General features: G+C 37.2%; 10 protein-coding genes and 1 long non-coding RNA gene across 16 annotated transcripts in view; 5 read left to right on the top strand and 6 right to left on the bottom strand.

Moving 5' to 3' along the window:
• The first annotated feature begins 522 nt into the window (after nt 1-522).
• On the top strand, nt 523-3,413 carry LOC103963592 (G2/mitotic-specific cyclin S13-7-like). 2 transcript variants are annotated; one of them, XM_048569465.1, is made up of 10 exons: nt 523-671; nt 1,297-1,360; nt 1,454-1,508; nt 1,607-1,837; nt 1,919-2,047; nt 2,132-2,380; nt 2,472-2,632; nt 2,699; nt 2,743-2,924; nt 3,047-3,413. In XM_048569465.1, exons 1-10 carry the CDS (start codon nt 629-631, stop codon nt 3,186-3,188), a joined length of 1,257 nt encoding a protein of 418 aa, XP_048425422.1. In that variant the 5' UTR covers nt 523-628; the 3' UTR covers nt 3,189-3,413. The 2 variants fall into 2 exon arrangements, 1 of the variants encoding a protein (XP_048425422.1); XR_007252691.1 differs by lacking the exon at nt 2,699.
• A 723-nt stretch (nt 3,414-4,136) lies between these two features.
• LOC103963600 (G2/mitotic-specific cyclin S13-7) lies at nt 4,137-7,101 on the top strand. The gene is made up of 9 exons (XM_009376433.3): nt 4,137-4,358; nt 4,852-4,915; nt 5,030-5,084; nt 5,259-5,468; nt 5,553-5,681; nt 5,770-6,018; nt 6,111-6,272; nt 6,380-6,561; nt 6,663-7,101. Exons 1-9 carry the CDS (start codon nt 4,310-4,312, stop codon nt 6,802-6,804), a joined length of 1,242 nt encoding a protein of 413 aa, XP_009374708.2. The 5' UTR covers nt 4,137-4,309; the 3' UTR covers nt 6,805-7,101.
• Nucleotides 7,102-9,388: 2,287 nt separating this feature from the next.
• On the bottom strand, nt 9,389-10,665 carry LOC103963628 (heavy metal-associated isoprenylated plant protein 45). The gene is made up of 3 exons (XM_009376465.3): nt 10,531-10,665; nt 10,030-10,105; nt 9,389-9,919 (listed from the first exon to the last, which is right to left on the bottom strand). The coding sequence occupies exons 1-3, from the start codon at nt 10,579-10,581 to the stop codon at nt 9,597-9,599; spliced, it is 450 nt and encodes a 149-aa protein (XP_009374740.1). The 5' UTR covers nt 10,582-10,665; the 3' UTR covers nt 9,389-9,596.
• A 5,934-nt stretch (nt 10,666-16,599) lies between these two features.
• On the bottom strand, nt 16,600-17,322 carry LOC103963639 (histone H3.2). The gene has a single exon (XM_009376475.3). It carries the CDS (start codon nt 17,226-17,228, stop codon nt 16,818-16,820), a length of 411 nt encoding a protein of 136 aa, XP_009374750.1. The 5' UTR covers nt 17,229-17,322; the 3' UTR covers nt 16,600-16,817.
• Nucleotides 17,323-19,804: 2,482 nt separating this feature from the next.
• On the top strand, nt 19,805-22,327 carry LOC103963571. Its single transcript, XM_009376404.3, has 7 exons — nt 19,805-19,969; nt 20,351-20,608; nt 20,713-20,832; nt 20,916-21,074; nt 21,458-21,630; nt 21,809-21,914; nt 22,127-22,327. The coding sequence occupies exons 2-7, from the start codon at nt 20,387-20,389 to the stop codon at nt 22,154-22,156; spliced, it is 810 nt and encodes a 269-aa protein (XP_009374679.2). The 5' UTR covers nt 19,805-19,969; nt 20,351-20,386; the 3' UTR covers nt 22,157-22,327.
• Nucleotides 22,328-22,709: 382 nt separating this feature from the next.
• LOC103965173 lies at nt 22,710-25,602 on the bottom strand. Its single transcript, XM_048568855.1, has 6 exons — nt 25,097-25,602; nt 24,439-24,648; nt 24,198-24,341; nt 23,778-23,897; nt 23,603-23,689; nt 22,710-23,506 (listed from the first exon to the last, which is right to left on the bottom strand). Exons 1-6 carry the CDS (start codon nt 25,454-25,456, stop codon nt 22,979-22,981), a joined length of 1,449 nt encoding a protein of 482 aa, XP_048424812.1. The 5' UTR covers nt 25,457-25,602; the 3' UTR covers nt 22,710-22,978.
• A 5,077-nt stretch (nt 25,603-30,679) lies between these two features.
• On the bottom strand, nt 30,680-34,034 carry LOC103963544 (transcription factor bHLH122). 5 transcript variants are annotated; one of them, XM_048569558.1, is made up of 7 exons: nt 33,220-34,034; nt 32,451-33,121; nt 31,732-32,066; nt 31,479-31,652; nt 31,284-31,349; nt 31,123-31,191; nt 30,680-31,001 (listed from the first exon to the last, which is right to left on the bottom strand). In XM_048569558.1, the coding sequence occupies exons 2-7, from the start codon at nt 32,995-32,997 to the stop codon at nt 30,951-30,953; spliced, it is 1,242 nt and encodes a 413-aa protein (XP_048425515.1). In that variant the 5' UTR covers nt 32,998-33,121; nt 33,220-34,034; the 3' UTR covers nt 30,680-30,950. The 5 variants fall into 5 exon arrangements, with proteins under 5 accessions (XP_048425515.1, XP_009374656.2, XP_009374647.2 ...); XM_009376381.3 differs by having other exon boundaries at nt 33,304-34,034; XM_009376372.3 differs by having other exon boundaries at nt 33,494-34,034.
• Nucleotides 34,035-52,767: 18,733 nt separating this feature from the next.
• On the top strand, nt 52,768-54,229 carry LOC103963534 (DNA damage-repair/toleration protein DRT100-like). Its single transcript, XM_009376363.3, has one exon. It carries the CDS (start codon nt 52,916-52,918, stop codon nt 54,017-54,019), a length of 1,104 nt encoding a protein of 367 aa, XP_009374638.1. The 5' UTR covers nt 52,768-52,915; the 3' UTR covers nt 54,020-54,229.
• Nucleotides 54,230-55,001: 772 nt separating this feature from the next.
• Nucleotides 55,002-55,885, top strand: LOC103963526. The gene is made up of 2 exons (XR_007252474.1): nt 55,002-55,334; nt 55,476-55,885. It is a non-coding gene; the product is annotated as an uncharacterized LOC103963526 (long non-coding RNA).
• Nucleotides 55,886-56,843: 958 nt separating this feature from the next.
• LOC103963514 lies at nt 56,844-63,139 on the bottom strand. The gene is given in 14 exon segments (XM_009376349.3): nt 56,844-57,276; nt 57,279-57,932; nt 58,014-58,103; nt 58,229-58,334; nt 58,708-58,904; nt 59,112-59,247; nt 59,249-59,323; nt 59,620-59,695; nt 59,853-59,932; nt 60,231-60,326; nt 60,495-60,566; nt 60,926-61,123; nt 61,217-61,419; nt 61,790-63,139. Coding segments are annotated over 14 exon segments (2,595 nt in total). The 5' UTR covers nt 62,316-63,139; the 3' UTR covers nt 56,844-57,190.
• Nucleotides 63,140-68,712: 5,573 nt separating this feature from the next.
• Nucleotides 68,713-69,430, bottom strand: part of LOC103963503 (pre-mRNA-splicing factor CWC22 homolog) — a 5,342-nt gene continuing 4,624 nt past the window's right edge. Inside the window, 1 exon segment of the mRNA XM_048569263.1 lies at nt 68,713-69,430. This exon segment is cut by the window's right edge and continues 122 nt beyond it. Coding sequence (XP_048425220.1) covers nt 69,142-69,430 — 289 coding nt within the window. The 3' untranslated portion in view covers nt 68,713-69,141.

Here is a 69,430-nt window from a genome sequence, read left to right as displayed (position 1 = left end):
CTAGTTATCTGCTTTGTTTTTGTAAATGACAGGATATTACAATAAATTCAACTAAATTACGAGAAAAAAATTAAATTTAGTTGCATTTTCTCGTTTCCTACTTTAATTATTACTTGTTCATGTCATAAAAATACATTATTTATTTATTTATGTGTATGTTTACTATAGTTAACTTTTAGATACTCAATTATCAATATCATTACAAGAAATTCGTGTCATTTTAAATGAAAAACAATATTTAATTATATTCATTAAAAACCCATAAAATAAACAAATTTCAGATTTTGGCTTATATGGTAAAAACTGCCCAACTTAGAATGTGTGCATTGTCAAATGCCAAATATGACCTGAATTACCATTTAAGCCACAATTTTAAACCCATCTCGAAAATGAATCGCAGCCGTACACCAAAATCCAACGGTTGAAAATTGAAATAAAAATTTGACCGTTTGGGCCTAACGTTGGTCGAGAGCTTCAAATAGTACCGTTTGCTTTGCTTTTAGGCTCCTGAGTCCTGAGACAAGAAACGCAGAGCGAAACAAAGAAAGAGAGAAAGAAGGTGCCTTTCCATTAAGGAAGTAACTGAATCCGGAAACCCTAGAGGGCGAGAAGGAGATCTCAGTCATCAATGGAGGAAGTCAGAGAAGCGGTTGTTCCACAGCGACCCAAAGGTATTCGTCGATCTCACTGCTGATTTTTGAATGGAAAATATGAATCTTTTAAATTCAAATCTCTTTTTTTTTTATGTTATTTTATCTGGGTTTTGTGGAATTGTTCATTTAGTTTCTGAGATCTTTTGATGTGATTTTTTTCTAGGCTTTAGTAATTTTTTCTGGATTTTATAGAATTCTTCATTTGAATTTATGGTTATTTGATGTCATTTAATCTGGTTTTGTTGAATTATTCATTTAATTTCTGAGTTCTTTTGATGTGATTTTATCTGGGTTTTGTAGAACTCTTTATTTAAATTTCTGGGTTTTGTAGAATTCTCCATTTAAATTTCTGGGTTCTTTTGATACGATTTTGTCTGGGGATTATCAATTTTTCTTATTTATTTTGATCTACCCGTTTCTTTTCTTTTTCATTTTTTGAAATGGGAATGTTGGTTTTCTGGATATTCGGTTTACTGTTGATTGATCTTTAATTCTGTGATTCTTTGTGGATTTTTATTCTGGGGTTTTATTTCGTGTTCTTTCTTATTGTTGTAGCGACTCAGATTTTGTTTCTCGGAAATCTTCATGTTTTAATGTCCGATTTCTTCGATTTTGATGTGTTTTGCGTTTGTTCTTCCCGAAGGTGGTGATGAACTCAGAAGGAACAGGCGAGTTCTTCAGGACATTGGCAATCGCCCCATCACTAGGTCTCTCTCTTTCTCTCTCTCTCTCTCTCTCTCTCTCTCTCTCTCTCTTCCACAAACACACAACCAATTAACTAACGAATTCTTGACTGGCAGGAGTTTTCATGCACAACTGATAGCAAAGGCACAAGAAAAAGGAGTTAACAATGCGGTAATAAAAATTTACCATTATTTTTGTTCTTATGAATTTTGGTTTTTGACTCTTAGAGTTCATTATTCCCATGGAACTGGATTCTATAAATTTTGTAGAACCCTGTGGTGCTGCCGCTGCTTGATGATAAGGTAGCTCTCAATCGAAAGCAGTTTCCGGCCAAGAAGGTAGTCCCAAGGAAGGAAATTGAAAAGCCAAAAACTGAGGCCGTGGTTGTTATAAGTTCTGATGAAGAAGAAGAAAAGAAGGAACCTGTTAATCGATGCAAGCCAGAAGAAGTGAGGAAGGAAGTCAAGACTTTGACTTCAATCCTCACAGCTCGAAGCAAGGTGAGTTTCGATGTTATTTTGGAATAATGTCTTGAATTTAACTTTGCTTTGTTGGAGTACTGAAATTTTGGTTTGCTGCAGGCTATGGCTGTTGGAGTGAACACCAAGCCGAAAGAAAAGATTGTTGAAATCGATTCAGCTGATGTCAACGATGAATTAGCAGTGGTTGAATACATTGATGACTTGTACAAGTTCTACAAGCTCACCGAAGTGTGTTCTATTTCCTTCCTTCCTCCCCAATTCAGTTTCCCCTTTTCCTATCTCTTATCTTACAAAAGAAAATTTCCTATGCAGAATGATAGCCGAGTTCATGATTACATGGAGTCACAGCCAGACATAAACTCGAAGATGAGATCAATTCTCGTAGACTGGTTGGTAGAGGTTCACAAGAAATTCGAGCTGATGCCTGAAACCTTCTACCTGACTGTGAACATACTTGATCGGTACCTTTCGATGAAGATCGTTTCTAGGAGGGAACTTCAGCTAGTTGGCATTAGTTCTATGGTCATAGCATCCAAATATGAGGAAATCTGGGCTCCACAGGTGGGTTTCTTCACTTGTTTTAGTAAGTTTCACCTGATTTCGAACGTTATAATTTATTCTGAAATTTGAAAATGGGGTTTTTGATATGCAGGTCAATGACTTTGTTTGCTTGTCAGACTATGCATACACTGCCAATCAGATACTTCGCATGGAGAAAGCAATTCTGGGGAAGCTGGAGTGGTATCTGACTGTTCCCACCCCTTATGTCTTCCTGTCTCGATACATCAAAGCTTCTGTTTCGCCTGATGTGAGGTAGTTAATTTTCTATGGTTTTTTAGAAAAACAGAATCAACTTTTAAACTCCCTTTTTTTTGAAAGAGTAAAAAAAATACTAATTTGCTTTTCTTACTATCTTAATGCAGATCCAGAACATGGTTTTCTTTCTCGCTGAGCTCGGAATCCTGCATTATCCGACCATCATTCTGTATTCCCCATCCCTGATTGCTGCTGCAGCTGTCTATGCTGCTCGTTTTACTCTGGATAAGGTTCCTGCCTGGACTGAAACTCTGAAGCACCACACCGGCTACTCCGCAGAACAGTTAAGGTAGTCTTTCTTCTGTCAATCATCCGACTATTTATCTTTCTAAATTGGATTTAAAGTTTATTAGCTGTGATTGGAAACAGGTGCATATTACTAATTCGATTGCGTTCTCTGTCCTGCAACAGGGACTGTGCCAAGCTCTTAGTTGGCCTTCACTCGAATGCTGCAGGAAGTAAATTCCAAGCTGTTTTCCGCAAATTCTCAATGCCGGAATATGGTGCTGTTGCTCTTTTTGTTCCAGCCAAAAGTTTTCATTCATCATCATGAAGTGTCTGCTTCTGAGTCCAGTTTACTTTCTGTAGACAATACAACCCATATGCTAGTTGAGGTGCTTTTGAGTCGGATAGAAGAAGATTATCCAAACCGTGTATTGTTCTACAATACTAGTCTCTTTCAGTGTGTCGATTTTGTGTAGTCGTGTGTGCATATCCTCTCCTCAGGTTTCGGATTCTTCATAGTTGTGTTGTTGCAACAATATAGACTATATAGCCATTTTACTGCGTTCAAATTTAGTTACAATTCAAGCTGCAAACTTTCAGTTCAGATCATGCAATGCAAAATTGCAGTATTAATAACATCTGTTCACTACTGTCTACAACTTTCCTCGAGCGTCAGGGTCCCGTAAACAGCTGAAAGTACACGACAGAACCCTCAATCGAACACAATGCCTGTTACCACCGTCTTCGACAGTCCTCCCTTATTCGTAACACAACTACTGTCTACGACAGTCCTCCAATCTATGAAATCTTATGAAGAAAATACCTTTACTCTTCCTCTATATACGTATAACATAATATCTAATTACCGCTGTTTATCAGCTAGCGTCTTAGTTAAGTTAAAAGACATGTGTCAAAAATTATCAGGATGACATAATATCTAATTACCGTTGTTTATCAGCTAACGTCTTAGTTAAGTTGGAAGACACATGTCAAAAATTATCAAGACGACATTCGTGTTCATTCTCTCTTCAAAACCTTAATGATGCAAACTTATATGGTATAAAACTGCCCAAAGTTCCTTTTGTGGGCCAGGGCGAATGCCATACTGAATTACCAAATTACACCCACTAATCGTAGCCGTGGAATGATCCAACGGTTTTGCCCAAAAATAAAAAGCAAAATCCAACGGTCAGTAATTCAAATGAAAAGAATATGACCGTTGGAACTAACGTGTTCTGCCGAGCTTCAAATAGTATACCCCTTCGCGTTGCTTTCAGACAACTGAAACCAGAAACGCAAAGCACAGAGCAGCAAATCAAAGAAAGAAGAGAGAGAGAAAGAAGAGAGAGAAGGAAGAGGTAGAGAGAGAGAGAGAAAGAAGGAGAATTTCCTTGTACGAATCGCTGACTTGAGAGACCCTAGAAGGCGAGAAGGAGATCTCAGCCATCAATGGAGGAAGCCAGAGCCGGAACAGCGGTTGTTCCGCCTCCACCCAAAGGTATTCGCCTTCCCATTTCTGAATTTTGAATAGACGATTTGAACCTTTCATACTTTGAATTTCTGGGTCCTTTTGATGTGATTTTATGTGGGTTTCTCTTCCCCTGATCATTTGTGGGTTGGGATTTAGGATTTTTTTTTTTTCTTTATGTTGTAGAATGCTTTGTTTAAATTTCTGGGTTTTGTAGAATTCTTCATTTAAACTTCTGGATTTTGGAGAAGAACTCATTTAAATTTCTGGGTTCTTTTATTGTGATCTTTTTCTGGGGTTTATTTTGATCTGCCCTTTTGTTTTTCTTTATCATATTTATGAATTTGGAATTCGGAATTCGGAATCTGGGAATTGTTGGGTTTCATCTGTTTTTGTTGTTTACCGTTGATCTGTTATTCTTTGTGGGTTAAATAATTTCAACGCTAGTTAGGGCTTTTTCTTCTGGGGGTTTGCTTTTGTGTTTTAACTTCTGATTTCGCCGATTTTCATGTGTTTCTTGAAGGTGGTGATGGACTCAGAAATAACAGGCGAGTTCTTCAGGACATTGGCAATCGACCCATCACTAGGTCTCTCTCCCTCCCTCCCTCCCTCCCTCCCTCCCTCTCCCTCTCCCTCTCTCTCTCTCTCTCTCTCTCTCTCTCTTGACAATGGTAATGAACTAACAAATTTTTGACTTGCAGGAGCTTTCGTGCGCAACTGATAGCGAAGGCACAAGAAAAAGGAGTTAAAAATGTGGTAATAATACTCTTAAGAAAAAGATAAAAAGGAAAGAATCCTTTAATATATTGGCTAATTCATTATTTATTTTGTTTGTTAACATTAATCACAGATTATTACCTTAGTTACTTTATTCTTAAGAAAGTTTAGCTTTTTGCGCTAGGGGTTGATTGGACTGTTTAAATTTTGTAGAACCCTGTGGTGCTGCCGGTTCTTGAAGATAAGGTAGCTCTCAATCAAAAGCGTATTTCTACCCAGAAGGTGGTCCCCAGGAAGGAAATTGAAAAGCAAACACCAGAGGATTTGGTGATTATAAGTTCTGATGAAGAAGAAAAGGATAAATCTGTAGAAGGGCGGAAGGAAGTCAAGACTCTGACTTCGATCCTCACAGCCCGAAGCAAGGTGATTTTTCATTTTCTTTTGGCATAATGTGTGTTGAGCTTCTAACTTATCTGTTTTGGAGTACTGAATTTTAGTTTGCTGCAGGCTATGGCTCTTGGAGTGAACATCAAGCCGAAAGAAAAGATTGTTGAAATAGATTCAGCCGATGTCAGCGATGAATTAGCAGTGGTTGAATACATTGATGACTTGTACAAGTTCTACAAGCTCACTGAAGTATGTTGCATTCCCTTTCTCCGTCCCTCCCCAATTCAATTTTCCCTTTTCCTAACTCGTATCTTATAAATGAAAATTCCGTATGCAGGATGATAGCCGAGTTCATGACTACATGGACTCGCAGCCAGATATAAATACAAGGATGAGATCAATCCTCATAGACTGGTTGATAGATGTTCACCGGAAATTTGAACTGATGCCTGAAACCTTCTACCTGACTGTGAACATACTTGATCGGTACCTTTCGAAGAAGATCATTTCTAGGAGAGAACTTCAGCTAGTTGGCATTAGTTCCATGGTCATAGCATCCAAATATGAAGAAATCTGGGCCCCACAGGTGTGTTTCTTCACTTGTTTTAGTAAGAATTCATCTGATTTCGGACATTATAGTTTGATCTGAAATTTGAAAGTGGGGTTTCCGATATGCAGGTCAATGACTTTGTTTGCTTGTCAGACTATGCATACTCTGCCGATCAGATACTTCGCATGGAGAAAGCAATTCTCGGGAAGCTGGAGTGGTATCTGACAGTTCCAACCCCTTATGTCTTCCTGTCTCGATATATCAAAGCATCTGTTTCGCCTGATGTGGAGGTAGTTAATTTTCTGTGGGTTTTTCAGAAAAACAGAATCATACTTTAATACTCTGTTTTTGGTGAACTAACAAAAACTAATTTGCTTTTCTTACTGATCTAATGCAGATGAAGAACATGGTTTTCTTTCTAGCTGAGCTCGGAATCCTGCATTATCCGACTATCATTCTGTACTCCCCATCCATGATATCTGCTGCCGCTGTCTATGCTGCACGTTATACTCTGAATAAGATTCCTGTCTGGACTGAAACTTTGAAGCACCACACTGGCCACTCTGAAGAACAGTTGAGGTAAACCATATTTGGAATCTGTATGTGTAGCTGTGATTGGCGAAACAGATAAACAGATGTGTATATTTAGTAATTTGAGTGTGTTCTTTGACATGCAACAGGGACTGTGCCAAACTCTTGGTTGGCCTTCACTCGAATTCTGCAGAAAGTAAACTTCAAGCAGTTTACCGGAAATTCTCAAGACCGGAGTATGGTGCTGTTGCTCTTTTTGTTCCAGCCAAAAGTTTTCACTCATCTTCATGAAGTGTTGCTTCTGAGTCCTGTTTACTTTCTGTAAATGAAGATTTTCAAAACCGTGTATTGTTCTACAATACTTAAGACTCTTTGCGTATATCTTTAGTCCTGTATATCGCCAGTTTTCATATTTGTCATTGTTGTTGCTACAACAATATAGCTATTTTAATTTGTGTTCAAATTTAGCTGTAAACATCAGTCGTGGTGCAATTTTTTCTTGCAATTCAATCTGCAATTTCGATTTTGATCTTGCAGTACAAAATTGCATTATATTAATGACAATAGTATTATTGATTTGAGTACCAACTGTGATCGATTATCATGAATTGCATTGTTAACTACTGTCTACAACATTCCTCGAACCTCAGGATCCCGTAAATAACTGAAGTACACCAGTGAACCTAACCGTAGACAAATCTACAAAAGAAAATACCTCTACTCTTCCTCCGAACTTCAATGCTCATGTTCTAGGTTCTTCCCAACACATACGTCTTATGAACTGTACAAATCGTAAGAGCCTCAGGGTTAAGCGTTTTCCAATTGTTTCTTAACCACTGGACATTTCTGCTTACACTGGTACAGAACTACAGATATACAAGTCACCCAAGCATCAGTTGGTCACTTTAACATGACTTGTGACTTTGCGAGCAAAGATGAATTCTGAAACCAATGATCCATAAAGTATCAGGCCTCATGGATTAACAACGAAAACTCATCAGTGCTATTGTACAAGGGTGTATGAATATGAGATTCATGGTGAAATTATTCATAACTGAAGCACTCTAAAGTAATAGATGAATGGAAGCGCAGGTTGGGTCAAATGTTTAGAAACCTTCCAACATCGCCAACCATTTTCCTTCACGTACGTGTTTATAATTGGAGTAGCAGTGGAAACCATGTTATAGGATTCTAAAGGATTTGGACTACTGAATCACAAAGTAGGCTTTCGAGAATGCATACCCTTGTTCCAGCGATGATGGTGCTGTTGAGAGCATGAACTGCGCATGCCGTAACTCTTTCTGACAATGGAAGAAACCTGTTTTTCTTACCTTGTTTCTTTACCCCAGAATGATTTTGTGCACGTCTCTACAAGATTAAGACAATTATAGGAGAAGGGGAAAAGCAATTGAAGTAAATGTCACATTTCTACTCTTATCTAACCATCCTTTGTCAAGTAAAAAGCGCTATTAGTTCCGCTGAATGTTCATAACAGTACATATTATGTATTTGATAAGAACGCTCAGCTGCAGAGGCTGATGGTCACATTGCTGTTCTTATCTAACCAACTTTATAATTTCGGTCTTACGTCTAGTTAGACCTGATGGCTAATTGTAGAGTTTCTTACTTGTAGTCCACATGGCTAGGAGAGCTTGAATCGGGATAGAAATCCAAAATATAAATCCCATTGTCAGTTGATGATCCAACCACATAGATCTGCATTAGAAAACATCGGAGTAGCCTAATACTTAGTTCGGTGTAAAAGTGAAAATTTTAAGACATTTCTGTACAATACCAACGATTGTAGGATTGCTACAGGTACCAACGATAGTAATCAACAAATTTACAAATGGCTTGAAGTATCCAAGCAGCACTGAGTCCTTACCGAATTTATTGGCGGCCATGAAGGTTTTCTCAAATATAACAGATCAGCTGACATACCAGACTCATTTCTATGCCATCAGAATGAAAAGGAAACATAAAACAAATAGAGCAATTGAACACAAAGCCATAGTGTTTCTGATAACACTTGAATGAGTAATACTTACAACCGAGCAGGCGGAGGACAATGCATATGTGGAACTCAAAAATTGTAAACATCCAAAACATCTGACCTGCAATAAGCGAGGCACAAGCAAGAAGAAACATAGATTGAGTTAGAATGGAGCATCGGTGATTCTGCAGCATGCTATATAAAGTGATTCCTGATTCTATTTGTTCCAGTTCAATCGAAATCCATTTTTATATTTTGGATCATGTACTTCTGTTCAAGATTTGTTCTACCCCATACATTAAGCACACATTCCTACTGTTTTCTAAGGTACGTTTCCCTTTTGTTGTAAACCAAATCTCTTGTATTTTCTTAAAAGAAAAGTTATCAAGCGTCCGACGTATTCAGAACAGTATCCCGACTCAATCAGCTAGGCTCATACTGTCAGGCAATTGCAGCCAGGGGCAAGTTTTTATTTGAAAATTAGCATAAAAAAATTAAGCAAAAATGTCAACTGATGCGGGGAAGATGAGTCCATTCACTTTTACTAATTATTTTCTCATGCTAATTTTCCCCGATACACGTATTTTCCTCCATAATTTAAATTTCCAAAATTCTAAACGTTTCCATTCTAGAAAAATTCAAAATTCTTGTGAGAAGGATTTGCAAATCCTTTGAATAAGTCATTTGTAAATCTCTCTTTCGTACATTTGTTATGCTCATGAAAGACATTTACGCTCCTCCCTATCTAACATTTTGGAACGATACTAACTTGGCATCAATTTTTTGAGACTTGGAAATCTGTATGCCAAACATAACCCAAAGTTTTTCCTCTTTGAAGAGGGAAGAATCGTTTTAACAATCCAATTGAGTTAGTTTTTATTGTTAATTAAATGCTCTTAGTTTTATATTGTTAATTAAATGCTCCCAAACAATTTGAAAAGGTCGTCCATCTGATTAATACTTGCATTCCCACCACAGGAGCACCCGTTTGTGGCTTTCAAACAAAAAAAAAAGATCTCTCCAGGCTCATCGTCTGGGGAGTTTTCTTTTGGTTTCCAACAAACTGTACATATGGCTTCTTATTGTTTGATCACATAAGAGTGCAGTAGGCATGAACATTGTCGTCACTAAAGAGATGTACAGTATTATCAGCAACGGTTGAGTATAACTGGTCGGGGAAGTATCCGTGCACGCTTTCGTTATAGCCATGCATGTAGTAGTTGTAGGAAGACGAATACGTAGACTCGTCAAAGTATTGAGATGCGTACGGATAGTATTCGCTGTCGTATGGGAAGGGCCAAAATTCAGCCCTCCTCCCTGTTCTTCTCACAACCTTTAACACCTTCCTTTGATCTACATACCCCGTCACCGTCACCTTTTGTGTATCCATGTTTATTTCCAAGCTATCCACACCTGCATGCATATTATCATATGCATAATCCAAATATTGTAATTAATATAGGGAAAATGCAAATTAAGGAGATTGGTGAGACAAAAATGATGAATTAGAAAAGAGATCTTGCCCTCCATTTTTGAAATTGCTTTTCTTATCCTTTTTTCGCATCCTTCGCAATCCATATGCACCAAAAGTTCCACAATCTATTAGACAAATTAAAGAAACAAAAAATCATGAAATAAACAAAGTATATATTTAGACAATATGAGTTAGCCCCTTTGTAAAGGATCCTGATCCAGTTTTTATGGAGAAGCATTATTGACAGTTTCACACTTTATCGATCTGTATCGACAACATATTGAGACTTTACTGACAACATATCAAAAAATTAACATCCAATATCCTATATTAACACAATATCAATAATATGCATGACATATTAACAAAATATCGAGTATCCCGCACTATGAATAGTAAAGCGGGATCACTAGCTCTTTATGAAGTTTCTTCTCTGTGTCTGTGTGTCTGTGTGTGTTGGGGGTTGGGGTGGAGTGGGATTTTGGGGGGGGGGGGGGGGGTGGTGGGGGCGGGCGGCGTTGGGGCTAAAAAAGAGCTGGGCAGTACTTACAGACATGGCCTTAGATAAGTGTTTAGACTTCCCATTTCGCCAACCAAACATAGCGCAGGTGGTGTTAATAAACTAGGTTCTAGTATAACATTTTTTAGCAATATATATTGATCCTCTCTCTCTCTCTAAATTGGGCTCAACCGAGACTGAACGCAACTCAACTTGACCCTATTGCTACATGGGCAAGAAGATATCTGATAGGTTGCAGTATCTTTATCTTTTTCACAAGCCCTGACATATCTAGCTAAAATTCTTGAAACGAAAAAAGAAAAGTGCAAGAGAATATCAGAATGGCCAATATGTAGACGGTTGTCATTTGGAATATATACTCAGACTGATTCCTTCTTTTGGAATAAAATTATCTTACAAAATTGCGGACTATCTCTCTAATAGTACATGATCATTTGCATGTTGTGACAGCCTGTTCTGGAATTTACGGAACAAAATGGTATTTTTGTAATTTCATTAAGTTTTGGGTTTTTATTTAAAAATTGTTTTTGGATCTTAATTTGTGAGCCCAAGGGGTCCACCCCCTGATTTGTGTCCCTGGTTCCCCTCTTCCCCATGAACTCATCTCACTCTTTCTCTCCCTCATTTTCCCTCAGCTCTCACTCTCTCTCCCATGCTTTCTCTCCCATATTCCTTTTTCCCTAAGGACCAGTACACACCCACATACACCACACCTCAATGAAGCACCCCGACACACTCACCACCACCACCATCATCTAGATCTTCCCTCTCCCTCGTCCCTGTGAAGCATCGAGACACCCACAACACACCCAGGTCCCGCGAGCCCATGGCTTGTGAGCCGAAATCCGACCATCTCCGGCCACCCCACGACTAATCAAAGGTACTAGATCTCTTCCCCTCATCCTAAAGTCCACTTTGGTATCTAGATCATAAGCTTAGGTGTTGTTTGGCCAGCAACCGAAGCTCAGAAGGCTCCGACTTCCTTCCCTGGCGAGGAACAAAGAACTCAAGGCCTTTGGGCCTAAATCCCCGAGCCCAACCCTTGTGTAACCCAAAGAACCGGCCTTGGGGTCGAGTGGAACTTGGGCCTTAGGCCCGCTACCCCTAAAACCCAACCCAAAACCCAATTGAACTTAGACCCTTGGGCTGTGTGAACCCAGGCCTTAGGCTAAGGAACCTGGCCCAGCCTCTTGGTCCACCCTTTCGACCCAAACTGTCACATCCCGACCCGGGACGGATCACTTCCTGGGCACGCTCCACCATCGTAGCACGATATTGTCCGCTTTAGGCTTACCATTCCCTCACGGTTTTGTTTTTGGGAACTCACGAGCAACTTCCCAGTGGGTCACTCATCATGGGATTGCTCTAGCCCCCTTCTCGTTTAACTTCGAAGTTCCTACGGAACCCAAAACCAGTGAGCTCCCAAAAGGCCTTGTGCAAGGTAGGGATGGGAATATACATATAAGGATCACTCCTCTGGGCGATGTGGGATGTCACAATCCATCCCCCTTAAGGGCCCGACGTCCTCGTTGGCACACCACGGGCAGGGTTAGGCTCTGATACCAATTTGTCACATCTCGGCCCAGGCGGGACCACTTCCCCGGCCTGACTCCACCGTAGCATGATATTGTCCGCTTTGGGCTTACCATTCCCTCACAGTTTTGTTTTTGGGAACTCACAAGCAACTTCCCAGTGGATCACCTATCATGGGATTGCTCTAGCCCCTTTCTTGCTTAACTTTGGAGTTCCTATGGAACCCGAAGCCAGTGAGCTTCCAAAAGGCCTCGTGCAAGGTAGGGATGGGAATATACATATAAGGATCACTCCCCTGGGCGATGTGGGATGTCATAATACAATCCACCCCCTTTAGAGGCCCGACATCCACGTCGGCACACCACTGTCAAGGTTAGGCTTTGATACCAATTGTCACATCCCGGCCCGGGGTTGATCACTTCCCGGGCCCGCTCCACCACCGTAGCACGATATTGTCCCCTTTGGGCTTACCATTCCCTCACGATTTTGTTTTTGGGAACTCACGAGCAACTTCCCAGTGGGTCACCCATCATGGGATTGCTCTAGCCCCCTTCTCGCTTAACCTCGGAGTTCCTACGGAACCCGAAGCCAGTGAGCTCCTAAAAGACCTCGTGCAAGGTAGGGATGGGAATATACATATAAGGATCACTCCCCTGGGCGATGTGGGATGTCACAATCCCACATCGCCCAGGGGAGTGATGTCACACAAACCCACCAACCCAGATCTAGTTGGAATATTTCTGGAACATTCCTCGGAATATTTCGAGGAATATTCCTAGAATATTCCCTTGCTGACTTTTTGTTGACTTTTTCTAAATTTACCCGGGACCTTTCTTAGGGTAATTCGACGTCATGAATTCGTTGTTGACATCCATTTTCCCAAATTCAATCGTTTTAATTGTACCCTTTATGTGCTTAGGTGCAATTATTAGCGGCGATTCCATCATTCCTATTTCGTACAACTCTACGACGACGGAGTATCTATGAGTGGACCCCTTCTAAAATGCATGTTTTATTATTAGAAATGCATACATGAAAAACATGATTTAATGATTACATTTTATGAGATATTATGCTTACTTAGAATATTTTGGAATACCATACTTTATCAAACTCATGTTCTTTGTAGTATAAATGATGGATGACTTTATACTGCTTATAAATATTCTTTTACACACTTCTTTATAGTATAGATGATGGATGACTTTATACTATGAAGATGTTTTGAGATATATGTACTTATGTTGGAAATATTATATTCAATGGTTTTGTGCGTATCTAGTGGTCACTGTTCTGCCTTCGAGCGATGATACTTATATTGACCTTTGGGTTGGGTGTTGTAGGAGCCTTCAAGTGATGATACTTATATTGACCTTCGGGTTAGGTGTTGTAGGAGCCTATGGGCGATTGATACTTGTGAAGGAAGTGTTCTGAAGGAAGAGTTACATATGCCTTCGGGGCGATACTAATACCACTAGTTAGCACACTATATAAGACATGTTTTATGAAAGGTTTTATGGCATGCTAGGGTTTCGGAAAACCTATCACATATTATGCTATTAGTTTTCATAAAACTTTGGGGGTTAGTATGTTGATAATTGTTTCAATATTTTATATATATATATATATATATATATATATATATATATCTATCTATCAACTTGGTCCACTTATGTTTGTTTTGCACGTCCTCAAGACTTAGAATCAAAGCATACCATCCCAGCATCAAGGCACTTCCGCATGGACATCTTCGAGTCCTCTCAGTGTATGACCCATTCCTTTGTTCATTCAATTTTACATTATTTCTTTTTAGTGTTCTAGAATTAGTTGTATGCTCTGAACATGTTCCTCATTACATATTAATTATATTTAAATTCATAATTCTTATTTATTTCTTGTTCTCATGCATCCTAATATGGCTTTGTCACCTTCGAGTGTCGGTCACCACGTAACTACCCTGGTGTTCGAAGAATATTGGAGTCGGACGTGTTACATGTTGTATTAGAGAGATGTCGAGCAAATGTGGTTGAAATAGCAACACCCTTAATTATTTCCAAGAACGAGTGGCATTTTCGTTGTTATGATTTGTCCGAAAAAAAAAAAAAGAAAGAATTGTTCCATGTGATTGCTAGGGTGAAAAAAAGAGCTAAACCAAAAAAAGACCGACGGGAAAAATTCTTGCAGCATGTACGTTGATCTCCTACGTTTAACAAAGATTGCATATACTTTTAAGCAACGGTCGCAAATAGTTGTCACATTTTGATATATACCTTTTTCCTTATTCTTTTTCTTCATTGCATGCATGTTGGTTGGTGTTCAAGTTGAGTTGAGGAGCTTAGTTGATGTGGGCGAGCCAAGAATATCATGTGTTGAAGAATAGGATCCCTCGGGTCCAGGACATGGTCGAGAAAATAGCTAGCCTGCTCTGATACCATAGAAAAAGTTGAGGTTCAACTATAAAAAACAATTGACAATATGGGAGTAGCCCAATTACTTATAAGCACATGCACAGTCTCTCATTTTCCTAATATAGGATTGATGCTCTCAACATAATGGAATGTGTAGCTTTCACAATCATCTGATTGCATATCATGTTTCAGTATCATGTGTGGCTTTCAAATCGATAACTGATCATATCTATCAATGGCTGTAAACCAGTAACTTACCCTTCATATTCGTATCACTCAATGGGACGGGTTCAAATATGCTGTCACCAAAATGCTTCTCCTTCCGGGTTAGAATGTGAGCGCATCGAACCTAAAGTCAATTGGCAACACGTGGAGAAGCTCAATTATTTCATTTATGTTTCCATTACTGTAAATTCCACACTGAGATCACAGAAGAAAACAAAACCTAGCTAGAAAATTCGAGAGATAGAAGCAACATGCAGAAGCTGCTGCTGCTCAAACTCTCATTCAGATCTCATCATTCACATGTAAGCCGCTACTAGCCTTATATTTTGTAAGAGGGCTCATATGTTCGTTTGCAGGGGGAAAGCTTGAACCCAATTCCAACATTAATGAATATAAGCGCAATTGAAATTTCTGGGGAGTTATAAATTTGTGTATTGATAAGACCATTTACTATTTCTTGAAGCTCGATCTCTTCCCCAGATGAACCATGTAGCCAAGAGAAACCATGAACCAGAATAGAAGAGCTGAGGGGGTGTTTGTTAAGGGTTTCTACTGTGTTTGAATCATAGAGAAAGCTTATTTGCATGAGATGGAAATACTTGGGATTTTAAATTCCAGTTCTAGCATTTGCAATTGCAGCAATATATTTTATATATATCTACACACACACACATACTGGCTTTACTATCAGATGAAATTCGAGCAATGGTCCTTAAATTTTAATCCAATTGGAGCTTTGGTTCTTGAAAAAATATGTGACCATTGGTCCCTGAACTTGTCAAAATGTGAAGCAATTGTCATTTTCATCAACTCCGTTATATATTCCGTCCAAATTAAGCATGTGCGTGTCACGTGAGACTGATCTAGTTGTGTCATCTGTTGCGAAACACCATGAGATTGAATCCGAAACGTTCCCCTGCCTTGGAGTCCCCTCAACCAACTTCTGGGCAACACAGTAGTGACATCATCTCTATCAACAACGGATACTTGAAAAGGAAAGATATATAATTTAACTCTGATCATGGTTGGATCAGTGCTGCTGAGTAGCCTATTTTGTTGTTACTCGCTTCTACTACGGAAAAGCAAAGGTGAGTCAACCTTATCAAGTAACGAATCTGAAAAATTTTACTTACAAAGAGCTAGAAGACACATGGATTCGGGGAAGAACCAGGCCGTGGTGCTTTTGCAACCGTTTTCAAAGGAGTTTTGGGGCCTGATAAGGGGAAATGAGTTGCTGTCAAAAGATTGGACGTTATGATTAAAGAAATTGACTTGGATTCAAGGCTGAAATGTGCACAAATAGTAGAACCAATCGCTGGAATTTTGTCGAGCTACTAGGATTCTGCAATGAGGGGGAGCACCAAATTCTTGTGTACGAGTTATGGGCAACGGCTCTCTAGCAAGCTTCCTCTTTGAAGGAGTGTAGGCCAAACTGGTACCCAAAAAAGGAAATTGCATTAGGAATTTGCGAGAGGCTCTTGTATTTACACGAGGAGTGCAGCAGCCAAATCATCCATTGCGACATTAGGCCTCAGAACATACTTCTAGATGACTTTTACACAGCAAGAATTTCCGACTTCAAATTGGCCTAGCTTTTGAAAAGGGACCAGACTACTACCACTGGAATCAGGGGAACTCGAGGCTATGTTTCCTAAAACATGCCTACCACAGAAAAGTCGATGCTTCCAGCGATGGCATTATGTTGCTAAAGATTATATGCTGCAGGAAGAACTTCGACAAGGAGGTCTGAAGATCAAATGGTTCTAGCAGATTGGGCATACAATTGCTAGGAGCAAAGAAACAAACAATGATGCTCGAAGGATAATAAATTTATTAAAAATCGATACGCCACTGAACACTTTCTTGTAGAGAATCACAAAGTAGATCAAGCAAGCAAAAGATCACATCTTGCTCGAACCAACAAAAGAAGGAATAATCCAGAAAACCGATTCAGCTTGAATAACAATTAGTCTATCAAATTAAGCAAGCTTTGTTAACAAACACATGGAGTACATAATTCAAACCAAACTTTGATTAACCATAAATCTCCCAAGATCTCAACTTTACATATCAATTTCCAAAACCCATTACAAATCATAAAAACCCCACTACATTCTGCTGAAATTCAAAACCCTAAGATATGGGGATTTCTTAAGCCCTCTCGCCCCTAATCCTACGAGCAAGCTGGATGTCCTTGGGCATAATGGTGACCCTCTTGGCATGAATGGCACACAGATTGGTGTCCTCAAACAGCCCCACCAAGTACGCCTCTGCCGCTTCCTGGAGCGCCGACACGGCGCTGCTCTGGAACCTCAAATCGGTCTTGAAGTCCTGTGCGATCTCCCTCACCAGCCTCTGGAACGGCAGCTTGCGGATCAGGAGCTCAGTGCTCTTCTGGTACTTCCTGATCTCCCTCAGGGCCACGGTTCCCGGCCTGAATCGGTGAGGCTTCTTCACTCCTCCGGTCGCGGGAGCAGATTTCCGAGCAGCCTTTGTTGCCAGCTGCTTCCTTGGTGCCTTTCCTCCGGTGGACTTGCGAGCAGTCTGCTTGGTACGAGCCATTTGGGAAGATGAAAGAGGAAGACTGAAGGGTTTAGGAAGCGTTTGTTTCTTGGGAAAATTGGAGAGATTTTGATTTGGATTGGATGGAAAATGGCGGAGGCTTTGAGGGTTATTTATTTACGGTTTGGAGAGGAGAGGAATCGCGGGAAGTTTGAAATTTTGTGTTTTCGTGTGAAAATTTTGGAGGAGAAGGAGGCGGCGGGAGAGTATGAGCCGTTGATAACTGTGAGAATCGACGGTTGTGAGTGCTCGATCCGTGGCACTAGGATTTCGCCAATGGGAGGGGTGGTTTACCTTTTTAAATATAATATTTTTTTTGGTTGAATAACCTGGACAAGTGATGATTTTTTCGGATTTATTAAGAGCAATTTCTTCCATTTGTGGGAAATGAGATTATGTGGGTGGTAGTAATTTTAAAGTTTATATTAAGGAGGTAAATATTGGTCACAAAATAATAAATAATGTTTGCCTTAATTAATTTCTCTTGTCAAGGAGGTAAATATTGGTCACAAAATAATAACTAATGTTTGCCTTAATTAATTTCTCTTGTCAAGGTAACTAATGTTCCTAAGATCAATTTCCTTTCCGAAATGAAGGTATCCCATCAGCACAAGGGATTGGTTGGCTCAATCGCTGTTCTTTGTGAGTGTAAACCACACATCAAAAACAATAAAGAAAGGAACGTGACTGACGTGAGCCTGGCGTCAAATCCACTCAGTCACAAACTCGGGCCTCCTGCCTGAGTGACGAGTCTGACGGTGCTGGGCTCCTCAATAGCCCGATTGGGGTGGAGGACTCTAAAAACAAAAAAGAAAGCAAGATAAAGGAGGACTCTCCAGCAGAAAAGTAATCATACCCAACTGCTAGAAAGTGCAAAATCATGTAATCTAAAGGAGGACTCTCCAGCTGTATCTCTCTCAAGCATGACTACTGATAATCTCTCACTCACACCTTCGCCACGACTGCAACCGAACACTTCTTGTGGCAGAGTTGGCAATGGCATAATTGCTGGTAGGGAGGCACTGCTCCTAAACCTAGTTTGGCCTCCGCTCGAAGAAACCGCTGCTCGATCCCAGATGAATATATATATATATATATATAGAAGTTTTGGTGAAATGCATGAAGAAAAATAAAATGTTTCAACCAAAGTTGCCTAGCACCAGTTACGTATATATTGGCCATTTTCAACAAAGAGGAAGTCATGAGTTCTCATGACTCGGCGAACTCATATATCTCATCCGCGTCGGATGTGGACGATAATGGAGGTGTCCTTGGCCTTGAAGGATGCATGGAGGATCTTCTGTACACCGCTCCTTCCGTTCTTAAACGGCGACTTGACGGTGGTGGAGCTTCCAATATATATACGAATTTCCTGGACGATGTCTCCGGTTGGGAGCATGTCGCCGGTCCACTCGTCCACCTTGGAACTCCTTTGAGGCACTCGATGGAAAGCACCGTGGGTGATTTCGACTCTGGTCGGGGAGTCCGAGCTTTGGCTGCAGCGCTCAGTCCATGGTCATTAGCTCTTGATGATGCGGTGCGTTCTACGCTTGTATCTCATGTAATAATACGTAAAAGCAGTGTGCTAATTTAGTCCTTGAACTATCATCTCACCGAAAAATAGGCGCATGAATTATTTTTTCGGTGAAATAAGTCCTTAAATTTATTAAAAATTGCCAATTTCTTCCTTACTATTATATTTAAAGTTATTTTATCTAATTTTTCGTCAACTTAATCACTACATTTTTTAATATAATACTGTCATTTTCTCGCCTATAAGTTCTTAACATTTCATGTAGGTTGCAAATCTATTTACCCTCCAAAGTTAATTCTACACACTATTTATTTATGAAAATTTACTAATCTACCCTTCAATGTGTATTACATGCAAGTAACGTGATCTAAAATGACGAAAAATTAAATATAATAGCTTCGAATATAATATTAAAGATGTAATTTGCAAATTTACTAATTCAATGACTAATTTTTTTAAAAAAATAAGTTAAGAACCTAATTTTCACTCAAATAATAATTGAATTCAAGGACTCAACTAGGTAAAATAGAGAGAGGGGAAAGGGATTGGAAAATGAGTAAAAAGTCAATGAATATGAAGGGAATGAGAGGTTTTGTGGTGTCGTGGTTTTGTTTCACACTCAAAACTCAAGTCTACTAACTTTCTCTTCCATTAAGGCGAAATTATTTTAAAATGCTATTTTTATACATTTTTCATACTAAATTTATATTACTTTTTTTAGAGATCCACTTGTATCGGTAACTTTATATTTATTTAAAAGATAATAGAAATATATTATAAAAAATATAATAAATGAAATATTACTCGAGTTTTTACGCGCACTATACAGTTTATAAATAAAAAACAAATACAAGTGAAACAATAATATTATGAGCTCACCAAAAAAATAAAATGAAAAAAATAGCAAATTAATAATATAACGACGACAAGGAAAGTAACGTCGTTAGAGTTGGCTTGCAAATAAAACAAATTGAGAAAAAATCCGCCAAAGCAGAGGAGGATTCTCGTACGGCAGTTAACAATTAGCAGCCACAAATATTCTGAAATTTTTGAATCAAATGGAATCTCCACCTCCATAGGACCATAGCCCTTCGTATATTAATTGGTGGCCTCAAAACCCCTAAAAATTTCTACAAAATCCTCACTTGGATAATCATTTCTGGCAGAATCCTGTTTGGTTCCCGGGAAAATTGAGCTGCAGAAAAAGGTAAAGGACGAAGCTTTCTTTTCCAGGTTTCATATTTCCACTTGAATCAATCAATTATCCATTTTGCATGTCCCTCTTGGGATTAGGAAACTGCTCGATTTTGGTTTTGGTATTTGTGTTTTTTTCGAAGGCGAGACCTTTGTGATGGTTTATGCTGAATTGTTGTTGGAACACTAAGTTTTGAATTTGGGTTATGCCTCGTGGAATACTTGGAGCTAACGAAAGCCTTGACGCAAAACCAAACGCACTAGCATTCTAAGATTCATATAACTGACCACATTTAGTTTGATAAGGATTTATTGTTTTTGAGAACTTTGTGATAATGTATGCAATTAGATAATTGCTCAAATTTGAATTTAGTTTTTTGGGTTTTTGTAAAAGGCGATATAGCTTTGTGATGGTTCAAGTTCTGCGACCATGCTGATGGTGTATGCTTCAGGAGTTATTACATATTCAGATTCTGCTCATAATTTTCTACAGCATGAGGCATCATTACCCTGCAAGACTACCCATGTGAATTTCTTGAACAAAATCTCACTTTGTATTAACCCAATTGGAGCTCCTTGTAACTCTACACCCTCTGCTTCTTACTTTTCGTGGAGAAGTCGAAATCAGCTAAACAGCCCCAAGAAATGGCTGGTAAGTGTTTTCGTTAGTTTCTTTTGTTTAAAGTTTAGAAAGAAGAAAAGGGATTTTGGAGGTTTGTTTTAGTGTTTGATGTGTATTACTATTATGCATTACAGTGCCGGATGCAGGATTCGATTCCATCAGACGATGAGTATCGATCATCGCGCAACATAGCTATCAGTTTATTTAGGCGGTACAGGAATGTGGTCGACCGTGGAGGAGGTGCCAACCTAAAAGTATATACAGAATTCAGTAGTATTTTTGTGTGTTTTTCTTTGTTTAATTTCTTTCACAACTGATGTTTAATTTGGTTGATCAGGAGTTCATCAGTGCTGGGGTGAATGCATATGCACTGGGGTGCTCTGACGAGGGATTAAGAAAAGAACTTGTTGATATGAAGGAATCTGGTGTTGAAATTGAAGGAATGCACAGCTATGGTGGAACTACCAGTTTGAAATCCAAGATTGCATCAGAGGAGGTGAACTCGCTTCTTTGTTATTAACTTGTACCATTTGTCGAAATGCAACTATTGTAGCATATGTTCACACATTATCTGATTGACTAAGGATTGGAATATGAAATTTATTTACCATTTGTCGAAATACAACTATTATAGCATATGTTCACTCGTTATCTAATTGACCAAGGATTGGAATATGAAATTTATTTCCCGATTCCGATGATCTTTGTGATCTATTGACTAGAATGAGTCCTAGTCATAGTCTAATGTTGAAAATGTGGGAAGCAGGAAATGTATGTTAAGGTTTCAGTTGGTTAAACTTTTCGAATGTTGCTTCTTAAGGTGAATGATTAGTTAAGTGGGATCCGGATCCCCCTTTCCGTCTTTTCTTCACAATGCAGGTTGATGAGTGCATTCTGTGGTTGAGCATTATATTCATCACCATATTGTGTACGCCACAGCCAACAATAGTTAGATGGTCATCCACACCTCCAGTGTCGGACGAAGAAAGACTCAAATGGAAAGGCTTTTGTGCCCTCATAGCAAATGCGTATTACGTGAGAGGAATGGCATGGTAAGCTTCTTTCAGCATATTCAATTCCTGACTCAATTACTTGATGTTATTACAACAAATAATCAACTTCCACTTTGAACGTTTCAATTTGCTTTTGAAGCATTTTAAACACTATTTTCCCGCAATATAAATCGTTTGTGAAGGTTCAACTCTTTGCTTAAAACTTTTTTTCTTGAAGGCTTCCGGTAAAGACACTTCAGCTAGAGCAAATGGCAGTGGTTGGACAAGCCGAGGAACCATCAGTTGTTGCAAGTCGAATGCGATTAGTTTTTAGCACGCTTGAGGTTAGCTGAATATAGCACATTTTCCAAGTAACTAATTGAGAGTATTTTGTGTTCAATATCAGCCCTTACCCTTGTGGTGGTTTCTGTTATATAGTCTGCATATATATTTGCTGTAATACATTTTTAGATTGTATCAAACCAATTTACGCTCTGCCCTAGAATATGTGATGAGGAATTGACTGTGATGAACAACGAATTATTTGCACGTGCAGGTTGTGAGTCCACAATGGCCTAGAGTATAGCGGTTCGGTTTCAAGAACAGCTTATATGCTGACTGTACTTTACATTTGTGGTATGTAAATCTGTATAGCCCAAATATTTTACACCTTAGAAGGGAAAAACAGAGGGAAATACTATAGCCTCATGTTCGAATTTTACTTATGAATGTGAAGAATGTCACTGTTTTTGTTCAAGTTATTTGTTCACGTGCTATTTCAGAGGTTAGAAAGGTTGGCTTGCATCACAAGTTTGTGCTTTCACCTTCACCCTCACTCTCTAAACCCAGCCCAAAACCCACGATCACTAAAACCCTAGCCCCCAAACGAAACAGCCTGCCCCTCCTTTCCTCCATCTTGCTCGCTGCCACCATGGACACCGGAAATACAACAAGATTTGTGTTCCAACCTATTGCTTCTCGTCTGGTCATCTGATTCGCTCAATCCACCAACCTGGGACACAAAACCCGACACCCAGATCACAATTCAGGAGAGGGGGCAGCGAATTCGGTTGCTACTTCTTCCCCTCTAGAAATCCTTCATCTCTCTGTTATCGTGTCATATGTGCAGAAAGGGACGATGGAGAGAGAAGGGTAGGATTGCCATAGAGAAAATTAATAAGATCTTACATTGAAAGAGCACTGTCACATTGTATGATTAAATACAAAACTCTCTGCACTTATCATATATATCCTATATATATATATATACTAGCTAGAATCTTATATCTTACTTCAAAGTATCGTCGACGACTGGGATGAATAGACTCAATGGTTGCATATATCGTTTTCCACATCAACCAACAAAAGGGAGACCTTTTATTCATCATAAAAGCAAAGGTCTACCTTTCTATGCCCATCTCTTCTGTGGAGTAGCATCCTTTCGTCCGGATGTAGAACGTCTTCGAATGATCTTTTTCGAATCCCCACCAGCTGATATCGGCCTTGGCCTTGAAAATTGAGTGGTATTCGATCTTTTGACAGGGCTCATTGGTTGAGATTTCGGACTCATTGGTTGAGAATATTTGCTCACTGAGTGTTCGTGCCTCGAATTCATGGTGATCTCTTTCAGAGGATTCAGTGGTTGGGATTTTATGCGACTGTCAGTTGGCTTCACCTTCGAAGTAGAGGCTTTTTCGGGCTCTGGTTTCTGAGTTGTTGGAACAGGGTCAAGGATCTGAGGACCTTCTGGAGTTTTAGCAACATGAGGAGTTGGTGATCGAATCAGCGGAGAGCAGTCTGAATCGGAAGATGAAGGGCTAGTAGTACTATCCATATCATAAACGAGGTTGTCCATCATGTGCGGAATTTTTCTATCGTCATCATGTGCGTTTGAGGAAGAGAAAGAGGGTCTCTGAAGCCTTGTAAGGTGTACTACCTGCATTGAGATATGTATTAACGAATTACTTAAAAGTCATGACAAATTCTTTACCCTAAATTCTGAAACGCCATGTCTAGTAAGCAACTCCTTTACCTTTTGCTCTAGAACTACCATGTCCCTCTTTAGTCTTGTAATCGTCGAGTTCTTCCTACGTATTATGTCTTCTAACTCGGAAATCCTCTGCCATGAATTATAAGAATAACAGTGATCAGTCTAAGACTAGATTTGGCAATAAAAGAAGGAAACGAGAACAAAAGGGGGAGGTTACCTTTGAACCGGCACTTTCAGATGACTGGAGTAAAGTGGTTAGCTCCTGTATCGTTCCATCTCTCTCTTCACAATCCTTCTTGAGATTGTATATGTCTTGTTCAATAGCTAAGGTGTTTAGCTGCAGAAATCACAACGAATTACATCAAGAACACGAAAAGTGATACCTCAGAAAGTATAACTACATGCAAACCTCCCCATCAGAGCAGGGGAACTTCGAACCTACACGGCCCGACATCGTTACCATGAATCTTAAGCTACATTTAGTTTCAAACATCCCCTACCAAACCTCAATGGAGAAGTTTTCTTCAAACATAGATTTAACACTTCACCTTCCTCATATCAGTTCCTTGACAAAGATCCAATGTTTTGAAATAGTAATGTCGATGGGAAATTTAGTAGATACGACGCGTTCCATTACCTGGATGTCTGCAGCAGAAGTGACACTTGAGGCCAAGTCTGATAAATCTGACATACGGCGCTCCTCTTGCTCTTGTGCATTTAGCAGAGACATTTTATGTAGTAGTATCCGATCCCCATCGGAGGCTTTCTCAGCATTGTTATCCTGATACCAAATCAAGAGATCAACAAGATTCAAGATTTCTGCATTAGTACAAGATAACTCGAAACAACCCATGTAGCGGCACGGAACAAATTCTTACCACCAACCCATTTGGAAGGTTACGATGTTGATCACAGAGCCAACAACCACAATCAACAAATTTGATTTTATGGGAACCAAAAGATTCGTTGCGTTGCAATTCTGCGCTTTCAAGGGCGGAAGGAACAAGAGTTCCTGAGTGATCCTTAATGTTATTCATCTGCTCGCAAAGGCTGTCAAGCTTCTGCTGCATGCTTGATAATATTTGATCCTGGTAAACAGTTTGATGCAAGAATTTAAGTCAAGAAATTATATATTTCACCAACTGAAGGTTCTCAGCATTTAACAAAAACGTTTTCGAATTCAGTTAACTCGAAAGATTGTATTTTACTCAAAAACAATCAAATCTGATACTTTGGATGTGATGAAGATTATTATTTGATCAAATCTATATGAAAATAAATAAAATTCAGGAAAAAAATCTAAATTAAATTGATATTGAAAAAAGAGAGACCCGATTATGAATATAACTTCATACCGGAACAACTAAAATAAATATACAGAGAGAATCATGCTTGAAATTTTCAAATTTTGATAATTTATTGAAGAAAACGGCTAAAGATTCATTTTTTAAACAACCCCAATCACTAATCAGCAATTCAAAGAGAAAATTGAAAATTTAATAAACCCAATTTAATCAAAGCTCAATGATGACAAACCCTAAGTTCCACAGATTTTTTCAGCTGCGAAATGTGGCGGTTTTTCTTCGATTCGGCAGTGGCGACGCTTATCACGGCGACGAAGAGGAACCTCTGGAAGGGGCTAAACAGCTCCCAAGCCGCGGCTTGCTCTGTTCTCAAGCCACCCTTAATGGTTCCAGCCGAGCTGGCCTCGTCGGCATTGACCATCCGGCCTTCGAGGTTGACCCAGGCCAGCTTCCGGCAAGCCGGCACGGGGCGGCTCCGCTCATTGAAGCTGCTGGAGAGGCGGCGCGTGGAGGAGGGCGTGGGGATTGGGGTTAATGTGACCCGAGCCGCACTGAAGCCGGCGAAGGGAAAGTCTTGGTGGGATAGTTCCATGGCATGAAGGGCGGAGAGGAGAGAGAGAGAGAGAGAAGCGACCAGGTTTTGAATGCCAAAGTCCTTTTTTTTGTTGGTATTTGATTCAAATGATTTTAAATCGAGAGGGAAACCGCAATGACCGTTTGGCCAACGTCCTCTTCAAACGTTGGGATTTTTCACCTTCTTTCTTTTCCTTTTTCTTTTTCTTGGGTTTTTATTTGTTTTAAAAATTAATATTTGATATTCTACTTATGTTATACAAAAAAAAAAATACAAAAAAAAATTGTATACTTAAAAGTTAATATATTTTTCAATTTATCAAGAACAAATATTTTTGTTTCTGGGGTCCAAATATATTGCTAAAATAGTTTTTTATATAACAAATGACTAGAATCAGTTATTTAGTCGGTTAGTTTGGTAATTTAGTCATAATTGTAAAGACGTTCTACGCAGATATATCTTAATGACTAGAAGAATTTTTTTTTTTTAAGGCAAAAATCTCGTACTAATGGAGAAGATCAGATATTACGAGATATGAATTATCCAACATAATTGGAATGAAAATGAAATGCGAATTTCCTAATGAAACTCAATTTGGTAGCATTCTTTTTTTTTATTGCATCTTTTTATGATTCGCGTAAAAGAAATTTAAATACCTATGATATACAATTACAAAATAAAAGTGATTTAAGGGTTTTGGGAATATTGGTCACAATTGATAGTTTGGAGGGAGGGTAAGTATAACAAGGACTAATTTAAGAGAGAATTTGCTGAAGTTTTAATACATAAAAAATATGAGTAAAAAAGCAATTAAATGTCATTTAGTATTACATTATAGTGGTATTTATTTTTACTTGTAAGTGAGAGTTCTTAGGTTTGATTCTCGCCAAAGGCGAATTTGAACTATATTATTGCTAGCCCATTATGAGGCTAAGGCCACCTCTTCCCCCGAATATAGATAATATAATTTGTTAAAAAAATATTAAATGTACTTAAAAAACAATTAAATAGTTATTTTCTTCTTCTTACCCTTATTTATGGGGCTTAAATAGCCATACCATTGGACTTTAGCCATGTAATCTTTTGGTACGAGATAGACAAAGGCCCAGATGTGGTACAAGACAAAGGCCCAGTTAGCTATAGAAATTTGTCCGTCTTTTTACACTCAAGTTTGAAATCATCTTTCCGTAAATTAAAGTTTTTAGAATAGGAGATCAATATAAAGAAAATGAAAAAGAGTTATTATACAAAATGGTCCTTACGATTTGCATGATCAATAGAAATGGTCTCTGAGATTGTCCACCATCCATGATTTTGGTCCTTTCGTTAAAAACTCTTTGGGCAATTTTCAAAGTTTCGTAACTCAATCGATTCTTAACCAAATTCGACCCATAATATATCAAAATGAAGATAAGAAAGTGTAGAAAAAAATTATACCTATTTGGAAGCCCAATGATTGCCGGAGATGGCCGGAAAATAGCCTGAAAGGTGACTGATCCGCGGGAAAATTGGAATACTCGCCAGAAACTGGGTAAATTTTAAACGTTCATAACTTCTTCAATACTCAACGAAATCGAGTGATTCAAAAACGAAAATCATACTTCTCGACGACACGAAGAGAATGGTATCTTTATTTACTACTAACTTGCCATAGTTTGGCCGGAAAACTGCTCGAAAATGGCTAACTCGAAAATGGTTAGCCACTTTCGAGCCTTTGTCCGACCAAAACACGGCGAGTTAGCCTTCGAAAAAGACACCATTCTCTTCTTCTCATCAAGAAGTATTATTTTCATTTTGAATCACTCGATTTGGTTGAGTATTGAAGAAGTTAAGAACGTTTAAAGTTTACCTAGTTTCTAACGAGTTTTCCAGTTTTCCAGAGGATCAGTCACCTTTCAGGCTATTTTCGGTCATCTACGGCAACCATTAGGCTTACAAATAGGTATAATCTTATTCTACACTTTCCTATCTTCATTTTGATATATTATGGGTCGAATTTGGTTAAGAAATGATTGAGTTACAAAACTTTGAAAATTGCCCAAAATCGTTTTTAACAGAAGGACCAAAATCATGGATGGTGGACAATCTCAATGACCATTTCTATTGATTTTCAATCTCAATAACCATTTCTATTGATCATGCAAATCTCAGAGACCATTTTGTATAATAACCCAATAAAAAAACAGAAACCCTAAATAAACAGGTACCTAACCTATGAGATCTATGTAGCTTTAGTGGAGCCATGAAGGGGTTAGGTTGGTCCCGGGCTCATCCTAACATTTTTTTTTTTTTTTATATACAGAAATGTTTAGTGTTATGTTTATGTTTTTTAAAGGTTTTTTGGTGGGCTCGAGGTCCCAATCCGATGCTTTTACTTTAATTTATTTCATCCGGTTTAGTTTGGGGTTGGTGGCTTCTATGGACTTCATACAATCCGTTGCTTTGTGTTTTGATGAGGACTCTAGTCTGTGGACTAGTGGAAGAAGAGAGGAAGAAAGTTACAAACTTGAGTTTAGATTTAAAGAAGAAGATGATGAGAACGATACCATACTAAACCCAAACAACGATAATCGGTTGCCCACCACATGGTAAAGTAATTTTTATAAGATAAAAAGAGCATTTCGAATTGAAACTTTTGAGCCCCTTCTAGACTAAGATCCTGGCCCGCCATTTAATTTTTTCTTTTGTCCTGATCTCTTTCTCAATACCAGAAAGTGATAGACTCTCTTGAGATAAGACCCCAACCATTAGATAACACTGGGCCTGTGATTAGGAAAGGAGGAGAAAAAATTATGGATTTAACAATGTTTTTTAATTTTTTTTCAGTTACTTGGCGGCCTTGCCGACGTTATTAGAACTTGACAGTAGCAGTCATGCATGCATGTTACTTAATATTTTTTTATAGGGATTCAACCTCTCGGATATTTCAATGGTAATTAGAGAGTAGATTCCTAGCATGCTCTGGGATATCTTATATATTGGGGGTTATATTTCTGTAGTAAAAAAATTCAGTAACCAAAATCTAATGATGGACAAAAAATCCTGATAGATAAGGTACACCAAAAAATAATAGATTTTTCAATTAATGAAGGAGGTTTGTTTTGGTGTTTTTATCAAACCAAGTTTATATGCCATTCTGCATTGACTAGTTTGGGAGGCAGTAGCTTCATCATGCAGCTGGAAAGAAAAAGGTCCCCGCTTAGAAAACAAAGTTCGTTAACTTCATGATTCCAACTAGTACACCTGCATCTCTCTTTGTGATGAATTGAGACCCTATCCGGACCTCTGTTTTCAGAGCCGACAAACGCAGATATCTGGACCACTTATTTAAAATCCTACATCTCGCATTAGAATATTATACTGACTCACTTCACACAAATTAAAGGTCTGAATCACTTTCTCTCTCCCTTGAACGGCCAGAATCTCTGAATTCGTTGACTTTGCCTTTTGAGATCCTGAGAGAATCTCAATTCATGACCAAATTTTGCCAAGAGAAATATGTATGTGTGTGTGTGTGTGTGTGTGTGTGTGTAGTGGCATTCTGTGCTTCCACAAGGAATAAAAACAAGTAGAAAGCAATCTTTCTTTGATGGGTAAGGTAATGCAATTTATGGGAGGGACATGACATAAGGTATGACATGGCAACCACTTACATGCAGAAGACAGTGACTTGTCCATTTGATGCAGCTTATTATAGCCATTCGTTCTTCCAACAATCCTTCTTCACCAGGGCATCCAACCTCTTGGTTATGAAAGCAAAGTTGAAAAGGAAGACAAAGTTAGAAAGAAAACAAAACCCAACTCATGTATTTGCTAGCCTTCCACAATAACGCGTTACGAGCACGAACAATAAAATAAGTCTATGTGTTGAATTTTATTGGGTCTGATTTATGATGGGTTGATAGGAATAAAACACGTTAATTAAGGGCTCGAGTCAACATTCATTACAAAACATGATAACCACTCTTTATCTTTGTGAAATGTGTTTTATTTATTGTTTAGTCTATAACTTAATTGGATTCTTATGTTACATGTTTGTTGGTGAAAGGTCCGACATTTGTTATATGTATAATGTACTTGGCTAGGCTTTACGGTAGTTTAAGGTTTAAGGTTATTTTAGTTATGTAATACTTGATATTATTCGATAATTTTTTTTTTTTTTGAACATATATTCGATAATATTTTTTATGTTGGGCTTGTCTAAACCCAAAAGGAATGGAGAAAAACGAGTAAACATGTGAAACACAGCACAACCAACAAGATTTATAAAGGAGATTGGATTTATATATTTGATGATGACAAGTTAACGAGTTAAATTTGAATTTAACATAATCTCACACGATATGAACATCTCATTAAAACACTACACGCTGTGACATGTCTAGTTCACCAACCCCACACACCCAAAACAAATTTACTATAACGAAACTAGAACTAGGAGTGGTCCCCTTGTTGCATGGAACAAGACAATGCCAATAAAATTAGGGTGTCAACCATGTTACTCTACATAAAATCTGCAATTCTTTGAGGTTCGACTGGCCCACTATAGTCCATAGTACTTGTCGGCATCCTAGAGGTGCCTCAACCATTCATTATTTCATACAACAACAAAGTCTTATTTTACTAGATGAAGTTGACTGTATAAAATTTAGAACGCTAATGCGTTAGGTTTATAACATCAAAAAATATTTTTAAAATGAAATATTTGAAAGTCAAATCAAATAATTTGAACCTACATTATTGAATCCAGATTGGGCAACAAGAACAATTACCATCTTGAGTGGATGCAGTTTGATGCCTAAAAATAAAAGCAAAGAGAAAATGCTCATTTGGTAATCATGGAATCTTTAATTTGCTTCACTCATTCTTCCCCCAATTATGCTAGAAAAAGCATGTTTACCTCTAGATGTCGCCGTGTGTTTTCATTTTTTGTGTTGCTTCCTCACACAACTTTGCATAATTAGCGTCTCTTTTTCACGTAAGTTCGTAAGGGACTGCAAATTTGATAAATTGCTTGAGCTCCACAAATCGAGATCCTCTTTAGATCTCACAGTTAGGAGCCGATAGAACAAAAAATCTAGACCACTCATTTCATCCACAGCCCTCATTAGCATATCTAGCTAACCCACCTCATACAAACTAAGAGTCCATATCTCTCTCTCCCACTGTTAGATGGTTCGAATTATTTGGTTTGCTCCGGATTGTGAGATTCAGAGAGGACCTGAATTCGAGCTCGACAACTGTAAACACGTAATGTCACATCTTAACAAAATATTACTATACAGCTTGCATTCTATTAATGTCCTCAGTGGGTTTTGAATCTTACACAGCAACTTTTGGCACCCCCTTTTGCTTCTTTTCCTCTCCACCCACTTAATAAGTAACCTAACTGTCAATTTTTTTACAGTATAAAAGAGAACCCCAGAACACTACAGCTGCTTTCTATCTTCTTTTCCAACTTCTAATGGTTCTGTACATCAAAAGCAAAGTCCACTCCCACACTTTTGTGTTGCTACTGCTGCTTGTTTGAGCAAGTACACTTGGCACGATTTTCGGAGAGCGTCTGAAAAAAAATTGAGAGAAAAAGAAGGATATACCGATGAGTGAATACATTGCAAATGCAAGTCACAAGTGTTTGAGCTCCACAATTTGTAAATTTTCATGATTGGATTCCGAAAAAATACCTGGACTTGAGTTTGAAGGTCTTTAATGTACTCAACAGCCAAATCCAACATGTCGGAAGTGTGTGCTTGCTGCAAAGTAAAGACCTTAGAATCTTAGATGTTTTGAGTCTAATGTAATCGCTAACTGGTTCATAGATCGAAAAAGCAAGTGAAGATTTTACCTTGTCCATGTTTGGTACAAGCTCTTGCAGTTTCCTCATTCGTTCGCTAATTCGGGTTCTTCTCACCTGGCCGGAACAAAAATAAACATTTTGAGCATTTTAATTTAACATGTGCAAATGGAGCTTTTCGTTTAACAGTGTTCAAAGCAATAAGAAGGGTGTACAATGTGTGATATTGAGACACTAAAACAGTACCCTCTCAGCAATGCTTCTTGGGTGTGTGGCGCAGCCCCGCTTTGCTCGAATCTTACAAGGAACAGAATCTTGGAACTGTAAAAACTTTTCAATGGCAGCCATCTCCGCGGATGTTTTTGGCAAGCTCAAGTGATGAGCTAGAAGTGTAGGAGGATGATTTCCAGCCTCCACATCCTGCATGACAGTAACGAAAACTATCAGATACTAGATAATACACAACCCAGCACATTACTTTTTAACACAAATTTGGTACCTGAGTTTCAGATGGACTTAAACCAGTGTATGCTTTCACTTCGTCATCCCTAAAGCCTGTATCATCACCCAGAATCGCAGAGTCATCCCATGAATCCATTGGGAAACCAGTCACATAATTGTTACCACGGCCATCCCCAAAACCTCCAGCATCTTGACTATTCGATCGCATTATTTTGTTCCCAATTTCAGCAATCGGACCCATTAGCCCCGATGTAGATGGTGGCCCTGAAGAGAAATTTTTCAACCTGCTCGCAGAAGAAAAAGATGCTTCTTCACCAGTGCTATTACTTGCTCCAAAGTTCCCCATTCCTCTCAATGCACCATAGCCTGCCGCTGCAAAATGCTAAGTATCATTCTCAAATCGATACCATCTTTTTTCTTTCGAATCTAAACTAAGACTAGAAGCAACCAAACCGAAGAACCAGAACTATTGAATCTTTCATAAAATGTTCGGTAGATTAGATTTCGTAAGCGACAGTTATCACTAGTTAACTTTATTCCCAACTGATTTATCAGAATGATATACAAAGTTCATTACTTTGCTGTACAAAATCAATCAATTCAAATAACAGAAAGCAAATATAATTCGGCATATTGTGAGAAAATTAAGCATCCAAAAACTGAAAGAAGCAAAAATCTGCCTCACAATACTCAAAATTTACTTGATTTGGCACTTCTACCTTTTGGAATTCATCAATGCTGAAAAAAACAACATACCATCAATGTTCATATTGGAGAACAATCCAGCAGGCGAGCTACTATGCCGAATGAGATTGGAATTTGCAACACCACCACCGGTTTTGACAGAAGGCAAGTGACTTCCCCCCATTGAATAAGCTCCTTCATTCAAGTTCTGATTAGGCAAAGGCGGTTTCGACGTCGGCTGGTAAAATCCTTGAGCAACAGATGAATAGTTGTTCAAATTGCTCTGCTGCTGTTGAATCATCCCCACTTCATCATCCACCTTAGGCACCATAAATTGTGGTTGCTGATTATTAATCTGTGTTTCAACTTTGTGTTGTGATGCAATTTCTTCTGTTCCTCCACCACCACCTCCTCCTCCATCACCACCACCTTCACTAGCCAGAAACCGGGCGAAAATCCTCTCAGTTTCAGGGCTAGAAGGCCGATTGAACAAGGGCTCACAAACCTCTGAGTCCAAAATGTTTGTGAAATATGAGCTGGGAGCTGACCGGTAGCGCGTCAAGCTAGAGTTCATATGCTGCTGGGGTTTGTCATGATGCTGCTGATGATCTGATTCCATTGCTTCCTTAATTCTTCAAATTCTCATCCAAAAATCCAAACTTCAACAAAGCAATAAACTCCTCCTTTTCTATTTTCCGACCATAATCAGATCAAATCACAAGTAAAAGCTCTGGCTTTATCCCCTGCAAAAATTCTCAGAAAACAAAATAAAAGAACCCAACTTTTAGATTCAACCCAAGAATTTAAAGCTACCCAAAAGCCAAATCCATGTAATTCTTACTCGTGGTAAAAGATATATTGATTCTGCTATAAAAGTAGCTTCTGAAACAAAGAAAAACTGAGGACAGAAGACACTAACTAGTACCATTTTTTCACTACTCACTGAAAATTTCTCACAAATCCCAAAATCCACCAACTTTCCTATTCCTGAAATCTCAATCACCCAAGTAAGGAAGATAACATAAGAAATTCAAACAACCCACTGAAATCAAGCACAATATCAGATGACATAAGACAAAACCAGTAATATAAGCATAACAATATAAAAAGCAAACCTTTACACACTCACTCTCTCTCTCTCTTGAGATTTGCTTCTTCTTTCTCTACTGTTGCTGATGCTGGTTCTGGGCATGGAATACTAGTGACAGCGGTGGTGGAGTTCTCGTTGATGCCAGTGACAGTGACTGTGGAGAGATAAAAGTGAAACCCACAACAAATAATAATAAATAATAATTAAAAAAATAAAAAACACACATTTTCTTTCCTCTTCTATTGAGTTCAGCCCCACAGGAGTAACTGAGGACAGAAAATCTAGTCTCTCAGATTTAGTAAGTTTACATTTTTTAAGGACCATATTGCCCTCAAAGACTAGCCATTATTACAGAAGAACCAATGAATTCTAAGAGAGAAATGGCTGCATAGCGAATGGAGGGGCAGAACCATAATTATCAAAGCAAGAGAAAAAAAATGGCTGGATCTTGTATACGTTAGCAAAACACAGAACTGGGGCTGGGCTGGGGTTTGTAAAGAACATACTCGAATCCCATTTTTAGCAGAAAAGCTAGGTTTTCTGGTGCGGAGGGTGACCACCAGGTCATGGACTATATGCTGCCCTTTGTGAACGTTTGGACCACAACCACCAGTATTGTGGGTGCTGTTTTAGACAGAGACAACTTAGTTGTACACACAGGGAAGGGAACTTAGGGTTTTTACTTTCGGGTACAAGGAAACTTAATTTGGACCTTGGGCAACTATTAGTTTCATTGACGTACAGACTTTTGTAATTTGTATGGTATACAGATGCGTGTGAGCAAAAGTATACTACATGTATAAAAAGTTAGGTATGAGAAGAAAAGTGTAATTGAATTAAAAAACTACTACGTAACCTATCTGTAGAAGTACGTTGTTCTTGTATCGCTCATTTTTTTACATACGAAGCAGACCAAAAGTTTGCCTTAGGTTTCATACTTCCCATTGCTATTTTTCCGTACAAATTGACAACTATCCTTCTCCTTAAGTAATAGTGTATTTCAAGTTTTGGGATTGATGTGGAATCATTTGGTGCAGGTTTTGATGCATTTCTTCCCAGTTTTGCTCTTGTTTTGGGATTGATCTGGAATCAATTAGGTTTTCTGGTTTCAGTAGTTCGCGTTGCCAGTGTATGCAATTGATTCCAATCCCATTACTGCTACAATGGAAATTGTAGCAATATTCATTTGGTCTTCTCATTAACATGATTTTCGTGTGGGCAAGATGCTCGAGCAAAATGCCTCAAAGAGGTTGAGGCAGGCATGGTGGAGCCAAGGAAACTTTATCATCACTTTGTGTATACTGATGAGCCTAGCTTTCTTATCGCACCGGTGGTCGTACTGTAGAAGAATCATAATTTCTCTCAATTTATAATTGCCATTCTCTTTTTTTAGTTTTCTTAGATCATATTAGCCACAATATTTTGTGGTGGATATGTATAGTAATATATCATACATGTGGATTTGCTTTTACCCTCATGGTGATCAACATGTGGGTCTTGAGATTTCATATGAAGCAAAACGAATGGCTTATTTCTTTGTTAAAACTGTTGTTAGATTAGATTTTGATTTCGACCATTTGGATAAGTACATTAGTATGAAAAAATATAAAGGATTCGTGTGCAAAGTTTTAAAATGTCTAAAAGTGTTTTTAGGAGAAAGTATTTTTTGGCTTTAAAAGCATATGAAGCGTTTTTCTAAGAAGTACTAGTTATGTGTTTTTCGTAGGAAACACTTCAAATGTTTTTTCAGGATTCATTTGCATTTTTACTAAAAATTGATCCTAAAAACATTTTCATAAAAAACGTTTCAGCCAATTTAAAAACAATTTCAAACGAGTAAGTAGTTTATATTTTGAATATGGCTATTCATCATACCATACACAACAACAACAAAGCTTTATCCCACTAAGTAGGGTTTGCTATATGAATCCTAGAAAGTCATTACGCTCGGTTCTATATCACGTCTTCCAATAAATCTAAGTACTCCAAGTCTGATCATCATACCATACACAAAGTAACAAAATCAAAATCAAAGTTAAATCAAACAACCAGAGTTTAATACAAAATATTCATCTCGTCGGTTATAAAATCCGAAGTTATTTGTGGATGTTAATCAGAGGCAAGTTAATTACCTCCTCCAGTTCCACAGAAACCCAAAAATTAATTAACATCCTCCATCACTTTTGGAGAGACTGAATAAATAATGATCTTCTATTAGATTCACAAATCTGGAGGACATTATTTTTTTGCTTAATAATTTATAGATTATTATTTTTTCCTTCTTAATTCATGACGTGCTGCAGAATACAGATTGTGGGAGTTCAAGGTTAATGTTTTCAAAACAAGGGATTACTTTCTTAATTAGTTTTTGGTGCTTAAAGAAAGGATCTTTCTGCTATTTAGTTGGGGACCAATGCTGCCCCGAGGAGTCTTATACACAGAAAGATGCACACAGTGGCACATGGATTTTAATAAGTAGGGGCAACCCTCGTACTAACAAACAAAATTATGGCGTTAGATCGGGTAATGTCAGGAAGGATAATTTTTTAGACCAAATTTGTAAATTATATGATGTGTTGATTGATGATTGAATTATTATTTAAGTGTTATTAACGTGCTTATATTATTGATGACAAATCACATAATTTAAAAATTTGTCTCTAAAAATTTGATCTACGTACTATTACTCCGTTAAATTGAAGATACATATGCATTATTGAGTTGATTTTTTTTATTAAAGTCGTTGATTAAAATTTAAGAGAGATCAACCATTGATGTTCTTCCCTTCATCTAATTTCTGTGTTGGTGTATTAGGGTTTCATCTCAATAACTAATCTGATCAAATTTGCAGTGCACTTATCAAAAGCTCAAAAGTTAATGGTTCAATATTATCTATCGAATGCAAGCTACTTTTGGGTTCACTAGTTGATTAATATATAGGAATCCAAAAGTGGGTTTGGCCAAATTTGTTGTGGTGGTAGAAAATGTCACATGTAATTAGCTAATTAAACTAATTAAAACGTGTTTAGAGCTTATTGCTTGGATGGAAAAGTACAAGGTTAATTAATTATTAAGGATCTTACAAAACGGGCAGTCCATTTAACCTAGGTGCTTCATTCTATTCGAAGAGTGCATAACTGCATGGATATATAAGCTCACACTAACCAGTCAATTTGAGATATAATTCGGATATTTTTTTTTTTTTTTGGGAGGTATCGAGAATGAATTGGAATGTAATAATATCGATTTACATAGATACATTTATACATATACAAGGAGATTCGGAAATTACGGAGGCTTGGTTCGATCAAGTTGCCAAATATTGGAAACAAGCAATAGCACTTACTCCTGGTAATTATATTCAAGCACATAATTGGTTGAAGATTACAAGGCGTTTCAAATAAGAAAAGTTGATTATTCTTATACTAATCTTCTTAAAGGTGCTTATGCACGTAATCATATTAAATTAGGACTTGATTTGAGCCAGGTTATCCACGATTAAGCTTTAATTAACTAAGCTTCAGATCTTGATGAGATTAATCAAATCACAAAGTGACAACATAGTTGAGTGGAGACTAAGGAGCTGTGCACCATAGTATTAGATAATGTTGTATAATTCAATGGAGATATTTTTTTTTTTTTTTTGGGAAAAGAAGTAGAGAATTAGGTAAATAAGATGTAAAGCATTTCTACACATCTTCTAAGTAGTGTCATAACATATAATGGCATGTGATGAATGCTTGACCCACCACAAGAATAAATAGTCTTCAATCTTCTATATATTCTAGGTTTACTCCAAAATTCCTCACATAAGTGAGAAAACGACCTGATAAATTTAAGCTATTATGAGTTTTGGAGTTTATTTGGACCAATGTATTTTGAAAGATGACCACTTAATTAGTACTACGGTCTAATAGTATTCCTCTTCACTTGTAAACGAGCGGTCTTAGGTTTGATTCTCACCAAAGGCGAATTTGAACTACATTATTGCTAGCCTATTATGAGACTTAGCCCAACCCCACCCCCTCTCCCTTTCCCTCCCCTTAGTATAGATAATATCGTTTGTTCATATATATATATTTATATTGAAGGATAGATGTGTAAATGAAGTGGTCAAATTTAATATATATTTGTGGTATTTTGTGATAGGTTGACTCATTTCAATAAAAATTTCTGATATTCTTTACCATTTATACCTTTGTTAACACACAAGAAAAAAAAGAGTATTATGACTCGTATTGCAATCCGTAATCTCATACGTGAACATGATTTTCTCTCCCAGGCATGCAGTGATTCTTACATGTTACTTGAGGCAAGGGCGGATTCACTAAGGGGCAGAGGATTTAGCTGGTCCTTCCAACTTTGGCACTATCCATAGAAGATCTAAGTGTTGCCCCTTTTTCTTTTTAACGGAAAGAATTTATTTTGTAAGCCTTAGTCGAATTCAGTTTTTGTTCTTAATTAATCATATATAGTCCCCACACGTTCATTTATAAAATAAATACCTCATGGTGTTCGTACATTTGCCAAAGGTAAGGAATTCATAAAATGAAAGGCCATTGTGTCCTCACATTCGTTAAAGATCAGACATTTCTAAATTGGAAGCTGACTTGATAGTTGATGTATTTGAAGTTGCCTTCATTCGATTTCGATTGAAATGAAAGTGAGCTTGGTTATCAGACTCATGCATCAAATAGAACTTTTGGCACCTAGGGAGTGAGGTAAATATTCAGTTGTTTCTTAGTTCTAACAGCAGCTAGATCTGTAACTTACAAAGGGAAAAATAGTTGTGAAGTTTCTCTATTTTATGTTTGACATTCTTAATTGAGAAAATAGTATGCATTTTCTCCTACACTGATTTAGTTTTATTGCTATTAGTCGTCCACGCATGCGTAGAGGATTCTTGGTCACGGAATGATATAAAAAAACTCGTTAAGAGCATAATTGAACATAGTCAAATGTCACGGAATGATATAAATAAAATACATGTCCTAATAAATGAGGTATGCAGTTGTTTCTTAGTACTAAAAACTAAAAGATATGTAATTTTCAAAAGATTATATGAGGTTAAAGTTAATTAAAGTTTTAAATTTTATTAGTCATTCACGCATGCATGAATGATTCTTAGCCTCCTATCGATAAAAGGCTTGTCGTGAGACACATTTTTAGCAATAAATGACTAAGGTGGTGAGATTAGGGTTACATAAAATTAAAAAATAAAAAAAAAACCCTAAATAAATACATATCATCGAGCGCCCTCAAGAGGCTACTTATACATAAATATGCTCCAAGTACATTACAAGATGTGGATTAGTAATATAACCTTTTGGTGTCTGTTGTCGTAGACTTTGGTGGGAAGTGACTAGTGAGAGAGATGAGAAGAGAATAAATTGAAGTGGTACGGGGAGAATGTAAATCCATTGGCCATGGAATTGGATTGGATTATTTAAAGGTAAGAATTATATCAAATACAATAAGAGATAATCTTGCATAATCCTGCTCCATTTGAAAAAAAAAATACCTACAATACATGCATTGTTGGTTGAGTGATGTGAAGAGCAGAATCGAACACAGTCAAATGTCACATATGTTAGAATATATAGGATAAAACAGCCAAATAGATAAGGCAGTTAGGAGTGTGGCTGTTAGAATAATTAGTTAGGATTGTTTGGGTTGGTTAAGGCAGTTAGCTATGTACTCATCTATATAGTAACTGTACAGTCAATGTCACATAACTGATCCTCTCCCAACATGAACACTTTAAATAGTTGCTTCTCATGGCACCTAGGTATAACTTTATTTCCCTTTTTTCTCTTTATAATTGTATTGCGTTTCTTTTCTCTTTAGAATTGTATCGTTTCCCTTTTGGAGTTAAGGAGGAAGGCTATGGCTTTTCTGTTTGGAGTATGGGTTATGTGGCTATCAGGCTTCACTTTTTCTGCCAAATTTCACATGAAGCCATTGGGCTTTCCAATATTCTTACTCCCTCTATTGACAACGTACTTGCCTACCTTCGGTCTTTGATTAACATTTTGATGAAACTATATCCTGCATTGGAAAAGTGGCAACTAAATTCAAATACCCATATGCTCTCAATTCAAAGTCCAAATGGGGATATACAGAAGCTAAGCAACCCAACTTCCAAATTCCAATGTATATAGGTCTTTCTAGGGCTAAGGAACCCAACTCCATTGACCCATGAAAAACCAACTTCCAAATTCCAATGTCATCATTTTTCATAGTGGAGGTTTTCACAAATTTGGAGAGAAGTTCACTAGTTAAGGGAATCCAGGTGTTGGGTGATGTAATCTAATTTAGTTGGAAGATAATTCTCAAGGGCATCTTTGGTAAGTTGGTTTGGTAGTTTTAGTTAATACATGAATCAAAAGTATGGGATATTTTCAGGGGTATCTTCAAAAGATTGGAGTAATAGAATCGCCCATATTTTTATCATGACAGATGCAATATGTTTGGTTTTCTCAAGATCATTGATCAAGTCAAGCTATATTGGAAGAGAGATGATTTTGATTGAATCTCTCTCTCTCTCTCTCTCTAAATATACAGTGTAATTGCTTTTTACCCCTTAAAATATTATTCTAGTTGAAATTCATCCATGAACTATTTTTTGGTAAATTAACTCCCTTGAAACAATTGAAATTAGCCAATCAACACCTCACTGTCAGATTCGATGAAATTTCATTCACTTTGCTAGCAAATACTAGCACGTGATTCACTTTTGAGGCTAAAGTAGTGTAAGTATTTAACAGCAAACTAGATGAATTTCATAGGGGGTAATTGGCTGATTTCAAATAGTCAACGGGGTTCATTTACCAAACAAATAGTTCATGGGTCAATTTCAACTAGGCAATAGTACATGGAGTCTATATGAGGTAGGATCTAGAACACACACTTTTGATTCGCATTTTTGTGAGCCCACTCTGTAATGTATTTCAATGATCCAACTACCTATCCTTTACGTGTTCCAGCTACCAAAAATACCAAAATTTGAAATCATATGATCGTTGGGTTGAATTTATTGTTTCTTTGTAGAACCGCATTCGTCCATTAATTTCCTTCATTAAAAATGAATGTATGAGTAGTTTTGGATTTGTCTAATTTTTTGCAATGATGATCTATGAATAATGTATTAAAAATATAAATAGTTCATATCGTTGAAATAAATTACGAAATGAATCCTACAAAATAATATCAAAATATGTGTCAAAAACATGTGTCTCATATCCTAATGAAAATTGATGGTCACTTGTTCTTGAGTATTACTAGTAAATTACTTAAATTGACATGTTTATGATGGACAAAACCTCTCATAATATAGATTCTATTTTAAAGGCCTAAGGGCCCAATCCAGCTTAGCATCGGTGATGGAAATATGTTTTCAATTCCCAACCCGAAAAAAACACATAAGCAAGAAACTCAAATGCCTAAACAAACAACTAATTTTAAGAAAACCCTCAACAAATTCTTGTAAAAATTGACAAAAAAATATTTTTAAACGACAAAACATGAATGCGTTCCTTAGACTCTCTCCAACCCTGGACTAAAACCCAAATTCCCCCTCCCCCCCCCCTCCAAAACCCAACCCAACCTAAGTGCTAAATAAAACCTAAAACCTAAAACTCAAAAGAAGGCCAAATATCGGCCCATTTTTAGGCCAAAAATTATTGTGGGCCCCACCAGGTGCAAGTGAACCACGGGCTGTGAAGCCCAGACGCCTAACCCATTTGCCCAACATGTAGCACGCGTTAGACATAATCCTAGCGGGACCCCACCCACGTGGGTGTGTCCCCTGCCTGTCAGTCCCGGTCGGTAGCCTAACGACTACTTTTTTCGATCCAACATCCAGATTTAAATTGGCCGTTGGTTAATCCAACGGTCCACGTTCAAATTTTTTTTTAGTTTTATATTTATATATTTATTAAATCCAACGGCTACAATAATTTTAAAATATTATTTAACTCAAAATTCACCCAAAAACTCTATAAATACCTATGTATTTGTTCAAACATCCACACAAAACTTACTTTTCTCATACAATTCTTCCAATTTTTCTTTCTACCATTTCTTCTCATTTCCAAATTTTTCAAGATGGCAAAAGAGTACGTCAAAGGTCATAATTGGACCTTTGAGGAAGATATTGCTTCATGTTTGACATGGGTTTCCATTAGCAAAGATGGTGCCATCGGCACAAATCAAAATAAAAAGGTTTTGTGGGGTAAAATCGTTGATAAGTTCCATGAAAACTCCAACGCCGGGCAAAGGGAAGGTGGTGGTGTTTATGATCAGTGGAAGGTTATCAATAAAGAGTGCACTTTGTGGAAGGGAAGCTTGGAGAGAGCCGCAGTTGACATGCCTAGTGGAATGAGCTTCTCAAAAATTGTGAGTTTCTTTGTTGATATTTTATTTGTCATGTACATAATTTTGCACATCTTCGTCAGAATCTTACTCAATTTCGACATATTCATCTTCCACAATCATATTGTGCAAAACTATGCACGTCATCATGTTTGAATGGAGGTCTTTAGTATGCCAAAGTCGTGCAGCCCTTCTAACAATGGCCCATCGAGCTTGTAAGATCCCGAACGTTCTCTCCATATCCTTCCTGTAAGACTCTTATCTCTGTGAAAATAATTTCTTCTTTGCACTATCAGGATGAGAATAACTTTTCACAAAGGTAGACCAGCTAGGATAAACACCATCAGTTAAGTAGTAACCTAGCTTATGCCTATTACCATTTACTTTGTACCTCCATTCCGGTGCCCATCCATTGACAACATCATCAAACAGGGGAAAAGATCAAAGAATGTTGATATTGTTGTTTGATCCAGGAACGCTGAAGAATGCATGCCAGATCCATGTGTAGTAAGACGCTATAGCCTCAAGTACGATGGTTGGATTGTTATGACGACCTTTAAATTGGCCGGCCCAAGTAGTAGGACAATTCTTCCACTCCTAATGCATACAATCAAGACTTCCTATCATGTCAGGGAAGCCTCTTTTGTTTGCCTTGCATAGAAGCCGTTTCAAGTCTTCACGATTTGGCTTGCGAAGGTATATGGCTCCATATATAGCTTTAATTACCTTACAGAAACGCTTCAGGTTCTCAATAGCGGTACGCTCCGCAAGGCAGCAGTACTCGTCATTTGAGTCTCCAAACCACCCATTAGCTAGCATCTGAAATGCAGATGTGAGCTTCTGATGAGGTGATAGGCTTTGTCAGCCTACGACAGCTATCTTTCTTGCAAACTAGTGGTCATGATGGACAACTTTGTTCAAGATACTTTCAAAAAGCTCTCTTTTCATCCGAAACTGCCTTCGAAAATCATGAGAATAATATCTCAGACGTTCGATGAAATAATCTTTCATCATCTGGTCATGACACTATTCTCTATCATGCTGCACAAATGAACGCCCCATGACAGAACCACGATGGCTAGATTTGGCATGGTGCTGATATTGAATAAGCGAGTTTGCAAATTCGACTTCTTCTGCATTCATTTATGCATCGACAACTGCATGGCTTGCTTGGTATTGTGTCATCTGTATTGCCAAGCTACGCCTTCTTCTATCATCCATTGATGAGATATTGATGATTTTTAGGAAACAAAAACACTTTGAAAGTTGGAAGATTGGTGAATATAGAAGATTATTGAAGGTTTGAATGTTGTGTGATGGTTTGATATTCAACCTATGTTTATATAGAGGATGGTTGAAGGTTTCAATTTCATGTGTGTAGGTTTGTGTTTCATGTGTTTTGTATGTATGTTGGTATGTTTTTCGTGTGTGTCATATGTTTCACATGTGTTCTGTGTAAGCTTCATCTTTATCATATGTTTTGTATGTCCTTCAAATGTGTTTTGTGTGTGCTTCACATGTGTTATGTGTGTTTTGTGTGTTTCGTGTATTTTGTGTTTATAAATCTCTATCATGATTTTCATATTCTTCCATAGTGTTTCGTGAGTTTCATGTATCGATTTAGTGAGTTTTTAATATTTATCGGAATTTAAATATTTTTAGATTAAAATGTTCATAAAATTAATTTACGATAGTCTACATAATTTTTTTTTAAAGTTAATTTAAGAAAAAAAATTAGCCCAAATTCATTCTTTAATAATCTAGGGCTAAAATTTTAGGTCAGAAGAGTTAGAGCAGAAAAGCTATTTCTGGGCTAAAAATTTTAGGTTTTAGGCCAAGGGTTTGAGATGGTCTTAAGGACCAGATAATTAGGCCAAAAGAAAGAAATTAGAAAGAGAGGAAATAACAATGAAGCTGGTAAGGGGCCTAAAAATTGCCCTTGTTAAGGGCATGTCTTACGCATTTCACATGAAATTCCCAAGTATCTGGCTCAACCCTCATACCCACTCTAACCCTGGGCTAAAACTTATATTCCCCCCCTCCCCCCAAAAAAAAAACCAACCCAACCCAACCCAAGTCCTAATACTAACCTAAAACTTGAAACTCAACCTGGGGCCAAATACCGGCCTGTTTTTAGGCCAAAAATTGGAGTGGACCCTAGCAGGTGCGAGTGCACCACGGGCTGTGAAGCCCAGATGCCAACCGAACTCACCCAACCCACCTCAACCCGCCAGACGCTAGCCCAGCGGGACCCCACCCATATGGGTATGTCCCTTGGCTGTCCAATCATGTCGATAGCCGTTGGGCTACTGTTTTCGATCCAACAACTGATTTTAAAAGGGTCGTTGGTTAATCCAACGGTCCACGTTCAAATTTTTATTTTTTTTTGGTTTTATATTTATATAATTATTGAATTCAACGGCTTAGATCGAATATAATCAAATCTAACGGTAAAAAAAATCCTAACGGCCCAAAGTTAAATCCAACGGCTAAAATAATTAAAAAAACAATTATTTAACTCAAAATTCACCCAAAAACTCTATAAATACCTATATCTTTGTTCAAACATCCACACAAAACTTGCTTTTCTCCTACAATTCTTCCAATTTTTCTTTCTACCATTTCTTCTCATTTCTAAATTTTTCAAGATGGCAAAAGAGCATGTTAGAGGTTGTAATTGGACCTTTGAAGAAGATATTGTTTTATGTTTAGCATGAGTTTCTATTACCGAAGATGGTGTCGTCGACACAAACCAAAATAAAAAGGTTTTGTGAGGTAAAATCTTTGATAAGTTCCATGAAAACTCCAACGCCGGGGCGAAGGGAAGGTGGTGGTGTTTATGATTGGTGGAAGGTTATCAACAAAGCGTGTACTTTGTGGAAGGGAAGCTTGGAGAGAGCTACGGTTGACATGCCTAGTGGAAGGAGCTCCTAAAAAATTGTGAGTTTCTTTGTTGATATTTTATTTGTCATGTACATAATAGTATTTTTCAACTAATTGTTTTTATGTATTTGATGCATAGGGTGACAAAGCAATGGAAATTTATAAGACAAGAACTACACCAAAAAATCAAGCTTTCAAGTTGTATCATGCTTGGAACGTCCTCAAGGATTGTCCGAGGTGGGAACCGATGCGGACCAACAATGGGAAAGATTATTTCGTAATGAAGCCCCACCCCCAAATGATGTAAATGAAGGTGTGAATGAAGGTGTCGAACAAATGACCCCAACTTCTTCTTTTCCAAGGCCCCTGGGAAGAGACAAGCAAAAGAAAGCAAAGAGAAAAGGGAAGTCCCAAGATCCCATTAGTGAACAAATTGCTACCGGATTTGCAAGATTGACCGAAAGTTATAGCTTTTGGGAGGAGGAAGCGACCCGAATGCATGTGGCTATGACACAACTAGGGTATAGGGAGCAAGAGAGGTTCGAAATAAATTTCATGATGGACGACCTCAACAAATACACACCACAAAGGAAGAAGTACTTACGTGGTAAGCAAAAGGAAATTTTGCAAAGGGATGCTAGTAGGAGTATATTTCAAGATGATAATTCATCTCAAGGCTATATCCCAAGTCCACCATCAAGTCCACCACCAAATCAAGATAGTGGATATCATTATTAAGTTTATGTAGTTTATGAATTTTTGATTGTATTAAGTTTATGTAGTTTATTAATTATTGTTTTTTTTAAAGTTTATGTGGTTTTTTAATTGTCCTTTGTATTAAGTTTATGTGGTTTTATTAAATATTGTTTGTATTAAGTTTATGTGGTTTTATTAAATGTCATTTGTATTAAGTTTTAAACTTATTAATTATTGTTTATATTAACCTAGATGCCTTCAATAATTATTGTACTTATTGTCAGTAGAGTCTGCAGAGCACCCATTAATTATTGTACAATAGATGGCTTCAATAATGTTGACAACGTACTAGTGAAAAGACTTGTCACAAGAAGACAATTCAATTTATTGCTAGAAATACCAACATAGTACATGCAAAATTATTACATAACATAACACATTATTACACTTATGATCATCCATCATCAACGTTCACCTTCTCGGCGCCATACATGCTCAACCAAATCTTTGCGAAGTGTGTCATGACCTTGAGGAGCTTGAATACTCGTCAGTATTCTCTGCAAGTCGGCAATACACATTAGTTGAGTCTACATAGCACCCATTAGCTAGCATCCGAAATGCAAATTAATGTTAGCTTCTGATGAGGTGATAAGCTTTGTCAGCCTACTGCATCTATCTTCCTTGCAAACTAGTGGTCGTGATGGACAACTGTGTTCAAGATGCTTTCAAAAATCTCTCTCCTCATCTCATACCGCCTCCAACAATCATGAGGAGGATATCTTAGACGTTCGATGGAATAATCTTTCATCATCTGGTCATGACACTCTTCTCTATCTCGCTGCACAAATGAACGCCTCGTGACAGAACCACGATGGCTAGATTCGGCATGGTGCTAATATTGCATAAGTGAGTTTGAAAATTCGGCTTCTTCTGTGTTCATTTTTGCATCGGCATTTGCATGGCTTGCTTGGTATTGTACCATTTGCATTGCCAAGCTACGCCTTCTTCTATCACCCATTGATGAGATATTGATGATTTTTATGAAACAAAAACACTTTGAAAGTTGGAAGATTGGTAAATATAGAGGATGACTGAAGGTATGAATGTTGTGTGATAGTTAGATATTCAGCACAGGCTTATACAGAGGATGATTGAAGGTTTGAGTTTCATAATGATAAATGCGAGAATAATGGTGGTTCTAGGAGAAGGGATTTTTTTTTCTTTCTTTCAATTTTTTTCGTTTTTTTGGTCATCTATCATATGGCTGGTAAGCTGCACAAAATTACACCTGAACATGAAAATAAGATTACATTTACATTTACATAATTATATCTTTGTTTGAAATTAATTAATCAGTAAAATATGATGATCTTCCCAATAAACTTGTGGTGGAGTTGGAGATCTCTCGCACATGCACACCACATGCTTATATTCATACATAGCTAATCATACGATCACATCACTAACTAAAGAAAGGGCATGATTGTAGTTTGGTCAATCTAAATTCAAATGTTCGAAACAAAAAATAAAATAAAAACAAAATACAAGATTTCCTTCATGCGTTTGAGCTGTTACTGCTAACCGAAGGAGAAAGAATCCAGTTAAACCCTTTTCTTGTCAAATATATTGATGTTTACATAAAATTTTGGATATCTATTGATACAAACTTTTTTTAAAGAGATGCAAACTATTTTATTTGGGTACTAATAAACAGTTTCTTAAATCATTTTTCTCATTAGATTTGGGAAAAGGAATAAGCAATTCCAACTATATTATAATTATCTAACATGCACGTCGGCTAGTTTTGTCAGCTGTCAGATTATAATGGAAAATTTTAGGAGAACCAAATCCATATGTTCTTATATTTCTTAGTGGTTTCATGTTTGCCAAAGACTAAACGAGGATCTTCTGGATAAGGTTCTTCAAGTCAATTCAATTATAATCTAATTCATTGTTGGTCAAATAAAACATGATAATCTCATTATTATTTTGTTGAAAGCTAATGAACAACTTATTATCAAAGAAAACGGAGGAGAGTGTGACTACAGATATAGAGGCTCTCCTCAAACAGAGCGAGAGAGCGACCATTATCAGAGAATAGGAAGTGTCAATATCAGTATTACAAGGATATAATTAGGTCAATATTAGTATTACAAGGGTATGATTAAGCAATAATTTTGTATTAACATCTTTTTGACGAAATTGCATATGAGGACACTCATTTGGCAAGGAAATTTTGTTATGAGACATCTATAATTAGTAATCCCGTCAAGCCACTGCAACGTCATCAGAGAAAGACTGCACCACTCTTTGATGATCTTGTATTCGTTTGCAAACAATCCCTGCTATGAGTCACTTCCAATAAACGCCAAATTTCCTCCTTATAATCATTTTTCAAGAGCACAAACTATAAATCCACCATCTTATATTTGAACAACTGGCCTTGGTCTATGATCCGAGATTAGTAGTCTTAACCACTACAAAATCCTCTTCTCAATATTGAGGAGAGAGCGACTACAAATATGAAAATTTTCATCGATAGAATAAGAGAGGGACCACTAAAAAAAACAAAGAAAAAGAGAAGAAAGAAATCAAGAAGGATTTTCGCCGACGCTAAAGCCTAAGGTGAACAACATTAGGGTTTTTTGGGTAGATGAGCACAAACGTACCAGATTAAAAGGGAAGCTGTTTAATGTACTACTTTATTTGCAGGCTCTGTACACATAAAGCGCACACACACACTCACATGCAAAGGAAGAAACAATAGCAGGTCTTCTACTCTTTTAAATAATGGTACCAATTTCCTTTACTGAGTTCCATGCATACTGTTCTCTCAATAATTGCTGCAGTGCAATCTGGTCCATTACCTACCTATTCTCCTTTTAGATCATTAGCTTTAGCCTCTAACCAACGATTCTATAAGATCTACAATTGGGAAAACTATAAAACACACTGAAATATATAGCTCATGCCTATTTTCAGGAAACGACATTCTTTAAAGGGGATTTTAATAGTTGGAGCAAGAAATACATATGATACGGCACCGACCAAGATAAATGTTATGTGTACAAATTTATAATATACATGTATCTCCTCATATAATCAATAGATTATAGCTACATGTGCTATAATTCATGTGAACTTGTAACCCTAAGTCTGGCATGTTTTGGGATATAATTATGATTAACAATATCACATAAAAAATTACTCATTTTTAGGATGAATTATAATGATCTCAACCAAATTAAACCCAAAATGATCTCAGCCAAATTAAACCCAAAAGCTTCCAGCCTCCCCCCAACCCAGCCCGCGCCCCCCCCCCCCCCCCCAAAAAAAAAAAGAAAAAAGGGAAGCAAAATCAGCAGCTGGAAAATCAAAATTCTTGGAAGAAGAAAAAAACAAGTCTAAAAATGAGCAAGCAGTTACAACATCAATCTGTAATTTTTTTTTTTTTTTCAAACGATAGGTATTTTTGTTAGATTAGCTACCAACAAGGTTTGAACTCATGCCGTCATGCAATGATTCAAATAATTTCCACCACTATAGTAAATGGCCACTTGCTACAACATCAATCTGTTAAGAGGATCATCATCGTGCGCAAGTTGTTGAAATCTCTTAACTCAAAGGTTTGGGGCAGGAGTATCAACGACAAGTCGTGCCTGAAGATATGTATAGATATGTTTTTCTCTTTTGATTCAGCCCTAATTAAGAAAAGAGCGGTAAGTACTCTACCAGTGAATTTTAAGGTCTAGTGTTATCATTTAGGATAAGTCTGTTCTACTACTGAAACAAGCAGAGCGTTAATATCACAAGTCAGTTATAACTATATGGTAATCAAACAGTAAAATAAATCAAAATTATGAAAATCTAACTGGAGATGTGCATGCTTTTCAAATCTTTGCCACTTCCAATCGACATAGTTTTTCATTTGTATGAAATCCTCTTAACATGGACCAATAGCGGCTGCTTGTCCTCACATGGTATGATCATCCTCATCCACATGCAAGATAAAACGATGGTCCACAGATCATGATCTTCAATCTTCGCATGGGCCTGTTTCTACTGTTTGATTAATGTACTTATTGATCATTTAATATAATTGACCACTTTCTGAAAATAAAAACCAAATTGAGCATTCAAATTGGGGAGACAAAGATTCATGAGGTGCTGGTAGGGGTAATCTAAAAAGACCTAGCTATCATTCACATCTTCAAAACACAAATTTTGGACAAAACTAATTAACCTTCTCCTAACTCAAGCACATTAGCACTAAAAAATTCATTGAATTTGATCAAACACTAAACATGTTTTTGCTTCATCTCAATTAATGGAACACAAGAAACATAATACGGAGAAATTCAGTAGTCTAGGCTAGTGAAATTTTGACACGCATTTGTTAGCTTTCAATATTTTGCCACGCCGAGTGTAACAGAAAATAAACTTAAAACATTCAATTTAAAGTTCAAATGGTTAAAAGAATAGTGACAAGGTCGGTATTAATTCGTTCAGTGTCATGATCATCTCAAAGCATAATTGCAAAGACGATGACAGAAAAGGGAAGTGCTTATCCAATCAAGTACAAAAATCAGATTGCTTGGGTGAAAATATATATTCCTTTGTCTTGTTTTCCCTCTTCGATATACCTATAGTTTTTCACTCTATAAAATGTTGCTTGGTGAAACTCGTCCTCTCCCAATGACATTGTCTCTGCATTATTAGTGTGGTATCTACTAATTAGCGAGACTAAATATATGCTTAGGTTTGGAGAACTTCTCAAGTTTTTGGTATTTAATTTCTTTCTTTTCTGCAGGTAACTAGGAGTATTATTTTTGCAAATGAGGTTCGGAGTCCGAATATTCATCACGCAATATCATTGGTATAAAGAAAGAAAAAGAAGGTTTCTTTCTCTTTCTCAACTACGACAATTACTTTGTTCTGCTCCATACGGCCAACCTATTCGATGGAATTAACTCAAAATCAGACGTTATTTTATGCAGATACTTCATCCCTGACAGAAAATTTATGAAAAACCCTAACATTCTCTCTCTCTCTCTCTCTCTCTCTCTCTCTCTCTCTCTAAACTTATGTAACCTACTCAAGCTGCCATGTGCTCCAACTCTCATCATACTCCCCGCAAAATTTAGCCAAGGCCCCTCCCCACCCTTATCTTCTTCCTCCACCCACTCTCATATGCCCCCATGTTGAGTTGTATATATTTCAATTATTATTTTTGAGCCCCACCTCAAGCCTCAAATTTAATCCACACCCTTTCTGATCATCTCCTAAATCGATCAGATATAAATGTTAAATTCTGTCCAATCCTATCATTTTTCCCCAATAGTTACCTAATCATGAGTGATTCTACATATTAAGAATTTATTTTAATCTTATCTCCGACAAAAAAATCATTTAGACATCCGAATGTATTAAATATGTAGATGGTTAACATGTTACTTGATACTCACCTTGTCTATTGTTCCATAAATTTAGATATATAAACAATCCGATTTGAATTATTCTTTTTAAAAATGATCTTTTTATGAAAGTTTAGAAATTGAATGGTTTTGGTTAAAGATATATTATTCACAAAGAATCGATATGTACATTCCTCATGAAAGGATGTAAGATTTAACCTTATTTCTTTCCCAACTAGTTCATGCGTTCAGTTACCTAGTATACCTCATTTACGAGTCATTACACATATTCATAGTTTATCTTAACCTCATTACCTAAAATAAATGAGATACTTTGGATGCGGTCCCTAGTCTCTAACACTCTTTGACTAAAACCTTAATGGCATTCAAAGTTTGATCAAAGTTCCTTGACTTTGTACACCTCATTATATTACTATTAATATTTATATTTTTAAAGTTTTGATATTAATCGTTTGATATTTTATGAGATTTATAATCCTATAAATTTAAAATCCCTCATTAATACTATTAGAAACGGTTACAATAAAAAAAATTCAAACATTTTAATTGAATAAATGGATAAAAACTATGTAACAATAAGAAATAATAAATGGCAAAAGAATGTATCCATAGTGTTAAAAAAATTGGTACATTTCACTTATAACAAAGTAGTACATTAATAAAGAAGAATGAGTACATTATAAATAAATTAGGGTACAAATAAAAGATTAAAAAATTATGAGTACAAATGAAATTTTAAAAAATATGGGCTCAAAAAGAAATTAATACATGGGTACAAATTAAAACTAAAAATAAAATACTACAAATTTTTTTAAAAAAGGTTGCAAATTAAAAAGCGGGTACAAACTAAAAATATAAATATATGATACAAAGTTTAGCCATAAAACATAGGTATACCATATGTAATTTTTCTATCATTGATTAATTATACAATTTCACGTGACGGTAAACACATGGGCATAAATACAAATAAAACTTTAAAAAAATATGGGCACAAAAAGAATTAATATATGGGTGCAAATTAAAACTGAAAAGAAAATTGATACAAATTTAAAAAAGGTTTACAAATTAAAAATGAGTGCAAACTAAAAATAAAAATATATGATAAAAAATTTAGCCATAAATATAAATATACTAATTGTAACATTTTTAACACTAAATGAATATTTTTAGGTAAAAATATTTTAATATTGAAATAATTAATGATGTTATTAATACCCAATGACCTTGATAAAAAATTGTAAAAGAATAAAGTTTTAATCAATGAAGTAGCAAAATGAGAAATGAAAATCTAATTTCTCCAAAATAATTACTAATATGAGTAATAATTTATCCATCTCTCTCTCAAACTGTATCAACTATTTTAATCCTTACGTGTTTGTCTGCATTATGTATATTCAAATATCATGTACATAATTGCTTTATTATAATATGTTGTGTGAATCAATCTTGTGATGTGGCAATAATACAATGAAATTTCAGGAAGCATAGGAATTGAAAACGATACTCATTGTCATATATACTCCAAGTCTTGAAAAGTGCAATCACCCAACACCTAAGTCATTCAGAGATTTTTAGTGTGTTTGAAACACAGATCAACACACTAAGTATTATAATACAAATTGTTAAATATTTAATTAAAATAAATAATTTCCAACCACTTATATTACAACACTTCCTTTACCAGACGGATCGATATAGTAAGTGTTATAATATAAATGGTTGGATAGTTAAAAACAAAAAAAAAAAAAATTCAACTACTTATATTATAACACTTACTGTACCAGGCCATATTTCGCCACATTGAAAATTTTCTCCGAGTCAATCCAGCTGATAAACCCTAAATACCCACGTTAGGGCAAAAACGTCATATAAATTAATCTCACTGTATGTATATAACCACACTGAGACTCAGTAAGTTCATGCCCATCTCCTTCCCTCTTATCCCTGCTTCAAGTTCCTAAACCTGACAGCACACAACTCAACACACATCCTTACTGAATCTTACAAACAAAAACATAAATACTTTGTAAACAAACAGTGAGCAATCCTTTCGAAAAATGGGAGCTGTGCGTCTTCACTTAACGGCAGTGGCCATTACAATCTTCGCAGTTACTTGTGCCGTTCAGGGCTGTCCGCCTTCAGACCGGGCAGCTCTACTGGCTTTCAAGTCAGCGCTCCACGAGTCGAAGCATGGGATCTTCAACTCGTGGGTCGGTACCGATTGCTGCCACAACTGGAAAGGCATCAGCTGCGATCAACAGTCCCGCCGTGTTGCCGACATAAACCTCCGTGGCGAGGCCGAGGACCCGATTTACGAGAAGTCCCACCGGACCGGGTACATGACTGGTACGATCTCCCCAGCCATCTGCCGCCTCACCCGTCTCTCCAGCGTCACCATCGCCGACTGGAAGGGAATTACCGGCGAGATTCCGAAATGCATCACTACACTCCCTTTCCTCCGAATCCTTGACCTCATCGGAAACAGAATTTCCGGCGAGATTCCTTCCGGTATCGGACGGCTACACCGTCTCACGGTTCTCAACTTCGCCGATAACCTCATCTCCGGCCCAATACCAGCCTCGCTCACCAACCTCTCCAGCCTCATGCACCTTGACCTCCGAAACAACAAAATATCGGGCGAGTTGCCCCGAGATTTTGGCCGACTCGGAATGCTGAGCCGGGCTTTGCTGAGCCGAAACTTGATCACCGGTACCATCCCGAGCTCTATCTCGCAAATTTACCGTCTCGCGGATCTGGATCTTTCCTTGAACCAGCTTTCGGGTCCGATTCCCGCTACAATCGGCAAAATGGCAGTTCTTGCAACGCTAAATCTCGATTGCAACAAAATATCGGGTCGTATACCGCCCAGTTTGATTGTTTCGGCCATTAGCAACTTGAACTTGAGCCGAAACTGTCTTTCGGGCCTGATACCGGATGTTTTCGGACGGGGATCCTACTTCACGGCGATTGATTTGTCGTTCAATAGTTTAAGGGGCGATATCCCGAAATCTATCATTTCGGCTTCATATATCGGGCACTTAGATTTGAGCCACAACCACCTTTGCGGGCGGATTCCGGCCGGCTCGCCGTTCGACCACCTTGAAGCGTCGTCTTTTAATTACAACGATTGCTTATGTGGCAAGCCACTAAAAACTTGCTAGCTTAAAGATAGATTGGGAAGGTGTTTGTATTTTATATTATTGGTGTGTTTACTGCGCTTATTAACGTCAAATTTTCAAATTTGTATCGAACCTAAACGTTGTTTTGCGGATTTAGGTTTAGCTAAATTGATAAAGCACTATGCTTCGAAAGTTTGCATTCTGCTCTCTGTAATTTAAACTTATTAAGTATTGATATTTTATTGTCTGTTATAACATTGTTATTACGACAATTTTAGTGTTTATTTTTTAGTATGCACGTAATTTTGCATGAATATATGAGTATTTGGTTGGGGCCACTATTATGTTTGACTTGTGACTAAAAGTGGGAAGGCAAACTACGTCGACTCATTTCATGCAAATTGATGAGACCATCGACCATGAAAATGCAAAATGTTCCTTAGGAGAAGTCATCTTCCAATTTTGTAAGTGGAAAAAGATGAAATAGTGGTTTATTTTTATTCTTATTTTTGCTTTTGGAATGCCAATAATTGAAGGAAAGCTGTTTACAGGATTACATACCACTTTTGAAATTCGAAAAAACCCTTTTGCATGCCTTCATTTTAAAAAGTTTTCTAACCTACTAATCAACCTTTACCCAGTGACGGAGCTAAGTTTCAGAGGAGAATTATTCAATAGGACAACATACTTGATCACGTCATCATTTGTTTGATAGTTTACATTACAAACGAGTCTTTTTGCATTTCGGTTTCACTCAGTCTTACACTGGCCTCACTCTCGTAAAAATTATTTTACATGTTACCAAATTAGACTACCCTATTAACAGATTTCTCCTAGAGGTGTTCCTTCTAATAATGCACACACATAATAATGCATTATTAAATAAAACACTACAGTACGGTGATCCCGTTATTGTAAGTTGTTCTCATGTACATTTCTCATACTAAGACTTGATATCAGTTTCAAGGATTCAAGAACATCAAAACAAGACATCGCACGTGAAGCATTAGTGACAGACAATGACTCTCCTAAAGCCCAGCTGTACAATTTACATTCACGAAGAGGGGTTCGAAACGGTGAACAGTGTACTAAATGTGAACGCGTGACGTGTACGGGTTGCCGTGTGACGAGATAAACATATCAATTTATTTCCAGTATTTCTGATAGCATATGTCATATCATCTCGTGCTGCCAGCAGAAAACAGTAATGGCCACCTCACACCAAAAATATAGCCTTTGAGTCGTTGCAATTAAGGTAGCATCTGAGGTTGAACCTAATCATTTCCTTAGTTTCTGTGTGAAGAGAGTCAAATGCTATGTGTAGCCGTTTAATTCAAGAGCTAGATCGTTTAGTTGTGTACGTTTTGAATCTGTGGCTCAAAATTCTCTTCGTGCTCCTCTCTGGAATACTGTCATTCTTTGTTTGTTAGTCTTGTCCTAATTGAGTATAGTACTGGATAGAAATTTCCTGATGCTGTGTTTTGTTGTTGTTCTGCAGCACATTCAAAAAGAAGGCGTCCAATGCCATAAAGGAGATTTGGAAGTTTGCTCAGAAGGCTGTCGGAACCACAGACGTCAGAGTCGATGTGAAGCTGAACAAGTTAATCTGGAGCCATGGTATCCGAAGTGTGCCGATGAGGGTTCGCGTGCGCATTGCCCAGCAAAGAAACGAAGAAGAAGATGGCAAGGAGGAGCTCTATTCTCTAGTACCGAGGTTCCTCCAGAGGGTATCCAGGGATTAATTAGGCACCACGGTCCTCGATGAGTCATAGCGTCTCTGACTGTAGATTGTTGGTAACTTGGTTATCGAGAAGCCATAATTCCTATAACTCAGATTCTAAAGCAGCATCCATCTTTAGTAATTCATAACTTTCTCTTGTGCCCTAAGAATTCTTGTTCTTTTTTTAATTTTTTTGTGTGAGGTGGCCATTACTGTTTTGTGCATTGACTCAGAGGCTAAACGTAGCTTAAGCCAAAAGCAATCTCACAATACACAGCACCAAACCTTAAAATTCTGGCAAAACCATGAGCATTCTGTCCAAGTTGCTAAGTGGCAGGATTAAACCATTGAAAAGTTTTATGTTCTTGAAAAATAAGCCCCTCAAAACTTCAATTGATAGTAAAAAAAACACTTGTGTACGTGACCGTTATTGCACTACAGTGACTGGTCTCTTCTATATTACGATTCCTGAAGTTTCTCTCAAACCCTAAAACCCTAAAACGACGACGATAAATTTCAAAACTTAGGTGAAACCTATATGTAGAAAGACCCAATGTCTTATTAGGTTTTTCATACTAATTAGGGCCCGTTTAGAGCAATTGGACCCATTTTTTCTGGTTTACTGTAGTGTTGGAAATAATGCCAGCTCATCATTAGGTTTTTCATACTAAGATCGGCGTTTTTGGTGTTCTGTTGTATTTATATTTATGTTTTTTTTTTTTTTCACATAATTTAGACTATTGAAGTGATTTTTTTTTCCCCGAATAACACAACAACGTGTTAACTCTCGTCCATGATATTCGCTTTTTGTTTATAATCTTTGTAGTCATCCAGCCGTGACTAGATAAATAGACGAACTTAGCATGCATGATTTAATTTTCTAATCCCCAGCCAATTTAATATAGAATTAGCTTGGCTCTCAATGGATGAGTAGGAGTTTCTCCTCAAGATGGTTTGTTACCGATTCACGAAACTTCTCACTAATAACCGAATTTGTTCATAATATAAATCACTTTGTAAAGATGATTTCCTGCAAATATGAAATCGTTTAGTCATCGAACTGGATAAAAAACAAATGGTCGGATACAGTAAAAGCATCAATGAAGTTTCGTAAATCAGTCACAAAGTGTCTTGAAGAGTTACTCCTCTTGAAGAGTTACTCCTATTCAATCTTAAGAAGCCAAGCTTTCATCACTTCATATTTCACATTCTAAAAATTCTTCATGAATAAGAACATAAAGCTACAGTGATTATTTCTTGGCATGGATACAAATGGTCTCAAGATAATTACTAGAATATATAACCTTTTTTTTACCCAACTTCTAAGCTCTGTGATCTCTACTAAGATTCCTGAATGAGTAAATTCATCCCGCCCTATGTGCAGAAGCAATGAACGAAACTGAAGCAAAGAATGCCATCCAGAGAAAAACCATCACAAACGGTTTGTTTATTGAATAGATCAGCTCCAGCTTCCACAATCCGAACCCTACTTATCAGGTCATAATGTTGAGATAAGCGGAATAAGATTCGTCCTTGAAGGTCGACAATGGCGCTAGAAGAAAGTTCCTTGGTGTCCCTTAGCAACAAAGCTGATAGGATGATACTGATTTATTCCACTGGTCATCACAAAGCTGGCTGCCTGATTGAATCCAGCGCTAGATGACTCTGAACTGCAGACGAGCTTCAAGTCTGCATTCGCCTCAACTTTTTCACTATACACATAGCAACCTTCATTGCTTTCGGACTCTAAGGATACCGTGGTGTTCCTTCCATCCAAACCTTGAACCAAACGAAAAACTGAAGTGTCCCTACTAGTGGACATGTCTGCTATACCGAGGTTCTCGTCTTTCCCTTGCTGCACCACAACCTTTCCTGGAAGATCAAACAGTTCTAGCACGATTGATTTGCCTATAACATCATTCGCTGAAGAGAGTTCTGTGGATATGTCACTTATAACGAGTCTGAAAGTGGCATGATTAGCAGCATCAGTGCCAGTTTCAGGAACCTCATCCAATCCCATTGATTCGTTTAAGTTGGCTATGACGAAACTTGAGCTTCCGGACTCTTGGGATAAAGAAACCAAGAAGTTATTATATGAGGAAGGGATTGGAGTTATCCAGTCCGAAAGAGACCCAACAGAGCCAGTATTAATGTCCCAGTTACCACTCGTATGAGCCGCAAGCAGATACGGACCATAAAGAATTGCTTGAACCGAAGCGTACTCAGGCCGATCATCTGAAATTTGAAGGATTGGTCAGTTATGTATCATTCATACAAGAATGTTTTGGTTACCGATAGGAATATACTATAAACTACCTTTAATAGCCTCTGTTCTTAGACTAATGGGCAGCTCAAGGGTCAAAATGTCACCAGGACTCCATTTTCTTGTGACTGTTAGGAAACTACCTGCTTCACGAATATGAAAATAATATCGATTAATCCTATAGTTTGAACCCAAAATCAAATGCAAAGAGGTTCGAAACTGATACCAACTCCAGAAATAGAGAGGGAACTGCGAGTGTCACTCTCACCTGGAGCTGGAACACTCAGACTCTGACCATTCAATGCTGCATTTGCACCATTTGAATCTGTCCAAATTGGAATTCGCAAGTTCAACGTAGATGATTTGCCTGTCCCCTGCATCATTTAGATCCAGTATAAAAATTTTATGTTTGACTTACAAGGGCACAAGACAAAATGATGCTATATGTGTTTGTTTTAGCGAATCTATACCGAAACATACACATGTTTTTTTATAGACAACGGTGACTCTTTTATAGGTTTCTAAATGAGTGTCAAACGCTGGAGGATGTGTTTATGATGTCCTTGAAAGTGTTTCACAAATCCTAATGAAAATAAGAGAACTGCCGTGCGTATCAGAGAAAGAGTAGAAACACAATTGCAACTGAAAGACTAAGCAATAAGATGGCAGAAGGATGAATTGTGAATACCGAAAGAGATAAAAACTTCTGTCTGATAATGATAATGTCAATGTCAATGTCACACATACCTCTGCTGAAGAAAATGTTTGCGCGACTCTAAGGTAAGGATCCCATGAATTGACATGATCAACTGTCTGATTAACCACTATTTGTCCGGATTTCCAATCAAGGAAGCTTGAGATATACTGGATAATGTAAAGAGCAGGAGCTTCTTTCTCCTCTTCAAAATATATGGAATCTCCTAGCTTTGAGAATGATTCAATACCTACAAAAGCATTAAGAACTTAGACATAACTCACGGTCGTCTGCAGTACTTATAACAGAAACAAGTCAATGCAATCTAAATTTTTCGTCCATCAGAATGAGAAGGCACATCATTACAATATATAGATCATGACGATTTTAGAAAGAATCTGAAATTCCCTTTAAGGGAAAGGTAAGAGGGACAAGAAAATCCCAATAAATCTCATACCAGTGCCATAGCAGCACCAAAAAGACTCGAAGGGTTTTCCCCAACCATGGTAGCTTCTGGCCTTGGAATTTCCACGACCCAGTGGAAGCATGTAAATCATGACTCCAGGCTCTGTCCCTCTTTGGATGCCTAGCACAGCCATTTGTCAGAGCTCGCTCGTAATAATCCGCATATGCTGTTTCTTTGGTCCATCTAAACAGGTGGCGAGAGACCTACAAGATCATTGAGATGTGCTAAAGTAGCAGCAGAAACAAGGCCTTTATCGTGCATAACATCAAACGATAATGATGAACTTATACACTACACAAAATTATTTTGACTTCCCATAGTTGCACCTCTTTCAACAATAGACTAAATTATAACAGCTATCGTGTAATATATAAGGTACGCCAGCACCAGTTCTAGCTTTATGAAATGAAAAATACTCAAAATTTAAAATCAATCAATCAACTTCCCGCGTAACTTATAAAAAATCCATCAGCCTTGAGAATGATTACAATGGGCATACCTTCAGCATGTTATAAGTTGTGCACGACTCCTCGTTCTCAGTTTGTAGAGTGCTCGCCAACCTTTTAGGGTTGGACCTGTTCACAAGTTGAGGAAAGCAAATCCGAACAATTCGGGATCCATGTTAAGACTTTATAAGTACTTATCCTCAAAGTAGTACTGGGATTCAGGCAAAAAGGAAGAGCTTATTATGAATGAGCTGAAAATGAAACATCAATATCTGATTTTTAGTACCAGAACTCGCTCACTGATGTCCCTCCGGTTGCATAGCTGTGAGAAGAGTTAACAACGTTCATAAAGAAAGTACTCATTTCCTGAAAATTTCAGATTTTTTTTATAAATGTCAGAATAAACAACCCTTCACTAATACTAATGATATAGTCACTAAGGAAATAGAAAAAATGGTAATCGAAAGATTAAAAACAAAATAAAAAACGCAAGAGCAATACCATTTATAAAAAGATAAGTAATATCCATACAGACTCGCATGGTGATTGTGTGCAAGGGGGAAAAGCCGATTTGTTGAGCTTAAAACATAAACCGTAGAAAGGATCTTAGGTTTTGTTGATAATCAGTTGTTCAGATACTCTAAAAGATGATTAAATCATTTACCTTATAAAGTGGATCACCAGTGACTTCATATCGCATTTGAGCACCGATAACAATTGGGATATGCGTGTTAGCGTGAAAACCAGATATGTCATCAGCCTGCAAATATCAAAACTACTTGATGAAGGGGATTCCAAAAGATAAGGTTCAGAGAAGCTAGAAATTAGCTGTCATAGCTGGTCTTTACCAACGGGAAGAGAAAGGAAAACAAAATTTGCAAGAAACCCAAGGTCAAGCTAGACATACTGAACCGAAAATAATGGTTACCTGCACTGCCAGCACTCCCAGAAAGCATGGTTTGTCGAAAAGATGAGCCAACAATAAATGCTTTGCATCTCCCTGAGCATAGGTAACAAGAAAGGTCAATGCCACAACTCTAATGTTCAAAATACTATAAGTCTATAAAGTAGTTCGCATATCAATGGAAACCAGAGTTCTGATGTGGTTGCCATCGAAATAGTAAATTCCACGAAACTTCTACACGGGCTTTTTCCTAATGTTTAGAACGGGGCATATGACATACATGAGCAGTGTTATCTCCCAAATACCATATTTTCAAAGAAAGGTCCTAACAAATAAGAATGGTAGTTCCTACTACTGCTAATTCCAACCAGGACAAAGACAGAATTAACTGTCTGCACGAAAAATGAATGATCTAAAAGATGAGCCAAGAGTGCATTATAATAAATCTTACGTACCGTTATAGCATATAGCTTATAAAGAACATCATTCATCCCACCAGTTTCTTCATTGAGTGCAGTATAATGCCTTTCTACACTGTACTTAGATATCACATTCTGAACACGGTTGTAAAAGTACTCAACCATCCATGTGACAATTTTTAACGCTTGAGCATTATCAGCAAATATATACTGATCCAATAGGCCTGCCAATATCTGTCGAAGTAGACAATTCAGAAAAGCTAATGATGTGTCCCTTCGAATCAAAACGAAGTAATGGCAATAGATAATAAACTAAGTAGATTCTACCTTGTGAATGGTGTAATAAGGAGCCCAGACAGGCTTAACAGCTTCAAATCGATCAAATTCTTCTGATGGAAAGGCAGAAAGATATCCGCTGCCAATTTTTTTCTGACAAAGAGAGAGACTGTCCACTATTGCAGACATTTTATCTTTGAGGATCTGATTCTGAGTGCTAGCCCACATTTGTGCTGTTGCACTCAAGTAATGCCCTTCAAAATAAAAAAGCAAGCCATTTATACACCTCCACACAACCCGAATTTTCAAAAAATAAAATCACAATTGAAAACAACCCCATTGCTGAATTTCAGTTATATATCAGAGACCAAGGCAGTAGAATGTGGAGACAGGGAATGCCTCTATAGTATATTATTCGTTCCCCAAACTAATCGGAACAATGTGCAAGTGTTCTCCAAACTAAAACCGAGGTAAACAGTCACATTGTATAGATATGAGAAGACAATATCAATGAAGAAATGTATTAACACGTGAGAACAGAGAAATTACACTAAAGCTATGATCAAAAGGCTTAACAATGTTGACAGAGAAGACAAAAGGAATGAGTTAACAAATAAGACTAACCTACGAAATGACCCCGAAGCTCACAAGTAGGGTCCTCCCAACCCTTATATGGTGTTCCAGGGGTTGGCAAACCCGCTGTCTGACGAAAGTTCCAAATTAAACTATCTGAATCCAACATCAATAAGTACTCCAAATTTGTTTGCTGTGCCCTTCCATGTTGTGAAGTTGGATGCAACCTCACATCATGCAATGGCACTTCCTTAAGAAAACCTCCGGAGGCCTCAAAACCGCCAGAAGTTTTCATTTTCCGATACATCATTCCCCATTCAACTTCATCTTCTTCCCTCAGTATCTTTCTTGGGAGCAAATCCATCCACGCCGAATCATCGGTAGGTATCAAGTGGTAGTATGAGAATATTTCCTCCTTGAGTGTCTCATTGTGGGAAGATAAGAGGTCATACCGGTAAGTATGTGATGAAAGCTGAGTAGGGATGTTTGTACATTCCTTCCCCACAGCAAAACCACATAGAAGAAGGATTACAAACACAGCTAACAAATCAATAAACACAAAGCCCTTCATTTTCATCAAAACCCCAGATTAAAATTATCCCAATATGATTGAAACCAAGCAAATAAACACCAAAAAAAGGCCCACTAAGCAGTCAAAATTCAGTCCACAAACTTCACATTCAATTGCCAATATCAAAAAAATTCAAACTTTACCAAAACCCAACAATTAAAACCTCTGGAAGTCACAAAATACTCAAAGTGTTAAATTTTTAACAAAAACCCAACAAAGAAATTCTCTGAAAGTCACAAATTTCAATAACATTAGAGCACAAAGCACCAGAAAAGAGGCGGTTTGAGCTCAAAAGTCCAATTAAATAAAATCAAAGCATCTGGTTTTTGGGCAAAACCCAGAAGACAACTCACTCCAAATTCAGGGAACAACTGTATAATTTATAAGGGAGAGAGAAGGAACTAGAAAAAGTTAAGAACAGAAGCACATGTGGGAGTGAGAAAGTGAGAGTGCGAGGCTAATATTCTATTTATACACACACACACACACACAGAAAGTAGAGAGAGAGAGAGAGAGAGAGGCTAGAGTCCAAGATTGCAATCTATATCAAGAACCAAAACCATCCCGTGAAAGCTAAGAAATGGTCACTATTTGGGTAAATTTAATTTGGAATATTTTCACAGAGCAATAATTCTACAGAATTTATATATATATTTATTATATCTATCTATCTATTTATACACAGTTACACAGAGATATAGAGAGAGGGAAGTGAGGTGAAGATCACGGATACGGTGTCGTGTTTTGAGGCGGGTTTGACCGGGCGAAGGTTGGGGGGTTGAGGGCCATCGGAAATGTCTCCGAGGAGGAGAAGAAAGCAGCACCAACAGGTGGCCTTCTTTTCGCTCCCTTTTCAACTGAAATTTCAACCGTTTACTTTCCGTCCCTATTTATTTTACTCATTATTTATAGAATAATGTTATTCATACTATGTTTTAGTATCACATTTTTATATTATTTTAAGTGGTATTTGACGTGGACAGCATATTATTTGAATTAATTAAATTTTTAAATTTAGTTCATTATTTAATAAACTAATAATTAATAAAAACTAGTTAATTAAATGATGATTGTGGTATAAGATGAGTCTTTCTCCTTCATTTCCTTGGGTTTTGCAAATTTTTCAAATGATGTGGCTGTCCACATCGGTATAGAAATGTGGTATAAAAACATGGTATGAATAGCATTACTCTATTGTTTGATTACTCTAAATTACATGAAAAATTTTATCCACATATTTGTACTTAAGAGGATAAAAAATTCATTTTATTTACACTTAATAATTCACAATTCAAACCTGCACTGTCCTTTCTCTTTTGTGAAAGGTTGTGGACGACTTTTTCTCTTTTCTTTTTTTTTTTTTTTAGAAAAAAGTTTAGAGGGAGGGGTGCCCACCCCATCCGGGTCCACCACAAATTTCTTTGGACTTACTGAGAGGGTTTTGGTCTCTCCTTTGTATTTAGAGGGGAGGGGTGCCCACCCCATCCGAGAATTAGGGTCCACCACAAAATTCTTTGGACTTACTGAGAGGGTTTTGGTCTCTCCTTTGTATTTAGAGGGAGGGGTGCCCACCCCTTCCGAGAATTAGGGTATACCACAAATTTCTTTGGACTTACTGAGAGGGTTTTGGTCTCTCCCTTGTATTTTACAGATTATCCGCTAAGAAACATTGTCGACAACAAGACTCAATCTAGACCTTAATCTAGCGAGAAGAATGATCCTTACTACAATAATTTTATTTTTTCATGAAAGAGGATCCTCGTCGGTTTCTCTTTGTGAGTTAATTTTTGTTAGTTGTTTATATTTAATTTTTAAATAAAAAAAATTATAATAATTTCTAATCGTATGATATACGATGAACGGATGTGATTGAAGGATCCTGCGAGGATCCTCTTGGATTTTTCATATATTTTGGCTGTTCATGTGGTGTGAATAAAGTCCATGTCCATCAACAGCCATAGGAGTATGATTTTCTACCCTTCTATTCTCATTCTCTTCCATCCCCTCCTCTCACACGTTGTTTTTTGTCTTATTATCTTTATAAAAAAATCAATATAAAATGTTGATGTGGTTTAACCGTGACCATTCAAATAGTAGAAGATGAAAGGGTAAAGAGATTAGGAGGATAGAGAATCTGCTCCAATATACGCTGTGAAAAAGTCAAGGTGCCTCAATAGTTAGAAGGTAAAAGAAGACAAGAGAAAGATTAGATTAATTACATTAATTAATGATATTTTATCACAGTGCTAATCAATCAATCAATCAGCAATTTCTAATTTGGTAGCATGAATGTTGAATGGTCAAACAGATGATTCCAATCATCAGTAATATCGGTGATGTTGGAATGGAGAGAGATGAAAAAATGATTAAAAAAAAACTAATAAAAAAGGTTTAAAAATTTTAATTTTTAATGATAAGGACAAAATAAATGGTAAAGTGAATAGTATCATGATTGATTTTTTAGTGTAAAAATGTGATTTTTTGTTAAAGTAAACAGTACCGAAAGTTTTTCGTTACAGTTCCCTAAAAAAAAAAGTACAGAAAGAAAGGTAAGTAACATTATGTAAACTTCTTATTATGCTCAAATTTGTTGAAAGTATTCTTGGAAAAGACATTGAAGTGGTTCGTGCAAAAAGGTCATAATTTTAAAGTTAATTTCATTAAAAGCATTTACAAACGAGCTGTGTAATTATTTAGGTGAAGCAAACGTTTATTTATAATTATTTATCCTGCAAATAGTTCCAAATCATGATAATATCCAAAATGTCACATGTTTATCGTAGTACGGTCTAATAGTATTCTTTTTTAATTGTAAATAATAGGCCTTAGTTTTGAATTTCAAGAATATTGTGTTTGCAACTAGCAATATTTTCACCAAAAATGTTCACAACCATTTTAAAATCATTTCTAAACGAATCATGTGCATAATATGTCGTTATATTAAAATAAAATCACACGTCTCCGTTTCAAGAACTCATATTGGCAGTATCCTTCATCTTACAGCTGTATTAATCCCAGAAGATTTGATGTGTAATTGCTTCCAAGGAATTTTGCTTTCATTGTTACATCACAAGATTAGGATCTGAGGTTATTCCAACTTGTAATTTTCTCTTTTATCCCTCTAGTAATCGTTATTTATTGCATAGTCCTTAAAAGATGGAAGAAAATTGAAGTGAATGTTTGGTCTTTCTCATGTTACATCGAAATGAGAAGTTTGAAGTAACGAGAAGTTTTAGAACTCATGTTACACCGAAACAAGATATTTTAGTATAACAAGTCGTTTTAAGTATAACTGTATCGCACACTGAAAGAGAAATTTTTTGATGTGAACAAACGATTACATCAGTGGATATTTGTTATCGACCAATGATTGCGTATTGCCTAAGCGGTAGAATCACAGTGAGCTCAAAAGTCATGCACTTTGTTTTTCTTGGATCTACTGCAGGTGGAGGGACATTTTTGTTGACTAACTTTACTCGTGCGACATTTTATGCAAACATGTACCGACTCCATTGTCTTTTGATTTTTCTTTCATCTGCTAACAAGTTGCAAAATAATCTCCCACCCAAAAAGAATTAGATAGACTATATTTGACTTAATAGTATTGTCTTCATGTGGGTGGATGGGATTTCATGTTCAACTCACATAGATGTCAAGAATGATACATAATTATAATGATCGTACGATACTTAGTTGTAACTAACTCTATTATGGTAGGATAGTTTGGTTGTAGCATTGCGAATGCAAATGTAAAAGTGTTTGTCAATATCCTATCGTTTGATAAAAGAAAATATAATAATAATAACAACAAAACCTTATCTCAATAAGTAGGGTTGGTTGTATGAATTCTAAAACATCATTCGATTCGGTTTTGCACCAAATATTTCGTTAGCTCCAAGTATTCCATGTCTTTTCTTAGAGTCTCTTCTCAATTTTTCTTAGATCTTTCTCTACCCCTTTTGTCCTGAGTTTCTGTCTCATTATTGCATCTTCTAGTCAAAGCATATGTGGGTTTTCGATTCACATGTCCAGAAGTGATGTATAGACATAGGAAGAATCTAAAAATATCACAAGGTGATATATAGGTATATTTGAGTCACAAGTGATGTATAGATATAGGAAGAACCTAAAAAAATCACGAGATCATGAGGCACAGACAACTTATCCTGCAGGTTACCGGTTACAGTCATTACCTTTGCTTTTGCATATTATGCAATGATATAACCTACTAGCATGTGTGATATATGTACGTGTGTATATAAACGATGTTGCGGGAAAAAAACCTAAACAAACCTCAGATGCATAAATAAACGTTATTAATCACTTAAGCAGCAAGCTCCTCGCAAACCCTTATCCGAATAAACCTAACCTATTCTATATGTGCATGACAGCACATGTATTGTTGCTCTCGTTTGCACTTTGCATTGCTTACAAGGCAGCTGAGGATCCTGAAAACGATAAGTGGTTGGTTTCTAATATTTTCAAACAAATAAATTTGCATTTGCTGACAAAACGTGGAAGTTGGGATCATTCCTTACCCAATGGGAAAGATGGAAGTTTCAATAACATTCCTTCATACCTTCAAAATTAAAAAAAAAAAATAGAGTAATGAGGACAGATTTTTTTACATAACTTTTGACACATGTTTTGTGCGGCCCACTCTGTAATGTATTTCAACAATCCAAACCGTCTATCTTTTAGGACTTCCCTCAAATATCATGTCTACTAAAAACCACATAGATTTGAACCTATATGACCAGTGCATTAAGGGTTTAGAGCTCCTTTCTGAAATCATATAAACGGTTTAGATCGTTGAAATACATTATGGTAAAAGACTGGAAGAGATCCCTACGGATCTCTCCCACAAAAGCCTACCAATCAATTAATCTAAACTCTTGAAATTTGATCCAACGGCTACAAACATGAGGTCCCTTAAAAAATTATAATAATTTTAGTTATTGGATCAAATTTCAAGGATCCAGATTAATTGATTGGTGGAATTTGGTGAGAGAGATCCGGAGGGATCTATTGCCGTAAAAGACTTGTAGCTCTTGGCGCTCTCTTGAGTTTTATACTTGATGGTAGACCTCCAAAACTGGATCTCTTGCCGTAAAAGACTTTTAGCTCTTGGAGCTCTCTTAAGTTTTATAATTGATGGTAGACCTCCAAAACTGGTCCATTGTGTACTTGGCTGGGAATAACAACAATGTCAACATAGGAAGAATTATTGGAAAATGATCTGAGGCTTAAAATTTTGCGCATCATGTAGGTGAGACATGAACATCGACATGAAGGAGACCATAACCCGGTGAAAGCTACAAGATAACAGGACCATCGGTAACCCTACAAATAATACCTTAAATAACTCCACCTCCAAAAATAAATAAAAACAAAAGGTTACAAAATACTTGAAAATAAACAACATTATTAAAATAATAATAATAATAAAATATAAAAAAACTCTTCGTTAAATCATTAACAAATAGTGTGGTTTGTTTTTCTCACCGTTTTACTTGAAACGATATTATGCGCTTAAAACTCAGTTATGTTTTTTGTCGATTTATGTCAATGGAGTTGCAGCACAATCTGATTAGCTAAAGAATGTATAATGACGAGTAAGCTACCATTTGACCCTTGAACTCTTACTCTACTTAAAATTGGCCACTTGAATTATTTTTTTGGTAAATTAATTCTCTACACTATTTGAAGTTAGCTAATTAATTCCTCACCGTTAGATTTGAAGGGTTTCATCCTTTCATTCCCTTGGTTGACCAGCACATGATTCACTCTTAAGATAAAGTCAAGTTAGTATTTGACCGTAAAGTAGATGAGATTTTATCGACTTTGACAGTGAGGTGTTAATTGACTAATTTCAAACAATTCACGAGTTAATTTATCAAAAAAATAGTTCTAGAGGTCAAATGGCAGTTTTTTTCCATAATGATATATTAGAGCAGTTGATGCTTAGAGGTTATTTTCTGAGAAGAGTGCAAGGGCTATAGTGTTGTAGAATATGTCATGTATACCGAGTACATTGTAATTCCATCAAAATCAAGTGACTATTAGATAAAAATAAAGTTTCAGCTACTAAGCATGGCATTGAAGCGAGTGGTTAAGCCTCATCATAAAGTGTTCTAATCTGTCCACTGCTGTTTGATACCGTTGATGCGTGGGGTCACATTAAGCACGTTGTAAGCCCTCGAGTATGTAGCATATCATTACAGCTTGCACCACAAAATATATAGCAAATGCAGAAACTGCAGAGTTCAGTCAACTTTTAACCAAAGCTGAAACTAAAGAGTAACTTGAAAGGTAATGGAGCAGCACACAGTGATTATCGCTTTCTCATTCACTTTCAAGTCACCCAGATTTTCATAGGACCATGGAGAGAGAGAGGTCCAAATTTTCTGTCCAAAAAAAGCTCAAAATTGTCATAGAATATTGCTCATACAATTTCAAAACTGGAAACTTGTACAATAGCTAAAAGGCTGCAGAAATTAGAACTGGCAAAGAGCAAGACCTAGTTATATGATCTACACAGCATTCCTACAACCATCTGTAATAATATTCCACCAACCGGTACGAGGAAATTTTCCACTCAGGGAGAACCTCTTCCTTGGTAGGAGTACATCCGGCACTCGAGGAGCAGAGGGAGGAAGAAACCGAATATCCCGGAGATAGAGCTTGGCAAGCAAAGTTTTGAAGGGAGCTGATATCAGACCAGAATCAGTCGAAAACAATATACCCTACTAGAAGCGGAAGCAAAAATATTCATATTCTTAACATCATATCCCAAAAATGCGATACGTAATTCTAAGGCAGTAAACAAACTTTAATCTCTCCTCCTGCGCTTCTTGTGTCTTTCGTCCCTCTTGCTTTCACTCCTACGCTTCTTTTGTCTTTTGTCCCTATCACTCTCACTTTCAGAAGAGCTTGATGAATCTGATTCTGATTCAGACTCGGAACTAGTTCCCGAATCTGATGAACTAGAGCTCCCAGATTCTTCATCTGATTCTGTGTCAGACACAGGTTTTTGTTGTTGCATAATGAGTCGTGGCATATGCTTCAAGTACTCACGCAGGTTCTCAGTGATGCCACCAAGCCCAATGGATGTGAAAAAA

Source organism: the organism of the source record quoted next, unplaced genomic scaffold (genome assembly GCF_019419815.1).
Source record: "Pyrus x bretschneideri cultivar Hongxiangsu unplaced genomic scaffold, Pyrus_bretschneideri_v1 Contig5, whole genome shotgun sequence".
NCBI classification, from domain to species: Eukaryota; Viridiplantae; Streptophyta; class Magnoliopsida; order Rosales; family Rosaceae; genus Pyrus; species Pyrus x bretschneideri.
This window is presented reverse-complemented; position numbering and strand designations above follow the sequence as displayed.

Excerpts from the sequence above, each read along its gene's own strand:
- LOC103963600 (XM_009376433.3), top strand. The coding sequence starts at position 4,310 with ATGGAGGAAGCCAGAGCCGGAACAGCGGTTGTTCCGCCTCCACCCAAA. Across the intron at positions 4,916-5,029 it reads GGCAATCGACCCATCACTAG|GAGCTTTCGTGCGCAACTGA; the intron begins GTCTCTCTCCCT and ends TTTGACTTGCAG. Across the intron at positions 5,682-5,769 it reads AGTTCTACAAGCTCACTGAA|GATGATAGCCGAGTTCATGA; the intron begins GTATGTTGCATT and ends TTCCGTATGCAG.
- LOC103963639 (XM_009376475.3), bottom strand. The coding sequence starts at position 17,228 with ATGGCTCGTACCAAGCAGACTGCTCGCAAGTCCACCGGAGGAAAGGCA.
- LOC103963571 (XM_009376404.3), top strand. The coding sequence starts at position 20,387 with ATGCTGATGGTGTATGCTTCAGGAGTTATTACATATTCAGATTCTGCT. Across the intron at positions 20,833-20,915 it reads GAGGAGGTGCCAACCTAAAA|GAGTTCATCAGTGCTGGGGT; the intron begins GTATATACAGAA and ends TTGGTTGATCAG. Across the intron at positions 21,915-22,126 it reads TAGTTTTTAGCACGCTTGAG|GTTGTGAGTCCACAATGGCC; the intron begins GTTAGCTGAATA and ends TTGCACGTGCAG.
- LOC103963592 (XM_048569465.1), top strand. The coding sequence starts at position 629 with ATGGAGGAAGTCAGAGAAGCGGTTGTTCCACAGCGACCCAAAG. Across the intron at positions 1,509-1,606 it reads AAAAAGGAGTTAACAATGCG|AACCCTGTGGTGCTGCCGCT; the intron begins GTAATAAAAATT and ends TAAATTTTGTAG. Across the intron at positions 1,838-1,918 it reads TCCTCACAGCTCGAAGCAAG|GCTATGGCTGTTGGAGTGAA; the intron begins GTGAGTTTCGAT and ends GGTTTGCTGCAG.
- LOC103963544 (XM_048569558.1), bottom strand. The coding sequence starts at position 32,997 with ATGGAATCAGATCATCAGCAGCATCATGACAAACCCCAGCAGCATATG. Across the intron at positions 32,067-32,450 it reads CTCCAATATGAACATTGATG|CGGCAGGCTATGGTGCATTG; the intron begins GTATGTTGTTTT and ends AGCATTTTGCAG. Across the intron at positions 31,192-31,283 it reads TTGTACCAAACATGGACAAG|CAAGCACACACTTCCGACAT; the intron begins GTAAAATCTTCA and ends TTTACTTTGCAG.
- LOC103965173 (XM_048568855.1), bottom strand. The coding sequence starts at position 25,456 with ATGGAACTATCCCACCAAGACTTTCCCTTCGCCGGCTTCAGTGCGGCT. Across the intron at positions 24,342-24,438 it reads ACCTTCCAAATGGGTTGGTG|GATAACAATGCTGAGAAAGC; the intron begins GTAAGAATTTGT and ends ATTTGGTATCAG. Across the intron at positions 23,898-24,197 it reads CTTCTGCTGCAGACATCCAG|CTAAACACCTTAGCTATTGA; the intron begins GTAATGGAACGC and ends TGATTTCTGCAG.
- LOC103963628 (XM_009376465.3), bottom strand. The coding sequence starts at position 10,581 with ATGTTTGGTTGGCGAAATGGGAAGTCTAAACACTTATCTAAGGCCATG. Across the intron at positions 10,106-10,530 it reads ACTTATCTAAGGCCATGTCT|ATTGTGGAACTTTTGGTGCA; the intron begins GTAAGTACTGCC and ends TTTGTCTAATAG. Across the intron at positions 9,920-10,029 it reads AGCAATTTCAAAAATGGAGG|GTGTGGATAGCTTGGAAATA; the intron begins GCAAGATCTCTT and ends ATATGCATGCAG.
- LOC103963534 (XM_009376363.3), top strand. The coding sequence starts at position 52,916 with ATGGGAGCTGTGCGTCTTCACTTAACGGCAGTGGCCATTACAATCTTC.